Source organism: Bombus flavifrons, chromosome 17 (genome assembly GCF_040668555.2).
Source record: "Bombus flavifrons isolate JBK064 chromosome 17, iyBomFlav1_principal, whole genome shotgun sequence".
Lineage (NCBI taxonomy): Eukaryota > Metazoa > Arthropoda > Insecta > Hymenoptera > Apidae > Bombus > Bombus flavifrons.
The window spans coordinates 3,782,961-3,855,049 of record NC_138458.1 but is presented as its reverse complement, the minus strand read 5'-3'; the positions used below and the strand labels follow the sequence as shown (position 1 = coordinate 3,855,049).

General features: G+C 35.3%; 3 protein-coding genes, 2 long non-coding RNA genes and 2 other non-coding genes across 8 annotated transcripts; 1 reads left to right on the top strand and 6 right to left on the bottom strand.

Moving 5' to 3' along the window:
* Positions 1–16,403: 16,403 nt before the first annotated feature.
* LOC138188758 (uncharacterized) lies at positions 16,404–54,819 on the bottom strand. The gene is made up of 3 exons (XR_011175651.1): positions 54,494–54,819; positions 17,068–17,084; positions 16,404–16,513 (listed from the first exon to the last, which is right to left on the bottom strand). It is a non-coding gene; the product is annotated as an uncharacterized LOC138188758 (long non-coding RNA).
* On the bottom strand, positions 33,524–45,819 carry LOC138188759 (uncharacterized). Its single transcript, XR_011175652.1, has 2 exons — positions 45,097–45,819; positions 33,524–33,729 (listed from the first exon to the last, which is right to left on the bottom strand). It is a non-coding gene; the product is annotated as an uncharacterized LOC138188759 (long non-coding RNA).
* LOC138188913 (5S ribosomal RNA) lies at positions 35,051–35,169 on the bottom strand. Its single transcript, XR_011175752.1, has one exon. It is a non-coding gene; the product is annotated as a 5S ribosomal RNA (ribosomal RNA).
* On the top strand, positions 46,340–46,458 carry LOC138188912 (5S ribosomal RNA). The gene has a single exon (XR_011175751.1). It is a non-coding gene; the product is annotated as a 5S ribosomal RNA (ribosomal RNA).
* On the bottom strand, positions 51,395–54,494 carry Phf5a (PHD finger protein 5a). The gene is made up of 3 exons (XM_069130790.1): positions 54,181–54,494; positions 53,428–53,618; positions 51,395–51,557 (listed from the first exon to the last, which is right to left on the bottom strand). The coding sequence occupies exons 1-3, from the start codon at positions 54,230–54,232 to the stop codon at positions 51,468–51,470; spliced, it is 333 nt and encodes a 110-aa protein (XP_068986891.1). The 5' UTR covers positions 54,233–54,494; the 3' UTR covers positions 51,395–51,467.
* A 535-nt stretch (positions 54,820–55,354) lies between the features above and the next one.
* Positions 55,355–58,677, bottom strand: LOC138188747 (protein claret segregational). Of its 2 annotated transcripts, none has more exons than XM_069130785.1 (5): positions 58,430–58,677; positions 57,114–58,114; positions 56,734–57,031; positions 56,063–56,337; positions 55,355–55,972 (listed from the first exon to the last, which is right to left on the bottom strand). In XM_069130785.1, the coding sequence occupies exons 2-5, from the start codon at positions 58,112–58,114 to the stop codon at positions 55,552–55,554; spliced, it is 1,995 nt and encodes a 664-aa protein (XP_068986886.1). In that variant the 5' UTR covers positions 58,430–58,677; the 3' UTR covers positions 55,355–55,551. The 2 variants fall into 2 exon arrangements, with proteins under 2 accessions (XP_068986886.1, XP_068986885.1); XM_069130784.1 differs by having other exon boundaries at positions 58,510–58,674.
* A 442-nt stretch (positions 58,678–59,119) lies between these two features.
* LOC138188749 (carboxy-terminal kinesin 2-like) lies at positions 59,120–63,851 on the bottom strand. The gene is made up of 4 exons (XM_069130789.1): positions 63,448–63,851; positions 61,181–61,848; positions 60,237–61,098; positions 59,120–59,988 (listed from the first exon to the last, which is right to left on the bottom strand). The coding sequence occupies exons 2-3, from the start codon at positions 61,630–61,632 to the stop codon at positions 60,909–60,911; spliced, it is 642 nt and encodes a 213-aa protein (XP_068986890.1). The 5' UTR covers positions 61,633–61,848; positions 63,448–63,851; the 3' UTR covers positions 59,120–59,988; positions 60,237–60,908.
* Between the last annotated feature and the right edge of the window lie 8,238 nt (positions 63,852–72,089).

Below are 72,089 nucleotides of genomic sequence, written 5' to 3'. Positions count from 1 at the left end.
TTCACTATGTCTGAGAACTTTAGTTCTGGGACGTATTTACGGCTGATTTGGGCAATTCGTTCTGCTTTTGTTTCTTTGTCATTTTTTATTTTTTTTGTTAAGTTTTTACGAAGTTCTACGAGTTTGGGACACCCCTTGTATGACGCTGGGTGTCCGTAATTTTTGCAGGTTACGCAGAATATTTTGTCGTTAGTGACTGCGTCTTCTTTCTTTATTCTACAGTCGCCTGGGCCATGGGGCTCTGTGCATTTTACACAGCGATAGTGTAGGTTGCAGTTTTGTGCAGAGTGCCCTAGTCGTTGGCATTTATGACATTGGATTATGTCATCCTTTCTTTTTATTATTTTTTCCCATTTTATCTTAAAATAGTTAAAATGGTTAATTTTTAATAAGTTGCTTATATTGCTGTGAGGGGATAGTTGGATTATATAAATTGGGAGCAGTATGTTATTCTCCCTTGATCTTTTTGTCGTGAATCGCGAGACTTTCGTAAATTGTACGTCGTTTATTTGTAGAGATTGTAGGTCTGTCAGTATTTCTGTTTCGGTGTAACTGTTGTCTAGTCCTTTTAGCAAGTATGTGTGGTGTTTTTCTGTTTTGGGTGTGTAGGTGTAGTATGTTGTGTTTGCTGCTCTGAGTGTTTCTTTGGCTTTGTGAAAGTCGGCTATGTTTCGTAGGTATAGTGCATGTTTACCTGTGTGAACCCTTTTGATGTGGAAATTTTTAATGTTTGTTACTTCTTCCATGAGGGCTACAGTATCTTTCGGGTTCTGGTTTGTGATGACTATGGGTGGAGGTTTGATTTCCTTTGTAGCGGTAGGGGCGTTCGTATGTTCATCCGCGGTGTGTTTGCTGGGGTGTCCGATTGGTGTCCGGATCCCCTTTGGCGATGCTGTTGGCGCTGGGCCTCCGGGCATGTTCGTTGAGGCCTGTCGCCTCTCCGGTGATGGGAATCTTGACGTCGGGGTGGGTCTGTGTTGACCCATTTTGACTCTTAATAAGTCGTTTTTTTTTCTTATTTGCTCTAAGGTTGAGCACGGTGTTGGGTAATTTGTTGCCTCTTGTTGGGGCTGAGATACTTGTTCGATTTGCAATAGGTCGAATCTATTGCTGGTTGCGATCGCTGGGTGTGGGGTTCCTCTTATGGGCCTCATGGTTGCGAATTCTGTCGCTTTTTCTACTTGCGTGCGGCGAATTTCTTCGTTTATGTTCACGCGACTTTTTGACCTGGCAATCAGGTTTGGTTGTGGGTTGAGTTTCCGCGTCTTTTGCGCGGAAAGTCCAACGCTGTTGCAGATTTCTATAATTGCTTTCTGAGTATCTATTTTTCTTTTTATCGAATGTTTTTTCGTTAGATCTAGGGCGGATTCCATTTTCTTGCTTTTTGCTTCATTTTCGGTGGATCCTATTTTTTTATATACCTTAATTTTGTTGTTTTTTTTTTTTTGTTTTACGGCGAAGATGTCACTGAAATGTTTTTCACTGTTTGACACTTTTTTTTTTTTCCTTTCCACTTTTTGTCACTTTTTTTTTTTTTTTTTTTATTTGGGAGCGTTAGTTCGTTTTGACGCGCACACTGTTAGGGCCCAAGCCTGATGTCCCTTTCCGGGCTGAGAGGTCCGTCCTGCTCGGAGGTTTACGGTCAACGGACGAGAACGAGTACTTTCAACGCGGTATGAGCGTTGGCTGAAGTAATCAGTTTTGTTATTTCATGTTATCGAATAGATAACATATTTAAGAAAACATACATGTATGTATGAGGAAGAATGGTATTTTGAGACGTGCAGTCAGATATATAAAATTTTTCCTGCCTTCGTTTCCCACACAATGGATTGTGAAGTTCCGTCATGTAGGTACGCGTATACTTAACAAGTAGCGAATCAAGTGGACGAAATTTCATAATTGATTTTCTAGAAAACCAAGTCTTTTGTCGAAACTTGTCACTTCATACTCGACTCATTTTTGTATAGAAAATCAGGCCCTTTCGTCTTCCACCATCGTAATACTCTGATTTTCTCGCCTACTTCAATCTTAAAACTATTTAGTTTCACTGGATTACGTATAACCACCAACAACAAAATACTAACATTCACGGACGACACGGCTGTAGTAGTCAGGTGACACTGTAGAACGGCTTCTTTGGTCTCTATTATAGTGACGCGGATAAAGCGCAAATGCCGACAAGCAGAAAGGGTCGGAAAACTTGAATTGGCCTGTAGCGGCACTCGACAACAAAAATTTCCAACGGTATCACCGAAGCGCAAGTGCCGAAAGGCCTAAGAAGTCATCGATATCAGTTCGGTCCTTCGGCCGAATAGTTAGAAGAAGCCGTAGGTGGCAACAATGGTGGACGCGTAACAAACACGTGCGTATGAGGGATATTGACGGATGACAAAAGAAACGAATCGGATCAACAAAACAGTTGAGTTGTAACCGAGGGGAGAGAATCGTCAGTTGGAATCGGGAGTTGTACGTAGAGTCGAAATTGAGAATGGCACGTCAGAGTCGAAAGCGAGAATTGTTAATAAATATACCGTTAAACACCACCGAGTATTTCTTTGGCACCCTACACGTCCTACACCAAAATCACCTCAGAGCTGACGGCCATCAATTTATTTCGGCACCGCAGCCGTTGATCCTCAGTTAGCCACCGAAGAGTCAAGAGTCGTCAATCGAGAGTCGTAATATCACGCCCTATCCAAACATTCTTAACCGTCACTCTGTTGAATTCACATAATAAACTCTGCCACCATTTTCAAAGTATGAATTTTTTTTATCTTGCTCGTGAAACGTTTAAACCTAAGCGAAATCGTTCAAACGACGAAGGAAACGATCAGTGACTTCTTAATTTCACTACTCCCCTTGTCTTCAACGTAACACAAGCACTCTAATCCAAAAACAGCAGTCATACTACTACCAGAACGTATCAGAAAAATAGAAAAGTGACTGCAAGATAAAAGCAAACCTCAGTCGATTTAACCACGTTACATTTACAATAAGAAAACGGAAACCACCTAATATCCAATTAGATGGCATGCACATAACACAAACAAAGCAAGTTAAATACTAAGACTCCACTTAGATTCATAACTTACATGAAAACAACATACTAAATTAATTATAGACAAAATATGGATAAAAAGAAGACAGATGTACTGGCTAACTAGTCGAAGCTCTAAAATAAACTAAAAAGTTACTAAACGATAATAAAACCGATTTGGACGTACGAATACCACTATGGGGAACAGCAGTAATGAGCCAGGTAAATAAACCAGAGTCGCTTCTCGAAGATACTCAGAACAGTAGTCAACGCCCCGTGGTATATCAGAAACCAGGATGCATAGTATTCAAAAAAATACAAGAAAAATTGCAACACATCCAAAGCAGCTAGCTGCTGAAGCAAGCAAAACTCTGATAGAAAGAAGACTAAAAAAAACACCCCACTAACTTCACTACAGTAATAAAATAATCAAACTCGAGGATGGTATCCCGCTATTAATAGCCATCCGCAAATAAAGTTAGAAAAATTTAACAAAATGTTCAGCTGGACAAATTGTAAAGTACAAATTAAATAAAAAAAAACGGATTGCGTGTTTGCCCACAAAGGAGTAATCCAAGTGCTGAAAACTTTAAATAACACTTGTTACTTGCGAATACTCATACTTAACCCTGCTGCGGTCTTCCATTCAATTAAATTATTAGGTAGGAGTTTGAAGAACAAAATTACCTTTGTATAAAAAGATTCGTTTTTGTCTATTTTATCTTCTAACTAAAGGGTCGGATAAATGTAATAGTATGTTACTATATCCTTCATAACAACTTTCATTGCAAAGAACCGATACATTCTATTATCGCAAACAAAATTTTGCCATTAGTGAAATTTTTACGAACTCTTATTTTGTCTTTGAAATGTTCCAAAGTATTTATAACACTCTCTGCTATTTCTTTTGCAGCTTTCCTACGCGGGTCAAATTACCGTCTTATAATATAATTTTGTATCAGTGCGTTCCCTAAATTTTCTATGATCGCACGTCTTTTTCTCAAATATATCGGTTTCAACAGTCGGATAACATTTTGCTCTACACGCTTAAAGAATACAGAAGTTCTTAGAGAAAGAAAAGAGAGCAGTAAGAACAAAGAGACCCGGAGAACGCAGCAGGGTTAAAAAGAACATGAATTTAATTTGTAAATATTTTGGATTCTTGCATCCTGATATTAACCTTCTGCTTAATCCATTTTCAATGTTAAGAAACATTTTAAACACTATTTACAATACAAAGATAAAATACTTTATTTTGTATACCACATTGTGAAAATAAAGATATTTTATTTTTTACTACATATTTAAAATATTTTATTCGTACTGTAGACCACCAACTACTTAAAATAGTATTTAAAACATTTTTCCTATAAATTTGACCCAGCACTGCTCAAGCACAGTTAACATATTCGTAAGAAAATTCAGAAATAGAAGTAACTTTTAATTATATAAATATCTAACTCATCGATTTCATCAGTCTCTGTAAAATACTATTTCAAATCAATTTTACAGACTCTCACACCAGTAGTGACAAGTTTAACCGTAATTAAAAAAGTATCGTAATCAATATTGAAGTAGTCAAGTAACAATAATCTTTTATTGTTTCAAAAATTATATAGAGTAAATAGAAAAGTAATTATTTGCTTATAATATTGACATAATTTAACCGTTTGAGTCCCAGGGGTGTTTGAAAAACCAAGGTCGAAAAAATAGCCTCTTAATCGATTGCGAAGAGAAACAAGCGGCACAATAGCGCTCGTCATATTTCTTATTTTTATGAAATACATCTATATTTTTATATATGTGTACTATTAGTTTATAAATATTTCAAGTTTTGTTCAATAAAAATTATTAAGATAACAATGAAATACAAAATACCATCAGTCGTTCGTACCGTTCAAATGTACTGGGACTTTTCGACACAAAATCTAAACAGCGCGATTACGCTGCTTGGTACTCAAACGTTTAAATAATAACGATACCTTTAACATGCGTGTGTGTCCGATGTCGACGATACCGCGCTCTGTAACTTGTTCTCCGTCGAATTAACCTTGGGTAACAGATTTACGAAGGAGAGTAATGACTCACTGCGCGAAGAACAATTGACGAAGTTAAAACTCGAAAACAAAATATCGAAGAACAAACGATGAGAATGTTTCGACGATTAAGACGAAATTTACGAACGCTTACTGCGGACGATTACGCGATACGAAACAACTGAAGCGAATGCCGCGACGCGATGTACGACTGAACGAATGCGACTGAATTATCGTACGAAGATAAGAATGATTAACGATACACTCTTCCGCGAACGCGTGTCGACGCCGTTCGCATTTGAACAACCCGAACAGGCGGTTTACTAATCGTTCGCTCCCTAAAATGATACCTTCACGTATGCCTGGAGATGCTGTTCACAATTGAAGATTTCGTACAGGACTGTCCACTGATCGTTACGCCTGATGGAACGACCCTGTTTCCACCAACGCTTACAGCCATGTCCACGAATGCTTGAAGATATTGACGAACCGAAAAAGCCAGCTCTGGAAAGTATCAACTGATAATTACGACTGACGAAACGATTTCGCCTGCACAAGAGCTTGAAGAGCGCTGAGAGATTGAAACGGTTCGTTACTTTACGTTTAGCGATTCGAAGGCACGGAAGCTAACTCTCTTATCGACATTCACTATTGAAATACTCGAACGAGACTGCCGATACCGTTATTATACTCGGGCGGGCCTAACTCTAGCGAGCGACCCCAACAAGGCTCAAAACGGAGGACCCCAAATTTGCATGCTGATTGGTTTTCAGGAAAATCGACAAACGGCATATTCGCCCACAAGATGGCGTTTACTGCGTGAATACGCTCCAAGCGCCGGGGATTGTTCGCGGGAAGAGCGTGAACGATACCTGGATGAATGCGAGGCTTCGATGTTATTATGTAAGGGTGGCACTCGACCGCTCGGACCGTTAAAATCCATCAATTATCCTTAGAAGAAACTCATAGCATAGGAAATTAGAAATACCGCTACAAGTACTGAAAAGAATCGTTTTAGCTATTGGAGTTCCAAAATAACGCCTTGACTGCGAAAACGAGCTACAACGAGCTACAACGAGACAAAAGCTACATACTATTCAAAATAAACAATCTAAAGTACAACAATTCTTACGATAAAAGAGAAGATAGACAAACAAAATAAAAATATATGTCTAAAAAGACTCAGCTAGCATGTTACCACAGACAAATCAAATTTTTAGGTCAAAAGAACTCTAACTTTAACTCCATCCCTTCTTTCAAACTGCCTCCAGAGAAAGCTCCCCTCCAGCAAAAAGCAGGTATAGCGAAACAGAAAATCAATAAAGACATGAAGTCTAGTTATTTCATAACATGTAAAACAACGGAAGAACTATACGTTATCGGCACTCACTTTTCCAAAACACACACACAACGAACACATGGATCGAGGATAATTAACAGAATTATTATGTCAGAAACAGATAAACTGAAAAATGAAATACAACAAGACATATCGCTAAATAAGACAGTCTTCACATTCTCTAATGAAAACACCTCGAACAACCACAAACAAGCAGACACAGAAATAAACTACTTTACAAATTATAACCAACTAAAAATCATTTTCTCTAAATTAAACAATAAACGCTTACCCAACAAAATAAAATGATATTACACAGTGCTCTTTAAATATGCAATAAATAACACGTATTTCCCCAGAAAATGGAAAAAAGCTAAATTAACAGCCAACACAGAAGAAAAAAAAAATGAAGACCGCTCCTCACCCTCAAACCTGCGATATATGTCTACTACCCAACATAAGCAAAATATTCGAAAGAGTCATAAATAATCTCCTAGTCTCCTTTTGCACAAGAAGTAAGGTAATCCTAAAAAATCAAATCGGCTTCCTCAATAATCAATTTTTAATAATCTATATTTTAAGCATCAAGAAATTGCAATGTTTTAGTATTACGCGACCATTACCATGCATTATATCATTCTCATTTTGGCACACACTTATGTTTCTTTAAATATTCTATTATTTTGACAATCAAAGACAAATAAGAAAAATACTTATTTCAGGCAACGCTCACACCGAGCTGAGTGCACTCGTTATCGTCCGGAGAGGACGAAAAATCGTTGTGGAGGTTAAGGCAGAGAGGAAGCCATACTGGGTCGCGCGACTATATCACCACCGCACGGGCTATTTTGGGACCAAGCGTCGGCGTTTGTAAAGCAATACGCCGTTGGACTTAGCGTCTGCGTTCGTAAAGCAATACGCCGCTGGACTTGGCGTCTGCGTTCGTAAAGCAATACGCCGCTGAATTTAGAGAAAAAGCAGCTATATTGGACGAGTGTCGATTTTGCCGTCAAGTGATGACGGCACGTGTTATCCTCATTATAAATAAAAAATAATAAATAAAAAAATAGGAGACAACAATAATGAAACCGAAATCAAGGAGGCGGAACCCACCATAAACTCAACAAAAGAAGGTATTTAACGAAAAATAATAATACAAAAGACAACCAAAGACACTAACAGCGTCATAAGATTTTCCGCACAAAAGATACGGAAACCCGCAGCCAAATCTGGTGACTAGGGCTAAAGGGTTAGAGGACAAACAGGAAAGCACAGACGAAGAAAAGCAATACACCTAAGAAGAAAAGGCAGAAAGAAAAGAAACCATGAAGCCTACAATTTGATATACAACAAAGCTAAGAGACTATCAAGTCACAACCCTAACTGGACCAACAAAAGAGGCCACAAAGGTAAAGATACCGAACGTGAGAAAAACCAAGTTTCCCGTTTCTAGACGTGGTAAACAATAAATGTAAAGAACACTTGAAATAAAAGATCGTTGTTTGGTCTGAAGGAGTTAAACTATGAAAATGCCCAGATTTATGGTGGGTCCCTAAGACTATTGAGGGTATTGAGGGTACAAATCAAAGAGAAGCCCCCTGCTTAATAGACCTCGAAAAAGCTTCCGACACGGTCTGGATCCCAGGTCTTATATACAAAATGATTAAGAAAAACCCGATTAAGAAAAAGATTAAGAAAAATGATTCCGAAATACCTAATTAAAATAGTCTGGGACATGATAACAAACAAAATATTCGTAATAATCGATGGTTCACACACATCAAGCAAATAATTCTCCATAGAAAACGGTCTACAACAAGGAACGGTAAATTCTCTGTTACTTTTCAGTAATTAGAATAGTGGCTTACTAATTCTCTTTAATCTCAATACATCCACCTATAAACGCTCCATAGCCTTCGCAGATGACCTAATCCTCTACGTAACAGGCCGCAAAACTAAAACAATAAGAACAGAACTCCTAGAACATTTTGACAAAATTAACGATTACTACTATACATGGAAACTAAAAATCAATGCAAGCAAATGCGAAACCATACTGTTTAGACCCAAATCAAGCAAAATCGGCCCAATAGAAAGAGAACACGGTACAAAATTTCAACTAAGGGAAAAAGCAAACGAAGGGGAGCTCATACCAGACAAAAAGTGTGTAAAATACCTAGGCATAAATATAGACGAAAAATTAAACTATAAGCAGCACATCGAAATACAACTCTCCAAAGCCAGCAAAGCATTCTGGCACACAAAAAGATTATTCTACTCCAAACATATCAACAGGAAAGTAAAAATCCTGTGCTACCAAGCACTAATCAGACCGACCATAACCTACGGCTGCCCAATCTGGTACAACATATCAGCCTTCCAAATGGAAAATATTCGCATATTCGAAAGAAAATGCATCAGAGCTTGCTTGAGTACTTACAGATCCGAACACAGCGGATACAAAAAATATGTCAAAAACAAAACAATCTATGACCTAGCCAACATTCACCGCATAGACTGTCACATCTTAAAATTAATAAGAAACCACTTCGCGCAAGCGGCGAAAATAAAAGAAAATAGCTTGATCTTCAGTTGCTTATTCCCAAATAACGCATATTACAAAAATACTCTGGCAACAGGCTACATCCCCCTAGAAGCTTTCCTATAGCTAGACGAAAAAAACTACCTCCAAGACCAAAATAACATCCCAATAATTTATCACATAAAAAGAAAAATAGGGACCAAAACTGTACTCTACGAAGAAAATTTAAATGGACAAACCGCAGACACTAGGTGGAGATACAACATGGCTCTCCCTCTAAAAGACACTAAAGACGAACACAGAAAAAGCACAAGAAAATATTGGTGGATACCGAATCCATAATAAAATAATAGAGAAAATCATTAAACCGAAAGAACTCAATTCTGCCCCTGTATAACACAGGTGTAATCATTGTAAATATTGTAAATCTTGTAAATAAACCTATTTAACATCCCCCTCCCCCTCCCTCTCATCCCTCCCCTCTCCAAAGTTACACAGCACCCAAAAAGTAGACTACCGAAGCGTCCTGTTTTGCTATCAAGTTTCCAGGACAGAAAAACCAACCAAAAACAAAATTACATAAAAGCTTCGCTCCCCAGCGGCTTAAATCCAAAGATTAGATCTTAACACAAAAAATGTAAAGCGCCGACACATAATATAGTATGGCTATGTCGTACCGTCGCGTATCGGTACTTTTACCAAACACATATTATCAAATTCATAGTTTATTGTGAATACCCAAATGTATTAATATGTAATTTGGTTTAAATAAACATTATTAAAAAAAAAAAAAAAAGGCAGTGGTTAGCGCCTTAGGTTACGAACGTTTGGGACCCGGGTTCGAATCCCAGCGCTCGTAGTCCTATTTTTCTTCCACGCATCTAAATTAGAAGAAAAATAGCAGTACTCCAGCAGCGATATCTACAGCCAGTGGCTATAATTATCACGGACAACACATACACCTCACTAAACTAAATATTATTATATTTACGATACTATAATATGTTTATTATGATTCAATCAAAAGCGAATGTCGTCAATATATTGGGTTTCGGTTTAGACTACTTATTTCAATCTAGTCAGAGCGAGACGACCTGCAACGCTAGCGTAAAGTAATAACAAACTAATTATAAAAATGGTAGGTGAATGAATAATTGTAATGTAATTGTAAGTAAATATAATTGTAATAATGATATATAGATATTTGTTAAATAATAAATGTAATAAAATATGTTGGAATACAACGATATTAATCGCGTACAGATGAGGTGATCGACCGATCGGATTATTCCCTTCGTCGCCCAGCGCTATCCCCACTAGCGTGCGTTCGTTAGATGTACCGCGGCTGCTAGCGCGTGCATGCTCTTCCGAGAATTCGGCGGAAGAAGTATAAGGATATGGACGGAACATTCGGCACGTCGGTGTCGCGCTTTGATGGCATAGCGCTTTGCATCGCGAAGCTGCTGGAAGGTTCCGTGACACGTGCCGCCACAAAGGCATCCACATAGGTCACACTCATTACTGTATAGAGAGTGGGGATTCAAAATCTTTCCAAGGGCCATGGATCACTTAGTCAGTCTGAGAATAACTAGCCAACTGTCAACATTCATAACGTTTACTTGTATTCTACTATAACTTTGTTTAATAAAAATCATATAATATTGTTTCAATACACACATTGTGTCTTCCACAGTTTATTAATCTTAATTTCAAGATTAAATTCTAACAAAATAAATATTAACTTCTGATAGTATTAGAATTCATCGGTATGAATAAAAGCCATACCATATTTATGTCGCTAATCGGACCTACGTTTTAGTGGAATTGCACAAATTCATATGGTTCATTAATAATTTTGGGCACTCTCGTAGTGTTGCCCTAGAGAATTTCATATCTGTGTTATATCAGAACGAGATCTTTCCTTGCTATGTATATTGACTTTTTTCCAGACCTGTTGTCATGTCATTGCGCCCGAAGTATAAAAGCAGCTATATGAGAAGATGTTCACATTATTTGTTTCCTTAAAATATTAACATTAAACTTAATATATTATGCCATATTTTAATTTTATTATTGACGTATAACATAAACTAGGCAAGTTGTAATTATTTAATAGATTTTGTTTATATTATATCTCAGTAGTTGATCTATTTCCACTTATGATATGATTTATATTATATTATACATTATACACGAATGATTTATACACTTGCAAAATGCTTACAATATAATTACATCTGCCCCTCAATTTATGCGGAGTATCCGTTCCACGTGGATTCGTTTTACACGAATGAAAATCACGTAAACAATGCCTGTCAGCATAAAAGAAAAAATATGTAAAAATATGTATGTAATCATAAAATATGATGACTAGCACAACGTAATGTACTTTCATCTTCATCTCATACGGCACTAACGCTACCGGCAGCGTAAGATAAGATCGCGCTAAAAAACTTCCGCTTAAAATGTGTTATAATTTACCGCATAAAACAGGGACTCGCGTAAAAGAAGTGCTCCGTAGATTGAGGGACCACCGTATCTTCATAGAAAAAGAAATATCTTTTCTAATGGCGTGGAACCATGTTTTCCATCATTTGTAATTTTCAGCAGCGGATACAGTTTTTTTTCTGGTGTATTGGTTCAATTTTTCTTACATTTTAAAACAAAACGCCATTTACAATTTCTTCTTTAGATTCGCAATCAGAAAATCACTCTCACTTTGTGTTGACCTGTACAGGAAACTTCAACATCATTTTGCAGGAGAATGGTTGAGTTGTGATTGATAATTCTTGTTACAAAATTGGTCCCTGTAATAAGTAGAATATGATATAAGTAGAAAAATATGACCTTTTGATCTGAAATTTCAAGGTCAAGGTCAAATTTTCGGCAACATTTTTATATTAATTTCCACCACACAGAGGCTGTAGAATAACACTATGGTGGTCCCAGCACTGAACTTTTCTTTATCCTGTACTTCTTAGCATCCACTAGCAAATCTCTTAGATTACATAAGGCTATAGATTGTGCAAGAACTTTTTATTTGTCGTCAAAATGATAAATCGAGACACTAACATGGTTTAACTTTTCAATACACAAAAAAAGTAAATATATTTGTGACAAGTGCCTACTTATGTATTTTGAATAATACATTCCTTTACTGAAGATTCCAAGAAAATGAGCTTGCACAGCCGCACACAGATTTCTAGTGTGAGTATTATTTCTGAATTATTCCAAGTAGTTCGCAACTTTATACGTGGATTGGGGTTAGGTTGTGGTTAGGGGTTAGGTGGATTGTTGTATTATACAGTGTATTTATTATTTGTGAATTTTTTATTTTAACACAATATAAAATCACATATTAAGGCATTAATAGTTATAATGTAATAAATGTAATAAAACTAACAAGTTTGAGTATTAATTACGGTATTTATAGCACGACGGTAATATCAATCAAAAATAAAACGAGCCAGGACTTGAAGAAGCCATAAAATGTCTTAGCTTTCTACATATTTTATACGCGCATATTAATAAACAGTTTCGAAATGGAAATAACGATTTCACATTATAATATACACGGCATTTTGGACGCTGAATTTAGTAACATTACATATTTTACGTTACTATTATTCAAAAATGGTGAGGTCGGAGCTGAAATTTCTTTAAATATGTCAGTCTTTTAACAAGAAAGGTTGTAATTAATCAAAAAGTCACTTTTATTGCGGTTTATTATATTTTAAAACTTCCAACTTTGAAGACGAATATGTCCATCTCGGTAATGGTAGCCTTTGCGAAAATTAAAAAATGGATAGTTTATATATTCAATAACATATCGTCAAAATTTGAAAAAAATTGTAAGGATACCAATCAATGCTACCAATACCTTACACGATAAATTTTGTATAACTTTCCGAATAAAATGTTATTAAAATGTTACAGGAATTTCCCATATGAATGTAGTTATTAGACTCGATTCTTCCATCATGGCAAATTGAACTTATTATTATTACATTGCGCAGACAGTGATACACACAATATAGAAAATAACACACAATATAGAAAAATAACACACAATATAGAAAAAAAACACATAATATAGAAAAATAACACAATATAGAAAAATAACACACAATATAGAAAAATAACACACAATATAGAAAAATAACACACAATCATACAGAGTAATAAATACAACAGTTTGACAAATGAGAGGCTCGGATGGGATCACGAGCCGGATCTGGGGGGAAATGATGGCGGTCATGGTTCCCAAACTTCGGCGCCTCTACACGAGATGTCTGAGAGAAGGAGTCCGACGAGGTTCTGCGCTGTCCGCTTTTAAAGCGCTTCGCAAAATTTTATTTGTGTTTGACTGTCTTGTTTGATTGTAAACAATTTCTTCAAATTTTGGCGAAGTAGCAGGCATTACAGCAACATTATAACGATTGTTCCGTTTACTACCATCTAACATAGATGGAAATAGACGTTTGTCATTTTTATTTTCTAAAGACTTCTCTTGTGTATTAGCATCTAAATTTCTCAACATAAGATCTGCTGAAGTTTCTGGTTCTGCACTGTCACAAGCACTTTTCGCTGTCATCATTTGGTCTTCTTTTATAAGGAAATTTTCATTACTGTAAGCATTATCTTTTGCTTTTTGTATGGATTCTAATGACATATTTTGTTCAACGTTGTCTGTTGATTTTGTATCATTTTCAGCAGTTGATTTACTAACTGCTTCTAATTCCTTCATTTCAATTTTGTTTTCTTTATTTGCATCGTCGTCCAAAATATTTCTCATTGAAATATTATCCTCCTTGTTATGATCTTTTACTGCTTCTCCCAAACTTTTACTTTTTTTATCAAACCATTCTTGTGAATTTTGAGTATCTTGTCACGAGGATTGTGACAAATCATTATACAATGCTGCCAATATCTTCTTTCCTTCGTTTCAAAGACAATTTCTGGTATTCTGTCGAGCTATTGACATCAAACATTAAGTCTGTTTTAGTGAAAATATAATCCTGTGAAGCGGTGTCAATTGATACATTTACATTGCACTGCAATTCTTTTGGAAATTCTTTCAAAACCATCTCTTCATTTTCTACAGTAACGTCTTTCTTCTCCAAGCTTTTATTCAAACTATTAGAAACTAAACTATCCTGACAACTCCCACTAGACGGTTCTTTAATAGTGGCCTCTGATACAGCTCCCATTTGTGTTCTCGCTACAATTCTATCTAGACGTAGTAAAAGCATTTTCACTCGTTGACTGTTTATTTCGCATTGCTTCAGCATTGCATCACACATAGCCTTAACTGTTGGGTCTATTCCGCTATCAGTTCCGGTTTTATTTTCTCGTGGCGTTGCCATTATTATACTAGTTCTACTGTCTGCGCTATATGTACTTGAATTTCTAGAGAAGTTGTCTCTTCTCGTTCTGCATTTGGCAAAAGAATCCAGAGTTTGCTCAGCTTGATCGTTTAGCCCGTAGGAATGGTTCCGTTGCGGTGTTCCTTTGTCAAAACGTCAAAAGTGTCTGCTCTGTTGCAGTGGTCTGCTGATCCTCAATCTTCAAAGTTGATCGTAGCTCGAAATGTTTAAGGGTAGGTTGATGAAATAATGTAACTGAGTCGTAACACAACTACTGTCTTTATTTTCTAGCACAGCTATTTTCTAGCACTGATCGGAGAGATGTTCACTGTTCGATGGTTTTGTCTATTGCTCTTTAGGTGTTCTCGTCTCATTACGGAGGAAAGCTCAGTGTGGGTGTGCCCTTTTTAATTAACAACGCGGATTCGCTGTTCGCACCTTTCGTTAAGAAAAGTGAGGGTAACGATCCTCGATGCCAATTGGTTGTAGGCCACGTTAATAAATGAAGATAGGAGGAGGAAGCCTCCTACCAACGTGGCTAGTAGGTAATATTGTTTCTGGGAAAAACCAGCTTTTCATTAGTCACGTACTGTGTTTTTCCCATTAGGTAACTACCTGCTTTCCCGTAATTAGTAAGGACGTATAATAACCTAAGGACTGTTTCAAGGACCATCCATAAACAGATAACACTTACAAAAATAATATGTGTATATGCAAATATTTTAAAGTATTAATAAATAAAGATAACTTAACTGTATTTTTAAATATTTTTAATATTTATTTCAAGTACATTTATTTAAATAAACTCACTAGTTTTCATCGTTAACAAAATTCAGTTACAATTTGTATAGGGAACACCCAACAGATCTCACAAAGGACATAACCTAACAAACACGAAGATGGTAAGCCACCCACATGTTATATTATTATACCACTGAGCTATAATATTTTACCAAATGTCCTACTGGACAAATTGTAAAATTTAAATAAATAGAGAAATAAAAAAGAAACAATTTGTATAAATTTTATTCCAGAGTAGTAATAATAGATTTTTCACTAAAACTTTACAGATCAGCACCAAGAGAAGGCGCATATATAAACGGATTGTACATGGAAGGTGCACGATGGGACGTTCAAACAGGATGTATCATGGACTCTCGATTTAAAGAATTGTTTCCATTATTACCAATAATGTATATTAGGGCGATTACACAGGGCAAACAAGATTTAAAGAATATGTATGAATGTCCTGTGTATAAAACTCGATCGCGAGGTCCTACTTATGTTGAGACGTTCAAATTAAGCACTAAGGAGAGAACTAGTAAGTGGATTCTTGGTAGAGTGGCAATTCTATTACAAATCTAATTTTATAAATTAAATTATGGACTAAATATGCGATTAAAATAAAGATTTTTGAAATTGTCAAAGGGTGTTGGTATTCATTTTTCAAAACACGGTATTATTTTATGCAAGATAATATTTATATAAAAGAAGAAGTACAACGCTTTTCTACGCACGATTACAATTTATTTCCCCACTTCAAATTTCTTTACAACTTACAAAAACGTTAATTCATACACACATTTTGTAACAAAAAGATTGTATGATCGCGAATTTGAAATTAAGTTTTTAACTTAAAAAATAGATATTATTACAATTTTATAAAAAAAGTTGTTTATTTGCAACATTAGAAACATTTTGTACACATCAAAAATTGTTGGTACCAGTTCTTATCTTCTTTTGAACCCATATTTTATCCTTTCATAAAATAGATCAGTCTTTGAACTCCCAAGATTTACAATCTTTGGACAACCATCACGCTGCAACAAATCAAATTTCAAATCTTAATCTATTACTACACATTATAAGTCATATATACTGTAGTATCATAAAAAAAAGTTTACGTTAGGTCGAAGGGTAGAGTCGTGAAACCTAATCGAGTCGTCAAAAAGTAGAGTCGTTAGTGTTGTAGAGAGAGGGAGGGAGGGGAAGAGAGAGAGAGAGTATTATATTCGTTGTGACGAGTATTGCATTCAGTTTCGATTAAACAAACGTCGTTTTCTGTCCTATTAATATTTGTATAAGATCCATAATTGCATTCATCAGAAGTCCGAACCACAGTACAAGGTCTTACATAAGAATCACAAATTACACATGTATCGTCACATTCCTCACATAACCTCCCTATGGCTAAAAATAAAAAATTCGATTTTCATCATAAAAAGTTCAATAATGGACATACATCATGTTATTATTATCATATAACAATTATACGATATTGGTTACGTTTTTATGTATAAATCTATTTATCCCATAATTGTAATTTTACTTCTTCATTTTATAAATTTCTACGTAAATGGAGTACAATGTAAATAGAAGGTTAATTTTATAGAAGTTAAGGTAAAAGGTAAAAAATTGTATACAGATACATATATCTATACAAGAATTTTGACACATATATTTTGAAAAATTACTGTTATATAATCCATTAATAATGAAGGCACAAACAGATCTAATTATTTATTAAGGAAGTTTGTTGTTTGTTTATGTAACAATATCACTACATATATATTTCTTATGAAAATATATTATAGTTAAAATCTGTAATAATTAAATATTTATTTAAATATAACAGTAATAAAATAATTTCTTTTGTCTTTAAGTACGAATTTCATAAAAAAATATATAAAGCAAACTTAACCTAACATTCAAAATTGCAATTTAAGTACATGTATAAATCTTACCAACTCCCGGTTGTTTTCTACACAAAATTAAATCTGGTTGATGTTTTGCCATATCACAGAATTTGCAAAATTCTTTTAACGTATACAAAATAGGAATTATTGTATGAATCTTTGTTGAGAAATGTTAAGTTGGTATGATCACTGGTTGCTACAAGCTAAGTTGGTACGACTTCTAACGACGCTCTTTTGTCTTAGAAGTCGACCACGTTGTTCTATTGACTTGGAGATTCCTGTGTGGTAAGACGTGTTATAAGACTGAATTATCAGACTGAAATATATTGGAGAAAACGAATCTAAGTGAATCGTTATTTTATAAACCCAAAACCTTATTAAATAACAATCTTTTCATAGTATACTTCACAAGTCAATACATTTGAACATTTTCAACTTCGTTTACATTTTATAGTGTCTTTTAAACCGGCAACAAGTTAACAAGTAATAGCGGCGATAGAACATTAGGTTCGATAACGAATCCACGGTAAACGGGATAACGAATGCGATGTGACACACGATTCTGGTGTGAAACAACGTACAAGTAGAATTTATCAGAATGAACTGAATCGCAGTACATACAAATGGAACTGCCCTTATATACTCCTCTCCGTACCTCTCGGGCCAATCTTTGTTTTTAAGGAGTTATATAATTATTCCATACCTCTGTTAGGTACACGTCTCTCCCGGAACCGTATCTACGTTCAGTGACTAGTTGTCACTTCGAGCCCAAGCCTACCAACCTCGGGCCTCCATAACATTACAACTATTTCGCAGTTTTATTATTGAAGCGTAGCTATAATAAGAATCTGGACTAAAATATTGGGGACCTTCCCAAACATTCCAAAAGAAAGGCCCCGATGCCCTTTCATCTCCGATATATATTATATATTGTTACGTTTTTATTTGATTTATTTTGGTTGTGTTGCCGTTAATTTTTGAATTTATATTAAATGGTAGCGTTGTCTGATGTTTAATGCGATTGGCAATTAAACTCCACGTTTCGGCTAACCTGCTACGCGCAGGAGTACTGGCACGGGAGAGGATTAAGGTTGGTGAAAATAAATGTTCGCTTAATCCTATTATATTATTAGACAAATATCTTCCACAACAAATGTTTATTCTAATTCTAATTCGGTATTGACAGAATTGTCGTTGAGATTTCGAATGCTCGAAGTTACAATCGTTCGCGATACGTTTTCGCTTTTATTAATTACAAGATTTTAATTTAATTGATTTTCAATAATTTACAAATTGACAAATATCAACACGTCGATTAACAAACTGACAAGAACTGGGAACTAATGAAACAAAGAACTAAAAGCTAAAAACTAAAGGACTAAAGACCTTAAGAACTAAGAGCAAAAACTAAGAGCTAAAGGAACTAAGAGTTGAAAAACTAAGGAAGTAAAGAATTGAAAGGCAAAGGAACTGAGAAATAAAGAGCTAAAGGAATTGAGAACTAATCGCTATGAACAAAGAAATTATTTGCCAAGAATTGGGGAACTGATCGCCAAGAACCAAGGAATTAATCACCAAGAACTGAGGAACTAATCACACAGAACCGAGGAATTAACTACTCTGAACTAAGGAATTATCTCTCCGTCTATCTGCGTGACTTCTATGTCGCTACGCTTATTTATAATTAGGTCTACCGTGGAGGGGTCGTCATGTGGCGGGTTATTCCGTGGGGGTTGTGAGGCTCGAATTTGGTTTCTATACAAATTGTTAAATTTTATTTGAATCTCATATTGAAACGCTCACTCACGCTATTGGTAGTTTAGTCTACGCTACGGCGCGTGCGCAGCGCGGGACGTGACAATATGATACATATTCAAATATATGTCGGAGATGAAAGGACATCGGAGCCTTCCCTCTGGAACTTCGGGAAAATCCATTAACACCGTAATTTAGGTTCTACCTCAGGTGTAATTAAACAATTGTCGTCATTCGATCCGATTGTATTTCTTCGAGATTTGTGATAATGAGCTTGGGCTCGAGGTGACAACCAGTCGCCTAACGTAACCGCGGTCAGGGGACGAACGTTTTTACCTACCAGAGGTATGGAGTAATTCTATAGCTCTCCTTAAAAGAAATATTTGTAGCGGCACGCGACAGTAAACATCCTAACGGTTTCTGTGATTTGTGTTGTTTTTGAATAATTAGCTGTGTGAGATGGCAGCTTCGCGTACATTAATCATCTTCAATCATTATTATGCCATCTTTGTCAATAAAAGGACTTAACGATAATAATTTATTATTTCGACTCTCGCTAGAGTTTTTCATCAATGTATTGAGTGTTCATTATGAAGTGTTGTTAGTTGTAGTAACTTAATGATCGTAAAGAACGATGTACAGTATTTTCTCCGTAATTGGTCGAAAATCGAGACTCCACGGCGATCAATTATCGCGTACAAAACTCGATCGTATATAATTACATGCAAAATACGTTGAGTCTGTGTCACCTGCTAGCGTGATTTTTCCATTTGTAAGGAGGTCCTAAGGCACCGACAAGATTATCCATTTCAGACACTTTCTAAAGTGTCGGGTCTGCAAGGTAGATATCGACTGAATGATGGTTTAGTGTGGACTATCGGTTGCTAAACCGTTTCAGACATCATTGATGATTAAAAATGTTAAATTGTGTAACAATTATGACATGAGATTATTTTGGTCGTTGCCAGGTGGTTTGGTTCGAATGTCAGTTCCTTGGTAATGATAACAAGTATAGATAGCTTTTTTGCTTTTAAACCTAATTTTCTGTGCAGTCGTTAAATATGTTTGAGAACTACGGTCTACTAACAACATGCATTCTTACGCTTGACCTTGATTTTCTAGGATGTTAACCCTAACCTTACCAGGCCCGGTCAAATGACCGGTTTCAAAATTTGATTAAAAATTGCACATTCATCGTTATTTTTTTTGTTCATCTAACTTTATGGAAATTCATATATCATCTGATTAATCAGTTTGTCAATTTTTGTTAATGCAAGAATGATAAAACAATAGGAAAATTAGAAAATTCTAATACAGAAACGAAAAAATTCTCTCTTGTGAAACGTCCTGTGTTTTACAATATTATCCCACTACGCGCCACGGCAATTTGCTGCTGAAGTCACGTCGAAGACGGTTAGACGAGGTTAGGCTCCTTTAGTTTTTCTATTGCTAATTTATGGCTCTGTGACATTCCTCCCTTCTTAGCTCTGCTTTGCTCCGTTAAAGCGTGTGACTCTGGTGGTTTGTCTATTTTGAATGGTCCATTTATCTTCGTTGTCGTTTGTGTTTTGGAGAGTGACTGTCTACTAGATTGCCACAGATGTATTCAAGGGTCGAAATTGTTAATATTATGGCCTTATTTCTGGATAGTAAAGTTGTAATCTGTTAACATGGATTATTTGCGTTTGATATTCAATAAAATAGGTGGGTCGATTGGATAAAAGAATTTCTGCTGGTCCCAGCCATTGGTGGTCTCGTCAGTAAACTATGTTATGTTTCAATAACTTTTCGTGTCTAATCGCTCTGATATCGCCTTTTGTTCCATTAGGTTATTTGTCTTGCTTTCGCTATATATGCTTTATATCAATTTTTCCAGAGGTTAAACAATTGTTCTTTAATTAGGCTGGCTGTTGTTGATATTGAGAATGGCATGTTAGCTTGTCGCCCAAATGTTCGTTCAAATGGGGTATGTCCCGTCGTTTCGTGTACTGAAGTATTATATCCCATACATATCAGACTTAGGTTTTCGTTCCAGTCGTTTTGTCGCTCGGTCGTGCAAGTTCGAATAAGGTCTGAGGTGTATGTGATGTCCGTCGTTTCGTGTACTGAAGTATTATATCCCATACATATCAGACTTAGGTTTTCGTTCCAGTCGTTTTGTCGTTCGGTCGTGCAAGTTCGAATAAGGTCTGAGGTGTATGTGATGTCCGTGATGATTGGAGATGCTGGCTGTAGATGTCGCTGCTGGGGTACTGCTATTTTTCTTCTAATTTAGATGCGTGGAAGAAAAATAGTATTACGGGCGCCGAGATTCGATCCCGGGTCCCGAACCTTCGTAACCTAAGGCGCCAACCACTGCTTTTATTTTTATTAAAGTTTATTTAAACCAAGATACAATTTTTAATACATATTGGGTATTCACAATAAACTATGAATTTCGATAAGATGTGATACTTTCAGGTGCGGAAAATATGTACGTGTAGTGATCCAAAATTCCGTTAATGATCGACTTGGCTATTTGGCCTTTTAAAGGGAGCGAATGAGGTATTTGGTCAATTGGTCTTGGATAGACAAGATAGATTGGTTACCTTGTTTGGTTTTTGTGAGAGATCCGAATATGTCCATTGCGATTTTGTTATTTGGGTTGACGGGTGTGTCAGTTATTACAGGTTGCTCTTTTGCTCTTATACGGTCCAGGTGCTCTCGTTGACAATTTCGTGTGATTCCGCAACGATCTCTGGCGCGGATACTAAAGTTCAGTGTTCTACTGATTTCCCTACCGCTTCCATCTAATATATAGTGTCGGCTATAGTGTTATCTAGCCCCTTTATATACCAGATGTTGGTCGTGAATTGTCCAATACAGTCAAGCTGATGGAATTGCCGCAGCAAACGCTTGTCGAGATTTTGATTGAATGCGTATGTAAAGCGTGTCCAAAGCGTTTAACCGCGGTGTACATCGCGAGTAGATCATACGCGCTACACTTTCGCTGCGCCGGGGTCAAGGATTTCGTAAGGAATCCTAACGGCTGCCATGTATCGTTGACGCGTTGTTGCAGGACTGCTTCCATCGCGTAATCGGATGCGCTAGAACACGTTTCGGTTCGCTAAAACTGTCTCGAATTTGCTCCGACCATTTGATGGGCGCGTCGCCCTCTTTCGCACCTTTTAACAGGTCGTTGAATGGTTGTAGATTTGCTGCGTGCTCCTGTATGAAACGTCGGTAGATGTTGATCATTTTGAGGTATCTTGGCAGATAATGGCGTCAACATGATTCGGCTATCTCGTTATGATTCGGTGTTATCTCGTCGATGGTTACACCGTATTCTAAAAATGTTATTTCGCTCGCGCCACATTCAGATTTCGCGGGATTTATTACTACGCCGTGCTCGTCTAAGCATTTAAATGAAATTCGCAAGTGTTCGCGGTGTTGTCCTTCGTCTTCCGAAGCTATCTAAAAGTCGTCAACGTACGCGTGAACGAAATCTAAACCGCGTATGATTTCATCGACGATCGTCGATATGTTTGTGCCGCATTTCGAAATCCGAACATGGTATGAATTGCAGCGAACAATCTGAAGGTGATCGCGATCGCTGTTTTTCGACGTCCTCGGGCGCTACCGGAATTTCATGATACACGCGGACAATATCGATTTTCGAGAGGATGTGCATGTCATGTGCTGTGCGAAATTTTCCATGTGCGGTGGCGAATATCTATCGGATATGTTATGGGCGTTCAGCGCTCGGTAGTCGCCACAGATTATAGGCCTCCGTCTTCTTTGGAAACGATGTGCGACGATGATGCAAATGGGCACTTCGACGGTCTAATCACTCTTTGCCATATCATCATCTCGAATTCCATCTTTATCTGTTCAACTGGTCGCGGGGAGACGTCATTGAGGGTTGCAGTTGACGGGAGATCCTGACGTCGTCTTCACGTGTTGTTCCAGACCGCGCCGTGGTGTACTTCCTCCGAAAATGGACGGCCGGGTTAGATCCAAGAATTTCGATTGAACTTGATAGTAGGTTTTTTCGCCGATTATCGTCTTTATCGATGATACGGGGACTTAACCGCGTACCCCATTGATGACAATTGGGTTGTCGTGTAAAGCAGTCGTTTGTTTCGCGAGTCCACGAGCAACCCATAGTAGCTCAAAAAGTCGATGTCAATGATGGGCGTTTGATTGTCAGCTAGAACAAAACGCCATTTGAAAGCTCGCCTGAGCGATAGGTTCAGGTTATCCACAATGGTCCCGAATGTCGCGATTTGTTTCCCGTTGGTTGCGAACAGTTCCTACTCGTTTCTGATCGGGGGTCTGCGTAATCATTTTTGTAAGTACACACATATATCGGCGCCTGTGTCCATAAGGAAGGGAATCCTCAAAATTTTGTCTGTGACAAATATACAGCGGGATACAGAACCGTCTTCGTGCGTCGCGTTCACGGACGGCTGTTTCCGTGACTCCAGGTGCATGGACAGCGACACTTCTTTGCGTGGTCTCGGAACGTCGCGTGGTGATAGCAGTGGTCGGGCTGCCGCAGTCTTTCTCTCGAATACGATCTACGACGACTCCTGCTTCTTCGCTGTGTAGGGCGGTCATTGCCGAAACTCAGCGTGCTTCTTTGCACCCGCAGTTGAATAATTTGTTCGTTCAACGCATTGTTGCGCCCAACCTATCGTTCGCTTAAACTATCGTTTTGTATTCGTCCGTGCATCTTGCTTACCACTGCGATTCGGGATGTACTCGTTCGAGTCTAATGGACTCTGTCCGCCAGGGCTTTCTGCTTGGAATCCGTCGCGGCGGCTAGGTCTAACTGTACGTCTACCGGCAGGTGGATCTTCCAAAGCATCAGAACGAACTCGTTTGTGACCATAAGGGCTAGTTTCTTCAGGTCACGGTAATACTGGGACGACATTCAGTCTCTGATTTCCTCGGTATCGAGCAATTTTTTCATTTCTATAGTCGTATCGGCTAGTCGTTTAACCAGTTCGCTTTTAATTCGTTCGTAACGTCCCGTCTCCGGCTGATCGACCACTATATCCTTCACTTGAGCCAGGATTGTTTCATCCAGGTTCGCGACAATGGTAAGGCTTTCACGGAAGTTTCCTTTGATGTATTGGGTTGAAGTGGGAGTTTGACCAGGTCCTATCTGATGTTTTGAAATGATAATGTAATCTCGTGTAGAGTTAGTTTGGGGTTAGTGACGTTGTATTGATACTTTGTAAGGAATGAAATTCGGAGTATTCCATCTTTGATTAGGCGAAAGTGGTTAGAGACTACGTTGAATTGATAGTTTTCTTTTAGCATGGTCAGATTGCAAATTTTCTTGCTATCGAGTTTGTCACTGTCCATTAAGAAACTCTTTGGGGAAGAGATTCTATCGTTTGGTGGGGCTTTTTCTTTTATGGGGTTTATTCCTGTTCCGATATCGATGAGGAAGAATTCTCCTCTCCATCCCCTCGTTGCAATACAATTGGCAGTAATCTTTCTGTGGTGGTGCGATTGACCCTAAATATGTTGCTTCTGAATTCTATTATTTGGGTCACTCGAAGTGGGATCTTTCCATGATGGGTGAATCGAAAATTTTGAGAATAACAGCACTCGAATGAATGTTCGATCCAAAACACTTGGAACACATTAGTTTCATTTGCCCATTTGGACGTATTCAAATTTTCTTTCGGCTTCATTCAGAGTGTGTGATGCCAGTGTTATGGCTGGTCTCCGTGCTCTTTGTTCTTTCTGATATATAGCTCCATTTCCGATGCGAGATTATAGGCTTTCACCAGTATATCTGGTTGACTTGGGATAACTTATTGTCCGATATCTCCTGTGAGATTCATGACGTGTGTTTTAATTGCGTCGTTTCTCTCTCCTTCTATACCGAATCTTCAACTTACAGGTTTTGAAGGTTTGTTTAAAATGACAGATTAGTTCGTTTAATTGTTACCTGAAATGCGTATTCTTTGACTTTACGCTTTCCGTATTCATTGTTTAGTCGTTCTAAGTTCGTACTGGCAACTGGCTACTGTGTTTTGTATTGAAAGGTTGTGCCTGTATGCAACGCATATATCTCCACAGTTTTCTATCATAGCGAAGGAGATACTTCTTTTCGCATTTTTATTTTCATGTAAGATAGCAATTTTGGAAATAATGGTTTTCGTAGCATTGGCTTCTGATGTATCTGACACTGTTTATGAAATCTATTAGACCAACGTCGTCTTCTCGTTAACAAGGTTTCGATTTGTTCGTTGACAACTTTTGCAGGTAGCTCGTCAATTTCTTGTTGGTATTGCTGCTAATGGGAAGCATTTTGTTGGGTTCATGATTTCGTGTCTTTCGCGATTTGCGTCTCCTATTGTGTTCTTTTCTTTGCTTTTACCTTCTACTTTCTTTCCTTTTGTTCCTGTTCATTAGGTTTGGCGGAGGCTTGAGTTTCCGCGTCTTTTGGAAAGCCAGGCTTGTGAAACTAAGAAGGTCCATGGTCGATTTTAGTAGTAGGATCTTTCTTTTGGTTGGTTTCTTCATTTTCGCTTATGCAGGGTTCCGATTTATTGCTTTCGTCACCATTTCCGTTGTCTTCTATTTCCTTTTCTTCTTTTATTTTCTTGATTGTTTTCATAGAGAGGATGACACGTGCACTATTTATCACTTTTGTTACTAAATGTCACTGTATAATTTGGCATACTCACTGGCAAGTCCTACGCCTGGTATTTTTATGGGTACTGCGGTCCGAATTGCTCAGGTTTCGCAGCTAACTGACGACAACCAGTGCACTTAGCGCGGTATGAAGGTTGGCTGATATAACTAGTTTTCATATTTGTTTTTGATCTTCAAAGAAATAGAATACTTGAAGAAATATGAATTGGTGTAAAAATAAATTGTATTTGCATACGTACATTCAGATATATAAAATTAAGCATAGCTTCACCTTCAAAAAAGTGGCTATGAGGTTCCGTCATGTACGTGTGCACTTGGATAACGAGGATGAAGTGAACGAAACTTGGCAACCGAAGGACTACGGTCATCCCAGTTGAAGACACGAGCATTCTACGAGCCCAGGTAATGTACCAAACTGGCTTTCATAAGCCATAGAAATCGAAGACCTACGGTTCTACGAGTTCTATGGAAAACCCTGGCGAAATACCATTAAAAGCTGTCAGCGTATAAGTCGAAACCTTGTGACGCAAGCACACCGTTCGTGTAGAAGACTTTATAAAGAATGTCAGATACGCCAAGAGCCAAAGCTACCAAAAACCATTGCTTCTAAAATAGAAAACCATGACGATTTATACGAAGCACAGAGGCAAAACGTTTCAATCCCAGATATAGTGACCAGTTGCCGCTACAAAGTTAGATCGACTAAACAATGATAAATGGAAAGCATATAATGATAAAATATGCTTATCAGCTAACAATTAAACGAACTAATTTGTGCTATTCCAAACAAACATTCGAAACCTATAAGCAGCAAAATCGCTACAAAGAAGGGAAAACCGAAGCAATAAAAGCATACATTATGAATCTGAAAGAAGACATCGGACAATAAATTATCCCAAATCAACCAGATACGCTGGCCAGAGCCCAGAATCTCGCATCGGAAATGGAGCTATATATCAGAGAGGAAGAAAGTGCACGGTGCCCAGCGATAACACTGATATCACACAAACCGAACGAAGCTCAATGAAGATTAGAACACGTAAATAACGAAAGGACGAACGAAACTAATATGTTCCAAGTGTTAAGGAACGGACACTCGAACGAGAGTTATTATTCTCAAAATTTTCCATCCTCCCAGCATGGAAAGATCGCACGTAAGTGAACCAAATAGTGGAGGAACCCAGAAGCAACGTACCTAGAGTTAATTGCACCACCACAGAAAGATTACTGGCAATTTTATTGCAACGAGAAAATGAAAAGGAACTACATTCCTCATCGATAGCGGAGTAGTAATAAACCTCATAAAGGGAAAAGTTCCACTAAACGACAAAACTTCTGACCTAGAAAGTTTCCTAATGGGCAATGACAAACACACCAGCGATAAAATTTGCAACCTGGTCATGCCCAAGAAAAATTATCAATTCGACGTAGTCTCTAACAACTTTCCTCCAATCGAAGATGGAATACTCCGAATCTCATTCCTTACAAAGTATCAGTACAACGTCGCTAACAACGCACAAGCTCTATAAGAGAAATATAACCATTTCAGAACATCAGACAGAACAAGATTAAACTCCGACTTCAAGCTAATATATTGAAGGACAGCCCACACTAATATGTTTAGTCAACGCCGGTAAGCAAATCTGTCAGGTTACAAACGAAATAGAATACCTGACAAACTAAATCAAATCAATAAATTGCACAAATCGTACTCTCGAGAAAATCCTTATCAACCACCTAGACGTTTGGCCGCATACGTTTGAAACGTACCTTAAGTTTGCGCGTAACGCGAGTCACAAATTGAAGTGCCTTACTATTGTCGCGAACCTAGATGAAACAATCCTAACTCAGGTAGAGGATATAGTGGTCGGTCCGCCGGAGACGGGACGCTATGAACGCATTAAAACCGAGTTGATTAACGGACTGGCCAATTCCGACGGTATAAAAATGAGAAAATTGCTCGAGAGCGAGGAAATCGGAGACCGAATGCCGTTCCAGTTCTACCGCGACTTAAAGGAAATAGACATTCCCATGCTCTCAGACCAGTTTGTCCTGACGTTTTGGAAGAGCCGCCTGCAAGCAAAGGCATAGCTGATACTAGTCGCCGCGACGCAATCCAACCCCAAAGCCCTGACGGCGTTGACGAACTGTATCCATGAGACTCAACGAGGCACATCCCGAATGGCAGCGGTAAGCTAGACACGTGAATGAATACGAAACGATAGAGAAAGCGTACCATGGGCCAGGAGCAACAATGCGTTGAACGAACAAATTATCCAACTGTGGGCCCATATAAGCGCGCTGAGTTTCGACAATGGCCGCCCCTCACTACGACGAAGCAGGAGTCGTCGTAGATCGTAGTCAAGGAAAAGATTGCGTCTGTCCGGCCTCTGTTACAACCACGCAACGTTGCAAAACCGCGCAAAAAGGTGTCGTTGCCCGAGTACCTGGAATCACGGAAATAGCCGTCCGTGAACGCGATGCGCGAAGACGGTTCTGTATCCCGCCGATATTCGTCACGAACAAGACCTTGAGGATTCCCTTCCTTATGGACACAGGCGCCGATATATGTGCGCACTAGCAGAGCAGATGACGCGCACCCTCGATCAGAAGCGAGTATGAACTCGTGGCCAACAGAATGCAAACCGCGAAATACAGTTACATCGTGGTTAACCTAAACCTGTCCCTCGGACGAGCTTTCAAATGGCGTTTTGTTCTAGCTGACAATCAAACTCCCATCATCGACATGGACTTTTTGAACTGCTATGGGTTGCACGCGAACCCGCGAGACAAACGACTCCTCTAAACGACAACAAAATTGTCATCAATGGGATATACGCGGCCAAGGCCCGCGTAGCGTCAATGAAGATAATAATCCGCGAGTAAACCTACTATCAACACTACCAATATTCTTGGACCTAACACGGTAGTCCATTTTCGGAAGAAGTACAGAACGGCACGGTGTGGAACACCACATCAAGACGACGCCATGATCACCATGAATAGCAAACTTCAACGAAGTCTCGCCCCGACCAGTTCAAATAGATAAAAATGGAATTTAAGATGATGATAAAGCAAGGACTGATTAGACCGTCCAAGAGTGCAATAGCATCACCATTGCTCATCGAGCCCAAAAAAGACGGAGGCGTATCATTTGTGGCGACTACCGAGCGCTGAACGCTCACAACATACCCGATAGGCATTTGCCACCGCACATCGAAAATATCGCACAACAACCACATAATAAGCGCATCTTCTCGAGGATCGATCTCGTACGCGCGTATCATCAAATTTATGTAGCTCCCGAGTTCGTCGAAGAAACAACGATCACGACGCCGTTCGGATTGTTCGAAGAAACTAATACCATGTTCAGATTTCGAAATGCGGTACAAACGTATCGAAAGTTTAGATTTCGTTTACGCGTATATCGACGACTTTCTGATCACTTCATAAGACGAAGAAAAACATAGCTAACACTTGCGAACTTTGTTCAAACGCTTAGACGAGTACGCCGTGGTAATAAATCCTGCGAAATGTGAACGTGGCACGGGCGAAATCACATTTTTAGAATACATCGTAACCACCGACGGGATAAAACCGCTAGCCGAACCTTGTTGACGCTACTTTCGAAGTACCGTACCCTGACAAACATCTGCGAAGATACCTCGAAATGATTAACTTCTACCGACGTTTCATACAGGAAGCACGCAGCAAATCATTCAACGACCTGTTAAAAGGTGCGAAAGAGGGCAACGCGCCAAACGAATCAGATCACAAACCCCTTACATGCGCGTTCAATCAAAATGTCGACAAGTGTTTGCCGCGCCAATTCCTTCACCTTGGCTATATTGGACAATTCACGACCGACATCGTGTATATAAAGGGGCTAGATAACAATGTAGTCGACACTTTATCTCGGATCGAAGCGATAGGGAAATCGGTACATCACCGAACTTTAGTAGCCGCGCCAGAGGACATTGCCGAATTACTTGAAATTGTCAACGAGGAAACTTGGACCGTATAAGAGTAAGAGAGCAACCTGTAATAACTGACACACCCGTCAACCCAGATGACAAAATTGAACAAAAACCAAACAAGGTAACCAATTTATCCTGTCTAACCAAGACCAATTGACCAAAACCTCATTTTCTCCTTTAAAAGGCCAAACAAACAAGTTCATCATTAACGAAATTTTGGATCATTATGCTTACATATTTTCCGTACCTAAAAGTAACCTGTCGGATATGGGATGGAATTTCGTATGTAAACCGATGGATACAAACGTTCTAGATCTGAAACATAAAAGCTACTTCTTTCCACCCGCGATCTAACGGATCCCTCGAACGAACACATGCTGTGATAAAAGACCTTATTCGAACTTGCACGACCGACCAGCAAAACAACTGGGGCGAAAACCTAAAACTAATATGTATGGACATTAACATTATAACATTAACAATTCTAATCCTTGAGTACATCAATGGCAATCTAGTAGACAGTCACTCTCCAAAACACCACCGAAAATGAAGATAAATGTATCATTCGACCTAGACGATCTACTGGAGCCACCTAAGCCATAAAACCCTAAGGAACGTCCTGCATGCCATCGGAACAACAACGTTGTTCGACCGTTCCCGGAGAGACGTGATCGCGAGGAAGCACGCCAACGGGAGTCGTAGATTCCCGTTAGGATTGGCCAATCGACGCCGTGAAATAATCGATCTCCTATTTTCTTTAGGATAATAAAGGGGTGGTTGAATTGATGATAACACTGAGATAATAGATTACAATACACACTTCATTCCAACAACTTTATAGACACGATAGTTAAGCTCGGTACATATAGGTATAAGTTAACTAGGTGATTGAACTAAGACATAAACAATGAGTTAAGATTGAGAATGAGCAGAGTACGCAATATAAGTTAACTAGATGATTGAACTAAGGGTAGAAACCCGATCAAGAGATTGACTGAACTAGGGAAGGAAAATCAGTCTAGAGATGTTAACTGATCTAAAAATGTAAGACCAGTGAAGTTCGGTCACGATGCTGTGGTGAAGGAAAACTAATGATGGGTGTAGTGAAAGGTATCTTCACGTAGTAGACAATAAATTTACGGAACGACCAGTGATTTCTTAATTTCACTACTCCCCGTGCCTTCGACGTAACACACTCGTTAAATCCGATTACGAAAGTTAAGCAACGCCGAGCACGCATTGTACTACTTAGATGGGTGAACGTTTGAAAACTTCGTGCGGTGTTGGTTTTATTTTATTTTTCCAATTTTGTTTTTGTTTGTTGTTTTGAAAAAATTGTTTCCATAACAATAAGCTTTTAATAATCTATAACTTAAACATCGAGCAAAAGAGATGTTTGGTATTACACGACTATTACCTCACATTATATCATTCTCATCTTTTTATTATTCTTGGGGGTATTCTGGTCTAGAAATTTGAAAAAATCGAAAATTTTATTTTTCATATTTCAATTATTCAAAATTCCAATTATTTTATGAGTTACAGTCATTTTTGTGACGCAGCATCTGCTCCGGTCCGACCGGGACCAATGTGCAATAAACGGTAGACGCTGCCCGAGTACCTACGTATCAAAACTTTAAACGCGTTTTTCTCGAAACTACTTTTTTCGAGTTGGCGTGCACGATATCTCAAGTTCTAATGAACCGATTTATTTTAAATTTGGTCTGAATATTCCTTATATACTCCTCTATCGTCCGGACCACGCTCAGCTCAAAATCTTTAATATTACTATTTTTTAAACGTTCGGAATTGTCAAAAAAAACGTGCGAAATAAGAAATTTTTTTTCAAACGGTCATTTTGTAAAAAAATGTTCTATTGACTTTTCCAAGGTTCAGACGATAGCGGCATCCATACTAATTAAAAATCTTCTATTTTTTTTAACATCAAAGACAAATAAGAGAACCAAACTATTTTAGCCAACGCTCATACCGCGCTGAATAGTCTCATTCTCGTCTGAAGGCATTTTGAGAGATAGAATAGAGTTTGGTTCTTTTCATGTAAAAATTTGATTTCTCTGTGGTTATGCTAGCAGAGTCCTTTTTTGAGATATTTTTTATTTTGTTTGCCCAGTGTTGATTTATAGAGTTTGCGAATTCTTGCTTTAGACACAACTTTATTTTGTGCAAAAGGTACTTTAATTATTCTAAATCTTCTCTTTTATCGTAGGAATAGTTTTATTTTAGATTGTTTATTTTGTATGGTATGGAGCTTTTGTCTCGTAATTTTTTTTCATTATAGATATAGAGCTCGAAAGCCGACTTTTATTTTATTTTTAGTACGGATTCTTGAAGGGCGGTTTGTACATGTTTTTCTATTTCGTCTACAAACGAGTCGATTTGCCTCTTTGTTAGGTTGACATTGTTGTGGATATTTAGATCGCAGTTCTTTTCGAGCTGATTTTGTAATATTTCCTACTTTGTTGTCTTTGTACTTGTACTTGGGTCCGTCACTCTGTGTTTCTAGCGTTAGGAAGTCAGATGTATTTTTGTTTATCTGGAATACGAGAGCGTTATGGTCGCAATCGTAGTCTATGGTTTTGAGAGTGTTATGTGCCCGTAAATTAAGGAATTGTAATTGTATGTCTCCAGGGCATATGACTAGGTATAAGCCTCTGTTACGCCACGAGGCTTACCACAGGCTGTATTTTCTACCCGTCGCTCGCGGTCCTACAGTGTCGCAGGCAGATCGTCTTATCTGCCCGGCGGATCATATACAATGTATCGACAAGCGCATAGTTGTCGCCAAGCAGCGAGCTCTAGAAACGTCGAATTTTGTCCGTTACGTTTTCCACACAACGATTATTTCGCGGCGTCGATTAACAGAATCGTAGCGAGAATTTACGCCTCTCGCTGACGCGTTTTCCTAGCGACCGCGTCTCTCCGCGAATGGTCGTAACAGCCTCCTTTTGGACAAAACTCAATTCTTTCTTTGTACATTTTTAATAATTGTTTTAGTTCGTTTAATTGTGTTTGTTGTTCATTTAGGGCTTTGAATATGCTTTTTTTGAAGTCTTCGATGAGTTTATTACGTTCAGTTGTGGTATGGTTTTAATTGGGTTTGGATTTTGAATTACGCGCGGTAATAAATTTGTTTGATGTGGTTGGTTTTCAGGGACTTGGTTTGAGCTTATTCCTTGTCTTAGGATGTCTGAGAACTTTAATTACGAGATGAATTTGCGGCTTATTTGAGCAATGCGTTTGTTTTTGATTCTTTGCATTTGTTGATATTTGCGCAAAGTTCTATACGAAGTTTTACGAGTTTTGGGCATCCTTTATACAACGCAGCATATCCGTAGATTTTACCGTTTACGCAGTATACTTTGTCTTTGTTTACCGCGTCTTCTTTTTTGATTTTACACTCGCTTGCTCCGTGTGACTCCGTGCAGTTTACATTTGTGACATTGCGTTATGTCATTTTTCTGATTTCTTCCCATTTTACCCTAAAGTAATTTAGACGGTTCATTTTTAGTAGGTTACTCACATTGCTTTGTGGGAATACTTGGATTATGTAAATTAGGAGCAATACATTGTTCTCTATCGATCTTTTTGTTGAGAAGCGTTAAACTTTTGTTAATTGGACGTCGCACATCTATGGTTGCAACTCTGCGAGTATCTCTGTCTTGGAGAAGCTATTGTTTAGACCCTTTAGTAAGACCGTGTGGCACTTCTCTGATTTGGGTGTATATGCGTAAACGCTGTCTTAACCGCAATTAGAATTTTTTCGATTTGTTAAAGTATGGTATACTTCTTAGGAATAGCACGTGTTTACCTGCGTGTATTCGTTTAATGTGGAATGACTTTGTGTTTAGAGTCTCTTCAATAAGTTCAATGAGTTTTTAAGTGATGTATATTGGAGGCGGTTTGTCTGGGACGTTGAGGGTTTCGTGGATGATGGTATACCTCTTCATCCATTCTTTATTCTCTTTCAGCTTGTGATTTCCCGTCCTGAGAGGCCGTATGCCTACTTGCTTTCTTCCGTAGTTTTTCGTTCTTTTTCCTTATTATTGTGGATTCTTTTATTGTTACTATTTAAAGCTGTTGCTATGTTTGAGATAGGCTGGACCCTTGAGATTGCAATACGCTGAACCTATTTTTCGTTCGTATTGCAGATAATGGGAAACTATCTCCTGAATTTATGATTTCGTTCTTTTCGCGGTCCGCGTCTCCTGTTCTGCTTTCCTCTTTGATTACACTTTCCTGGCTACTTTCTGCCCTTTTATTCCTGTTCACCAGGTTTGGCGGACGGTTCAGTGTCCGCTTCCTTTGGGAGCCAAAGCATATGTTGCTAAGAAAGTTCTTGATCCATTTGTGCTGTAGTATTTTTATTTTGGTTGCTCTATTCATTCTTTTTATTTTCTTTCCTTCTCTTTTCTTGTTTTTTTTTTTTTATAGCGAGTATTATTTATCACTTTTCGTTATTGAATATCACAGTATAAATTGGCAAACTCACTAACGAGTCTAACGCCTGGTATTTTTGGCCAGTGAAGTCCGACCTGCTGGGGGTTCACAGTATTCTCACGAAAAACAATGCATTCAGCTCGGTATGAGCGTTATCTGAAGTAATCAATTTTCTTATTTAATATTATTGAATAAAAAATATTTACGACGTACAATTATGTAGGAGAATAAAAAAGATATGTAAAATCTTGCCCGACTTCGTTTTCAAGAAAATGGACTGTGAAGTTAAGTACAAAGCGAAAAATGTCATTTTACATGTTCGACTTCATTTTCACCGCGCGCAGGGAATCATCACCCTTCGGTTTGTATCACAATCTTCGGCACATGTATTTTTGCATTCTTTCAAACGACATATTCCGAATTCCGAATATTGAATAAATGTAACATTATCGGAAAATATAAACAAAGGAATATATAAGTAAACGTGTATGCGAGAATGATACAACGTATGGTGATAATCGTTTAATACTAAAAAAATATTTTCTTGATATATACGACCATAGCTTATTAACACTTAGCCAACCGCGCGCGCCAGAGCGAGCTATACGCTTCTCCGTCCACCGCGCCAACACAGGCCAACCTATACGCTGTCCAGCATGCATTTTTCTAAGTAAGGACTAATATTCACAAATACTTGAGAAACAAAGAAGTTTAAAAATTATTTAAGTAGTCCATTATATTTTGCGGTAATGATTTCGTTTAACGATTTCACATATCGTTTATACAAAACATCAAATTAAAAGTATATATTAAAAGTATAAAAAGATATAGGTAAAATTAAAAACATTAAAGATGACTAAAGATAAATGACACGACTCGAACGTAAAGTTAAAAACTCATAATGCATTTTAATATTTTTTTACAGTGTGATATCGTTCGACTATAACTTTATTTAGTCATAACTGATAGTATAACTTTTTAATTAATTTTAAAACCACTAAATTGGTGTATTTTATTACACATTGTACTTTATAAAAGCAGAAATAGAGTCGCAATTAATTGGGGTCAATTCCAGGTAAACAATAACTCATGATAACAACAACAACAAAAAAGAGAACGAATTGGTAATGTAAAAAAAGAAGACCTGCCAGTTCGGTTGGCTAAGAGTTAAGAAAAGTAAAAAAAGCCAACACCACACGGAGTTCCCAAGCGGTCACCCATCTAAGTACTAACCGTGCCCAGCGCTGCTTGACTTTCGTGATCGGACGAGAACGAGTACTTTCAACGCGGTATGAGCGTTGGCTGAAGTAATCAGTTTTGTTATTTCATGTTATCGAATAGACTAAATATTTAAGAAAACATACATGCATGTATGAAGAAGAATGGTATTTTGAGACGTGCATTCAGACATACAAAATTTTTCCTGGCTTCGTTTCCCACACAATGGATTGTGAAGTTCCGTCATGTAGGTACGCGTATACTTAACAAGTAGCGAATCAAGTGGACGAAACTTCATAATTGATTTTCTAGAAAACCAAGTCTTTTGTCGAAACTTGTCACTTCATACTCGACTCATTTTTGTATAGGAAATCAGGCCCTTTCGTCTTGCACCTTCACAATACTCTAACTTTCTCGAGTACTTCAATTTTGAAACTATTTAGTTTCACTGGATTGCGTATAACTACCAACAGCAAAATAATAACATTCACGGACGACGCCGGCTGTACTAGTCAGGTGACACTGTAGAACGGCTTCTTTGGTCTCTATTATAGTAACGCGGATAAAGCGCAAATGCCGACAAGCAGAAAGGGTCGGAAAACTTGAATAGGGCTGTAGAGGCACTCGACAACAAAAATTTCCACCGGTGTCACCGAAGCACAAGTGCCGACAGGCCTAATAAGCCATCGATATCAGTACGGTCCTTCCGCCGAATATTTGGAAGAAGCCGTAGGTGGCAACGGTGGCAGACGCGTAACGAAAGCGTGCGTAGCAGAGATATTGACGGATGACAAAAGAAACGAATCGGATCAACAAAACAGTTGAGTTGTAACCGAGGGGAGAGAATAGTCAGTTGGAATCGGAAGTTGTACGTAGAATCGAAATCGAGAATGGTACGTCAGAGTCGGAAGCAAGAATTGTTAATAAATATATTATTAAACACTACCGAGTATTTCTTTGGCACCCTACACGTCCTACACCAAAATCACCTCAAGGCTGACAGCCATCAATATATTTCGGCACTGCAGCCGTTGATCCTCAGTTAGCCACCGAGAGTCAAGAGTCGTTAATCGAGAGTCGTTATATCGCACCTTGTCCTAACATTCTCAACCGGCATTCTATTAAATTTGCATAATAAACTCTGTCACCATGTTCAAAGTCTGAATTTTTCTTACCTTGCTCGTGAAACGTTTAAACCTAAGCGAAATCATTCGAACGACGAAAGAAACGATCAGTGATTTCTTAATTTCACTACTCCCTGTGCCTACAACGTAACACAAGCACTCTAATCCAAAAACAGCAGTCATATTACTACCAGAACGTATCAGAAAAATAGAAAAGTGACTGCAAGATAAAAGCAAATCTCAGTCGATTTAACCACGTTACATTTACAATACGAAAACGGAAACCACCTAATATCCAATTAGATGGCATGCACATAACACAAACAAAACAAGTTAAATACTAAGACTCCACTTAGATTCATAACTTATATGAAAACAACATACTAAATTAATTATAGACAAAATATGGATAAAAAGAAGACAGATGTACTGGCTAACTAGTCGAAACTCTAAAACAAACTAAAAAATTACTAAACGATAATAAAACCGACTTGGACGTACGAATACCACTATGGGGAACAGCAGTAATGAGCCAGGTAAATAAACCAGAGTCGCTTCTAGAAGATTCAGAACAATAGCTAACGCCTCAAGGTATGTCAGAAACGAGGATATACACAAAGCTTAAAAATACCACAAGGTCGATGAAGAAATTAGCAGATACGCAGAAAAATACGAAGAAAAACAGCAACACATCCAAATCAGCTAGCTGCTGAAGCGAACAAAACTCTCATAGGAAGAAGACCAAAACGAAAACATCCCACTGACCTTGCTAAAGAAATAAAATAAACAAACTGAAAGATGATATCCTGCTGGGGATAGCCATCCCCAAATAAAATTAGAAAAATTTAACAAATGTCCAGCTGGACAAATTGTAAAGTACAAATTAAATAAAAAAAAAACGGATTGCGTGGTTGCCCACAAAGGAGTAATCCAAGTGCTGAAAACTTTAAATAACACTTGTTACTTGCGAATACCCATACTTAACCCTGCTGCGGTCTTCCATTCAACTAAATTATTAGGTAGGAGTTTGAAGAACAAAATTACCTTTGTATAAAAAGATTCGTTTTTGTCTATTTTATCTTCTAACTAAAGGGTCGGATAAATGTAATAGTATGTTACTATATCCTTCATAACAACTTTCATTGCAAAAAACCGGTACATTCTACTATTGCAAACAAAATTTTGCCATTAGTGAAATTTTTACGAACTCTTATTTTCTCTTTGAAATGTTCCAAAGTATTTATAACACTCTCTGCTATTTCTTTTGCAGCTTTCCCACGCGGGTCATATTACCGTCTTATAATATAATTTTGTATCAGTGCGTTCCCTAAATTTTCTATGATCGCACGTCTTTTTCTCAAATATATCGGTTTCAACAGTCGGATAACATTTTGCTCTACTCGCTTAAAGAATACAGAAGTTCTTCGAGAAAGAAAGGAGAGCAGTAAGAACGAAGAGATCCGGAGACCGCAGCAGGGTTAAAAAGAACATGAATTTAATTTGTAAATATTTTGGATTCTTGCATCCTAATATTAACCTTCCGATTAATCCATTTTCAATGTTAAGAAACATTTTAAACACTATTTACAATACAAAGATAAAATACTTTATTTTGTATACCACATTGTGAAAATAAAGATATTTTATTTTTTACTACATATTTAAAATATTTTATTCGTACTGTAGACCACCAACTACTTAAAATAGTATTTAAAACATTTTTCCTATAAATTTGACCCAGCACTACTCAAGCACAGTTAACATATTCGCAAGAAAATTCAGAAATAGAAATAACTTTTAATTATATAAATATCTAACTCATCGATTTCATCAGTCTCTGTAAAATACTATTTCGAATCAATTTTACAGTCTCTCACACCAGTAGTGACAAGTTTAACCGTAATTAAAAAAGTATCGTAATCAATATTGAAGTAGTCGAGTAACAATAATCTTTTAATGTTTAAAAAATTATATAGAGTAAATAGAAAAGTAATTATTTGCTTATAATATTGACATAATTTAACCGTTTGAGTCCCAGGGGTGTTTGAAAAACCAGGCTTGGAAAGTCCCGAACGGCACGATAGCCTCTTAATCGATTGCGAAGAGAAGCGGCACAATAGCGCTCGTCATATTTCTTATTTTTATGAAATACATCTATATTTTTATATATGTGTAGTATTAGTTTATAAATATTTCAAGTTTTGTTCAATAAAAATTATTAAGATAACAATGAAATACAAAATACCATCAGTCGTTCGTACCGTTCAAATGTACTGGGACTTTTCGACACAAAATCTAAATAGCGCGATCACGTTGCTTGGTACTCAAACGGTTAAAGAAATAACGATACGTCTAACATGCGCGTTATGTGATATCGACGATACCGCACTCCGTAACTTGTTCCCCGTCGAATTAATCTTGGATAACAAATTTACGAGGGAGAGTAATGACTCAATGCGCGAAGAACAATTGACGAAGTTAAAACTCGAAGAAGAATATCGAAGAACAAACGATAAGAAAGTTTCAAGTTGTCTTCGACGATTAAGACGAAATTTACGAATGCTTACTGCGGACGATTATGCGATACGATGCAACTGAAGCGAATGCCGCGATTCGATGTACGACTGAACGAATGCAACTGAATTATCGTACGACGATACGAATAATTAACGATACACTCGTTCGCGAACGCGTGTCGATGCCGCTCACATTTGAACGACCCGCACGAGACGGTTTACTAATAGTTCGCTAACTAAAATGATACTTACCTTCGAGTATGCTTGGAGATACTGTTCACAACTGAAGATTTCGCACAGAACTGTCCACTGATCGTTACGCCTGATGGAACGACTCTGTTTCCACCAACGCTTACAGCCATGTCCACGAATGCTTGAAGATATTGACGCACCGAAGAAGCCAGCTCTGAAAAGTATCAACTGATAATTACGACTGACGAAACGATTTCGCCTGCACGAGCGCTTCAAGAGCGCTGAGAGATTGAAACGGTTCGTTACTCCACGTTTAGCGATTCGAAGGCACAAAAGCTGACTCTCTGATCGACATTCACCATTGAAATACTCGATCGAGACTTCCGATACCGTTATTATACTCGGGCGGGCCCCACTCCAGCGAGGGACTCCAACAAGGCTCAAAACGGAGGACTCCAAATACACACGCTAATTGGTTTTCGAGAAAATCGTCAAACGGCATATCTTTCGCGGGAAAAGCGTAAATGGTACCTGGATAAATGGGATGCCTCCATGTTATTGGGTAAGGGTGGCTCTCGATCGCTCGGACCGCTAAAATCTGTAAATTATCCTTACAAGAAACTCATAGTATAGGAAATAAAAAATACTACTACGAATGTTGAAGGGAATCGTTTTAGCTATTGGAGTACCCTTCCAAAATAACGCCTTGACTGCGAAAGCGAGCTACAACGAGCTACAACGAGACAAAAGCTACATACTATCCAAAATAAACAATCTAAAGTACAACAATTATTATGATAAAAGAGAAGATGGACAAACAAAATAAAAACATATGTCTAAAAAGACTCAGGTAGCATGTTACCACAGACAAATCAAATTTTTAGGTCAAAAGAACTCTAACTCTAACTCTATCGCTCCTATCAAACTGCCTCCAGAGAAAGCTCCCCTTCTCCAAGAAGCAGGTATAGCGATACAGAACATCAATAAAGACATGAAGTCTTTCTTTTTACATTTTTACGTGGAGGGAATCAGCACGGACGCCAGGCCGCTTCTGGAGAAAGCGGCGTGGTAGTGTCGGACTCCAACCGACCAAAATCTCCACCTTAACAATCAATTTTAATAGTCTATATTCTAAGCATCAAGAAATTGCAATGTTTTAGTATTACGCGACCATTACCATACATTATATCATTTTCATTTTGGCACACATTTGTTTTCTCAAATATTCTTTTCTTTTGAACATCAAAGACAAAGAAGAAAACTGCTTATGTTAGCCAACGTTCATACCGGGCTAAGTGCACTCGTTCTCGTCTTCAACACAGTCTGGATATCATATACAAAGGTCTCATATACAAAATGATTAAGAAAAACCTTCCGCAATACTTAATCAAAATAGTCTGGGATATGATAACAAACAAAACATTCGTAATGATCGACGGTTCACACACATCAAGCAAAGAATTCTCTATAGAAAACGGTCTACAACAAGGAACAGTAAATTCTCCGTTACTTTTCAGTATCTACAATAGCGACTTACCAAATCTCTCTAATCTCAATACATCCACCCATAAACGCTTCATAGCCTTCGCAGATGACTTAATCATCTACGTAACAGGCCGCAAAACCAAAACAATACGAACAGAACTTCAAGAACTTTTTGAAAAAATTAACGATTACTACAATACATAGAATCTAAAAATTAATACAAGCAAATGCGAAACCATACCTGTTTAGACTCAAGTCAGGTGAACTCGGCGCAATAGAAAGAGAACATTGTAAAAAATTTTAACTAAGTGTAGTATCGTGGACAAAAGGCCTAAAGGATATGGGGTAAACCATAAACAATGTCACGAGAGCCGAGGCGTCATCGGGTCCATCAATGTGTAGTCGATCCTTCAATTGAATAATATCGTGGAAAAGGCCTACGTGACCCTGGCCACGAGTGTTTGCGGAACACACGCGTGGTGGGCCTAAGAAAAGACAAAGGGATGCTAGAACAGTCAGTGTCAATCGAGAAGTCAGAGAGTGTCAATCGAGAAGTCAGAGAGTGCGAGTTGCGTTGTCGAGATAGTGTTGCTAGTGTAACGCCAATACACATCAGAGACCAGGCCACACACCGCGGACAGAATGGCACCCAGACGTCTGCACGTCCTTGGCGCGTACCCTCAATAGTCTTAAGTACCCACCAGGGGCCTTGGAATTTTCATAGTTAAGGTCCTTCGGACCAAGCGAGTATTTCTTGTCTTTGATTCCCTTTTACATTTATTGCCTACCACGTGTTAGCATAGAAAGTTGGTTTTCTTCACATCTGGTATGTTCCGTTAGCAACTTTCTCGCGAGGGAGGCTAAAACCTTTCCTGGTCCACCAACCGTCTTATTATCCAATCGGAGACGGTGACTACTGCCCTTACTTCCTTAACCAAAATTATCATCATCAAATCCGATAGTCCCGTGTCCTCAGACACACCCACCCCTAGCCTTCCTCAGACACAGTATCGTCAGTAAGACTCACTTATTCTGTATCCTTAGAATAGTCAACATATCTAACAGTCGCGTACTAAGTGTTACATAACGTGGTTGGAGTGAATTGTGATTCATGTTAATTCAGTGTGTATTACATTGTGCTTGCTGAATTCATAATAAAGTTTAATTAAAACAAAGTTAATAGTTGTGTTACGACTCAGCTATTTTATTTCATCAACCAACCCTTAAAATTTACGTGATATTTTGGCGATCCATGCCATGAACGATCACCTTTAAGAAAACGAAATTACGCATTTCGGGCTACGGTCAACTTTGAAGATTGAGGATCAACGAACCACTGCAACGGAGCAGACACTTTTGACGTTTCGATAAAGGAACACCGCAACGGAACCTTTCCTACGGGTTAAACGATCAAGGTGAGCAAACTCTGGATTCTTTTGAAAATACGACACGAGAAGAGACAGTAGAACCAGTATAATAATGGCAACGCCACGAGAAGATAAAACAGAAACAGTTAGCGCCGCTTCAAATGTTCACAAGTGAGGAGCTATCATTTTGAACATGTGCTTAAGACTAAAATAGTTCTGAACATCGCAAATAAAAAGCATTCCAATACTATTGCAGTTGGAAAGATACACAGCAGAATCTCAGTTATCCGAACTAATTAGGAGGCAACGATGCTAGGATAATGGAATTTTTGGATAATAGAACAGTTACTTACTTCCTGTTAATCCTTAAAAAGATTTATCTTTGTAAATTCATCTTTGTTCTATGTATTATTAAAAAAGAACACAAATTACGATAATAAGAATACAAATAATGAAATTAAATAAGAAGACATTAATCTCTGAAAACTCATCTTTGTTCTATGTATTTAAAAAAGATCATAAATATTAATAATAGTAATACAAATAATGAAATTAGATATGATACGATCAGAGATATATGGATCCCAGATCTATTTAGCTGTTACATCACACAACTGTTTTAGCAAATTTAATTCGGTAAAGTTACATTCCTTTTGTATCCCTGTCACAAGATTATAAAACAATAATAGAATAACTACGATTGACAAACATCCTACAGACTACAGCCATCGAGACGATAATTAGCTAGTGTCCCAGGCCGAGAAGACAGTAACAGGATAACCACGTCTGACTGGCGCTCGGCGACAATCCCCTCAGGGGGTTGTAACCCAAGTAAAGAAAACGGAAACCACCTAATATCCAATTGAATGGCATGCACAAAACACAAACAAAGCAAGTTAAATACTAAGACTCCACTTAGATTCATAACTTTCATGAAAGCAACATACTAAATCAAATATAGATAAAATACGGATAAAAAGAAGACAAATGTACTGGCTAACTAGTCGAAACTCTAAAGTCAGCATGGAAAATAAACCAAAAATTTGCAAAACGATAATAAAACCAATTTGAAATACCACTATGGGGGACAGGAGCAATGAGTCATGTAAATAAACCAGAGTCGCTTCTAGAAGATTCAGAACAATAGCTAACGCCTCAAGGTATGTCAGAAACGAGGATATACACAAAGCTTAAAAATACCACAAGGTCGATGAAGAAATTAGCAGATACGCAGAAAAATACGAAGAAAAACAGCAACACATCCAAATCAGCTAGCTGCTGAAGCGAACAAAACTCTCATAGGAAGAAGACCAAAACGAAAACACCCCACTGACCTTGCAAAAGAAATAAAATAAACAAACTGAAAGATGATATCCTGCTGGGGATAGCCATCCCCAAATAAAATTAGAAAAATTTAACAAATGTCCAGCTGGACAAATTGTAAAGTACAAATTAAATAAAAAAAAACGGATTGCGTGTTTGCCCACAAAGGAGTAATCCAAGTGCTGAAAACTTTAAATAACACTTGTTACTTGCGAATACCCATACTTAACCCTGCTGCGGTCTTCCATTCAACTAAATTATTAGGTAGGAGTTTGAAGAACAAAATTACCTTTGCATAAAAAGATTCGTTTTTGTCTATTTTATCTTCTAACTAAAGGGTCGGATAAATGTAATAGTATGTTACTATATCCTTCATAACAACTTTCATTGCAAAAAACCGGTACATTCTACTATCGCAAACAAAATTTTGCCATTAGTGAAATTTTTACGAACTCTTATTTTCTCTTTGAAATGTTCCAAAGTATTTATAACACTCTCTGCTATTTCTTTTGCAGCCTTCCTACGCGGCTCATATTACCGTCTTATAATATAATTTTGTATCAGTGCGTTCCCTAAATTTTCTATGATCGCACGTCTTTTTCTCAAATATATCGGTTTCAACAGTCGGATAACTTTTTGCTCTACACGCTTAAAGAATACAGAAGTTCTTCGAGAAAGAAAGGAGAACAGTAAGAACGAAGAGACCCGGAGAACGCAGCAGGGTTAAAAAGAACATGAATTTAATTTGTAAATATTTTGGATTCTTGCATCCTAATATTAACCTTCCGATTAATCCATTTTCAATGTTAAGAAACATTTTAAACACTATTTACAATACAAAGATAAAATACTTTATTTTGTATACCACATTGTGAAAATAAAGATATTTTATTTTTTACTACATATTTAAAATATTTTATTCGTACTGTAGACCAACAACTACTTAAAATAGTATTTCAAACATTTTTCCTATAAATTTGACCCAGCACTGCTCAAGCACAGTTAACATATTCGCAAGAAAATTCAGAAATAGAAATAACTTTTAATTATATAAATATCTAACTCATCGATTTCGTCAGTCTCTGTAAAATACTATTTCGAATCAATTTTACAGACTCTCACACCAGTAGTGACAAGTTTAACCGTAATTAAAAAAGTATCGTAATCAATATTGAAGTAGTCGAATAATAATAATCTTTTAATGTTTCGAAAATTATATAGAGTAAATAGAAAAATAATTATTTGCTTATAATATTGACATAATTTAACCGTTTGAGTCCCAGGGGTGTTTGAAAAACCAGGCTTGGAAAGTCCCGAACGGCACGATAGCCTCTTAATCGATTGCGAAGAGAAGCGGCACAATAGCGCTCGTCATATTTCTTATTTTTATGAAATACATCTATATTTTTATATATGTGTAGTATTAGTTTATAAATATTTCAAGTTTTGTTCAATAAAAATTATTAAGATAACAATGAAATACAAAATACCATCAGTCGTTCGTACCGTTCAAATGTACTGGGACTTTTCGACACAAAATCTAAATAGCGCGATCACGTTGCTTGGTACTCAAACGGTTAAAGAAATAACGATACGTCTAACATGCGCGTGTGTCTGATATCGACGATACCGCGCTCTGTAACTTGTTCTCCGTCGAATTAACCTTGGGTAACAGATTTACGAAGGAGAGTAATGACTCACTGCGCAAAGAACAATTGACGAATTTAAAACTCGAAAACAAAATATCAAAGAACAAACGATGAGAAATTTTTCGACGATTAGGACGAAATTTACGAATGCTTACTGCGGACGATTATGCGATACGAAGCAACTAAAGCGAATCCCCCGACGCGATGTATGATTGGACAAATGCGACTGAATTATCGTACGACGATACGAATGATTAACGATACACTCGTTCGCGAACACGCGTCGATGCCGCTCACATTTGAACGACCCGCACGAGACGGTTTACTAATAGTTCGCTAACTAAAATGATACTTACCTTCGAGTATGCTTGGAGATACTGTTCACAACTGAAGATTTCGCACAGGACTGTCCACTGATCGTTACGCCTGATGGAACGATTTCGCCTGCACGAGCGCGGATAGATTGAAACGGTTCTTTAGTGAACGTTTAGCGATTCGAAGGCAGGGAAGCTGACTCTCTCGTCAACGTTCACCTCTAAAATACTCGAACGAGACTGCCGATGCCGTTATTATACTCGGGCGGGCCCAACTCCAGCGAGCGACTCCAACAAGACTCAAGATGGAGGACTCGAAATACGCATGCTGATTGGTTTTCGAGAAAATCGTCAAACGGCATATTCGTCCAGAAGATGGCGTTTACTGCGTGAATACGCTCCAAGTGCGGGGGATCCTTCGCGGAAAGAGCGCGAACGATACCTGGATGAATGCGAGGCTTATTGGGTAAGGGTGGCACTCGACCTCTCGGGCTATTAAAATCCTTCAATTATCCTTACAAGAAACTTATAGCATAGGAAATCAAAAATACTGCTACGAATGTTGAAGGGAATCGTTTTAGCTATTGGAGTACCATTCTAAAATAGCGCCTTATCTGCGAAAGCGAACTACAACGAGCTACAACGAGACAAAAGCTACATACTATCCAAAATAAACAATCTAAAGTACAACAATTCTTACGATAAAAGAGAAGATGGACAAACAAAATTAAAAAATATGTCTAAAAAGACTCTTCTAGCATGTTACTACAGAACAACCACAAGCAACCAGACACAGAAATAAACTAATTTACAAATTATAACCAACTAAAAATCATTTTCTCTAAATTAAACAATAAACTCTTACCCAACAAAATAAAATGATATTACACAGTGCTCTTTAAATATGCAATAAATAACACGTATTTTCCCAGAAAATGGAAAAAAGCTAAATTAACAGCCATCACAAAAGAAAAAAATAGACCGCTTCTCACCTTCAAACCTGCGATATATGTCTCCTACCCAACATAAACAAAATATTCAAAATAGTCATAAATAACATCCTAGTCTCCTTTTGCACAAAAAATAAGGTAATCCTAAAAAATAAATTCGGCTTCTTTAACAATCAATTTTTAATAATCTATAATCTAAGCATGAAGAAATAGCAATATTTTAGTATTACGCGAGTATTACCATACATTATATCATTCTCATTTTTGCACGCACTTGTCTATGCACTATTCTGTTTTTTGCAACTCAAAGACAAATAAAAAAACTACTTATTTCAGCCAACGCTCAGACCGCGCTGAGTGCACTCGTTCTCGTCCGATCACGAAAGTTAAGCAGCGCCGGGCACGGATAGTACTTGGATGGGTGACCGCCTGGGAACTCCGTGTGGTGTTGGCTTTTTTTTTATTTTTCCAATATTTTTTACTTTTCTTGACAATCTATTTTTAATAATCTACAACCTAAGCATCGAGAAAAAGAAATGTTTTGGTACTACACGACTATTACCTCGCAATTATATATTATATCAAAAAATAATATTATCACTAGGTTTACGGGCGTTTCGTATATACCTATCTCTACGAGCATCCGTCAAATTGACGGGTAAACGAAAATAAGCATTTTTCTTTAAAAGATCGATTTATTCAAATTAAGTCTGAAAGGAACAATATTAGGCTTCACGTTTAAATAAATTATTAGTAAATAAAGTCTTTTTTTTTAATTATCACTAAAAAAATAACAATAACATCAACACAGGGTTTACGGGACCCGCCAATTTGACAGATTTTGAACTTCGAAATGAAATATCTCAAAAACCATAGCATTAATTTTAACCATTTTGCATTTTCCGAAATATGGAACAGGTTTATAAGTAATAGACAGGCTTGTTATAAGCCATATGAAAATATTTCAATAGATGAGCAATTATTTCCAACGAAAGCCCGGTGCAGATTTACACAATATATGCCAAATAAGCCCCATAAATTTGGCATTAAATTTTGGTTAGCAGTTGACGTCCAAACAAAGTATATTTTGAATGGTTTCCCTTATATGGGGAAAGATGAAAATTAAAGTTCGGCTAAAATTAGCCGAACCATATTTACAACGAGGCAGACATGTAAGGACAGACGATTTCTTTACAAGCATCCCGCTAGCAAAAAATTGCTAGCACAAAAAACAACTTTGGTTGGGACAATCCGGTCGAATAAAAGAGAACTGGCAAAACCAGCGAAGAAAAAAAAGGACAAGATGACTTTGTTTTCCTCAGATTTACATAAATCAGAAAACTGCACACTTACTATGTATAAAAGTAAACCTAAAGTAAAAGTCTCCTTCTAAGCACCAAACATACAGGTGTACGAATAGATAATTATGCGGGAAATGCACAAACAACATTCAGTATATTTTCAAAAAATATGCTCAATAAATATGATTACCCTGTACCGTTAATGTTATTGTTATTTTTTTAGTGATAATTTAAAAAAAAAGACTTTTTATTTATTAATAATTTATTTAAACGTGAAGCCTAATATTGCTCCTTTCAGATTTAATTTGAATAAATTGATTTTTTAAAGAAAAATGTGTATTTTCGTTTACCCGTCAATTTGACGGGTCCCGTAGAAATAGGTATACCACATACAGATTTCAAAAATTAGAAAGCCTAGGAAAAAATAATTTTGTGTATAAATTCTTTAGATGAAATGATTAATTTACGATGTAAAATGGTTAAATTTGTTGCTATGGTTTTTGAGATATTTCATTTCGAAGTTCGAAATCCGTCAAATTGACGGGTCCGGTAAACTTAGTGTTATACGTTGGTAACTGGTGGTACAAGCGGAAAGGAGGTGATTCTACGCGAAAAAAGAAGTCGGAAATATAGAATAAAAATTAAAAAAAATTTTTTTTTTAATTTTTCTATCGAGACAACGATCTATAGTGAGATCCGTTATAACGAGACGTGATAAAGTGCACGCGTACCGAGCGAAAATTCAAAGTCGATTTTCTCGAAAACAAAGCCTCAAACGAAAAATTTTTATTCTATATTTTCGACTTCTTTTTTCGCGTAGAATCTCCCCCTTTCCGCTTGTACCACCAATTACCAACCACCCTGTATATTATATCAATCTCATTTTTGCACACACTTATTTTTCTTTAAATATTCTATTTTTTGATCATAGAAAATAAACTAAAATTTACAAAACGATAATAAAACCAATTTGGAATACCACTATGGGGGACAAGAGCAATGAGTCATGTAAATAAACCAAAGTCGCTTCTAGAAGATTCAGAACAATAGCTAACGCCCCATGGTATGTCACAAACGAGGATATACACAAAGCTTAAAAATACCAAAGGTCAAAGAAAAAATTAGCAGGTACGCAGAAAAATACAAGGAAAGAACGGCAACACATCCAAACCAGCTAGCTACCGAAGCGAGCAAAACACTCATAGAGAGAAAACGAAAAAGAGAACACCCCACTGACCTCACTACAGAAATAAAATAGTCAAACTCGAAGATGGTATCCCGAAGATGGTATACTTAGCAATTAAATTAGAAAAATGTACTGAATGCCCATCTGAACAAATTGTAAAGTACAAATTAAATAATAAAAAAAAAATTTGTCGCACACGACGCTCAAACTTATTCCGAATACAGCCGAAGAATGACGATTGATCTGTGATTCTTTGATAGGGAGAATTAACTATTAATGCTGAGATGGAAGATCTACAAAATTATATAATGATGGATGCTGTTCCACTGTCTTGGACAAAAAGAGCTTACCCTTCAGAATTAGGATTAAACAGTTGGTTCCCGGATATGATATATCGAATAAATGAATTATCTAATTGGACTGCTGATTTTAACGTAAACATTTACTTATTTCTTACTATTATTGTAACTTTTATTATTGTATAAAACAATGCCCTATTAATATCGAAATGTTTCAGTTTGTGAAATTGATAATTGAATCCGTGGCAAATTTTGATGCCTGGAATTCAACTCAAACTGGTAAAATAAACATAGGAAAATTGAGTGAACGATGGAATAAAGCTTCGTTCAACGCACGCGATTGTTGCTACCCATAAAAAGTGAAATTTTAATAACTCGTATCCCTTTCTGGTAGAAAAAAGGTGTAAAAGAGTGCTTAAGTTTATGCAACTAAAATAAGTTTAGATGCGAACTGATATGAATCAAAGTGTTTTCATCTTCAGATAATTAATCTGCAGATAATTTGTAGTAAATAGAATATGAATCTGCCTGAACTGAATCCAGAATAGCTGGATTGAGTTTGTGTAAATTCATATTAATTGAGAATATCACTCCAATTTATTACAATAACTTTCATTAAGAAAAAATAGAAAGTATAAAATTTAACATTTTCAAGCAGCTTTATTTCTTCGCATACTCGCCTTTAATATCCTGTATTTTATGCCCTTTAGCTGAACTTGGGAAACAATCTTTCGCTTGAACTATATTCGAGAAGATGACAAACCAGATATTAACGAATCTTCTTTCAGACGATATTAACGGGTCATTCATATTGTTTACGTGTACCAAACGCAAAATTTTCCTTTTTTGCCAATTAACATTAAAATCTAAAAACTCTTACAACATTATTATTCAACTTTATTGCAATCTTATTCTACTCAGCAATTAATCTATTCTAATGACATAACGAATCATTATGTAGTTACCATCGTCGGTATGGCTAGGTGGGTTTTTCAATCCTCAATCATTTCTAACTGCAATTATGCAACAAACCGCTCGCAAAAATGAATGGCCATTGGACAAAATGTGTTTATATTGCGAAGTACTGCGAAAAACCAAAGAAGAAATCACGTAATTATTAAAAACATTATTCCGTCAGCCCTTCAAACTTGTCCTTTATTTTTATTTTTCCTTACTGTATGATGTTAATATCGAGTATGGTATACTTATCGCACATATACAATGGTGAAAAAAAGTATTTGTACATACACATCCTTATTTTTCAATGAACCTTTTTATGGCGGAATCCACGATTTATTTTCGTAGCATCAATTTTTTGTAGTAGTATGAAAGTACTATTATATATATTATTATATTCTATTATATAGTATATAATACTATTAAATGACACAAAGATCACTGCGGATGAGAGAATGAAGAGGCACGCGCGCGTACACACGCACACAGGCTTAGAGCGTTGGCTCATTTATAGTATTGTATATCACTTTTTGTTATTTATTAATTTCATTTTATTATTAAGTTGGTATGATTTTTTGAGAACGCGATGTAAACTTGCGAGGACTTGTAAGGTTAAATGAAAGCGAGAGTGGAATTCATAGCAGCGAAAACGAGCAACGAAGTATTGTCTGAACTAGAAGTCATGTAACCCCATAAGGGAAACGATAAATAATGGCATTAGATTTAATATATATGAATCTAATTAATTAGCAGCTATATAAATACTGTAATAAGTACAATGATGTACAAATATTGTTTATAGCTACTGAATATGCGATTATCTTCTTATATATATATGCGTGAGTGTATACATGTGTATATACAAATATTTTAAAGTATTAATAAACAAAGATATTAACAGTATTTTTAAATATTTTTAATATTTTATTTCAAGTACATTTATTTAAATACACTCACTAGCTTTCATCGTTAACAAAATTCAGTTACAATTTGTATAAATTTTATTCCAGAGTAGTAATAATAGATTTTTCACTAAAACTTTACAGATCAGCACCAAGAGAAGGCGCATATATAAACGGATTGTACATGGAAGGTGCACGATGGAACGTTCAAACAGGATGTATCATGGACTCTCGATTTAAAGAATTGTTTCCATTATTACCAATAATGTATATTAGTAATAATAATGTAATGCGATTACACAGGACAAACAAGATTTAAAGAATATGTATGAATGTTCTGTGTATAAAACACGATTGCGAGATCCTACTTACGTGTGGACGTTCAATTTAAGCACTAAGGAGAGAACTAGTAAGTGGATTCTTGGTGGAGTGGCAATTCTATTACAAATCTAATTTTATAAATTAAATTATGGACTAAATATGCAATTAAAATAAAGATTTTTGAAATTGTCAAAGGGTGTTGGTATTCATTTTTCAAAACACGGTATTATTTTATGCAAGATAATATTTATATAAAAGAAGAAGTACAACGCTTTTCTACGCACGATTACAATTTATTTCCCCACTTCAAATTTCTTTACAACTTACAAAAACGTTAATTCATACACACATTTTGTAACAAAAAGATTGTATGATCGCGAATTTGAAATTAAGTTTTTAACTTAAAAAATAGATATTATTACAATTTTATAAAAAAAATTGTTTATTTGCAACATTAGAAACATTTTGTACACATCAAAAATTGTTGGTACCAGTCCTTATCTTCTTTTGAACCCATATTTTTTCCTTTCATAAAATAGATCAGTCTTTGAACTCCCAAGATTTACAATCTTTGGACAACCATCACGCTGCAACAAACCAAATTTCAAATCTTAATCTATTACTACACATTATAAGTCATATATACATATATATATAAATGTCAGCACATTCTGTCTTCCTTGATATGCTGTAACTGTCTATAACATTTGATTTTATTGAGATATTTTTTCATATCTTTTTTATGAAAATAATTATCTAAATGAATTAAACTGTAGCACTCTATGTTGTAATTTTATTAGTGGAGTACATAATACATAGTATAGTAGTGCTGCACAATCTCTATTCGATTGACATTGTCATAGAAAAAGAATTGATAACGTGCTTTAAACAAGATTTAGATGTAAATCCAGCATACTATTTAAAATGGAAGTTGTGAATTGAAATATTTATTAAATACATGAACAAGAAAATTATGTAAATATTTCTCCCTTTCTCTCTCTATCTCTTCCTTTCTCACTATCTCCCTCTGCTTGCTAAAGAATATGAATATTAAATTATAATATATATCATAAATGTCTGTATATTAATGTATAATTTATAGCTAATTAAAAAAAAAAAATAAAAATTCTGGCTACAAAGATATTGGATTTATGCTGGGGTATAAAACATATATATTTAATCTCAAATATATAGAAACATTATACATATAACACTAACAAATTGCTTTTATTAAAAATTTTATAAATTACAAAATATAAGAAATGAACTATACATTTATTATAATTATATCAATCAGGTTGATCAATGTGCATTTCGAATTTAAATATTATTCAATATAGATAGATTTATTGTAATTGCAGCCCGCATGGGGCCAGAGAAATAAACTATAGTTTTAAAAGATTCGAGCATTAAATTTATAAATTTTTCTTTAAAAAAGTTGTTTAGATATTTCCCACTCATCTGAAAAATCGTGAACAATATTATTGAATTCCTTTTGTTGCCTTTCTTATTTTAAATAAAAGAAAAATTTCACAAGATATATATATATATATATATTTAAGTTCAGAAGATTTTGAAATATATAAAATTATTTCTGTTCAAATTCACTGACTTCAATATGCTTTCAAGTTAATTAAAATGCTTGTAAATATGATCATAAATTTATAGTAAAATTAATGATTCTATTAAACAGTTTATTAAAAATTACAAAAACGGAATTTACTCTTCCTACAAAGTCTTTATGTGTGCTTGAATTTATCTCCATTTATCTCACATAGGACATGAAACAAGATTTAATTTAAGTCCTTTTGAATGTAAACCTACGTGAAACTAACTACTTTTGTAATATGGGTGACAAAATAAGGTACTTCTGTTTAAAGAATCTTACAAACTCATGATATTTATAAATAAATTTATAGATATAATAATTGATATACATATATTGTATTCAAATGAAATTGCAGTTCTAAATAAGGAAGTTTATATGCAAAGAAATTTTATTTTTATCAATGTATTTCTTTAAAATAATTTCCATTAGAATATAAGATGTTTCCCAGACTATAATTAAACTAATATAATCATTTTTAAAGTTTCTTCATTCCTTACTTTTACTTTATTTTCATTATAACAAAGTAAATGAAGTATTACATACAAAGTCTATAAAATAGATACATTAAAAACATTCATTTAATCAATCTATTCAATCATAATCAATTTTCAAATTTTGTCTTTCTTTAAATTTTTTACTATTCGGCTTTTCTTACAGGAATATATAAAAAATTAAGTAATATCGTAAACCAGCTTTGAGGTATGACATGAAATGAAAAATAATAAAGATATAAATCACAATAGTTAACAATTGACCATTTAATAAATCAAATTTCATAATTTTATACTCAAAAATAACGAATGTAATATATTAAGAACACATATTAAATTACTGTTTTAAAAACTTACATCTTTCTCTTGGATTGTACATTCTTTGCAATAATAGGCATCAGACACACCAGGTCCACCACAGATAACACATCTGCCTTGATAAGATCCATAATTGCATTCATCACAAATTCGAACCAGAGTACAAGGTCTTACATAAGAATCACAAATTACACATTTACCGTCACATTTCTCACATAACCTCCCTATTGCTGAAAATAAAAACTATTTTAATTATATATGTATACATGATGTTATTATTATCATATAACAATTATACGATATTGGTTACGTTTTTATGTATAAATCTATTTATCCCATAATTGTAATTTTACTTCCTCATTTCATAAATTTCTAAGTAAATGGAGTACAATGTAAATAAAAGGTTAATTTTATAGAAGTTAAAGTAAAAAATTGTATACAGATACATATATCTATACAAGAATCTCGACACATATACTATTGATACATATATATATATATATATATATATATATATATAATGAAAAATTACATAATCAATTAACAATGAAGGTACAAACAGATCTAATTATTTATTAAGGAAGTTTGTTGTTTATGTAAGAATATCACTATATATATATTTCTGATGAAAATATATTATAGTTAAAATCTGTAATAATTAAATATTTATTTAAATATAACAGTAATAAAATAATTTCTTTCGTCTTTAAGTAAGAATTTCATAAAAAAATATATAATGCAAACTTAACCTAAAATTCAAAATTGCAATTTAAGTACAAGTATAAATCTTACCAACTCCTGGTTGTTTTCTACAAAAAATTAAATCTGGATGATGTTTTGCCATATCACAGAATTAGCAAAATTCTTTTAACGTATACGAAATACGAATTATTGTATGAATCTTTTTGTATCAAACGTCACAAGCCAATACATTTGAAAATTCTCAACTTTGTTTACGTTTTATAGTGCCTTTTAAATCGACGACAGTTTAGACAATTTAGCATACATGCGAATAACTGTTTGAGAATAGTATTTAAAATATTCAATATTTAACCAAATAATATGGAAATTTTCAATTTTATATTCTTGTCTTATTTAAGTATACCTAATATGATATAAGATTGTACTAAGGTATTATAATATAATTCTCTTATTACGTATTTTAGCGATTACTTGGGTTTGTTTACGCGATTTCGTGCCTGTGTATAATTACCGCACTAGTCACCAGAGATTAGAGAATATTAAAAATAGAGGGAATTTTTCTTTCTGTTAGAGATAAAGGAACTAGGGAGATCGTCAGTCAACGTTCATGTGCGAAATTCTGCTAAAAAATGGACACTAAGAATAAGGACCTTTCATGGTAAACGATTACACTATCAGTACGACTCGTTTCCGATGCTCTTGGTAGAAGAAATATTTATAAGCACAGCGGGGAGGGGAGATGAGCGATCGTGCAACTCTGAAATGTATTAGTACGCAGAAACATGAAGAAATGTGCGCTCGGCGTGGTGCACTGCTAGAGGAAACATATATTGCCAGCCATAAGTACATACTAGAGTATTTATTGATATATTATTGATATAAATTATTTACGTGCATTTATTATACACCTATTATTCTATTTGTATTATACATTGTAGCATAAAACGCTAAATAAAATAAAATTTATTAAAATATGTAATAAATATAACAAATAAATATATTAACACCAGCTAATACCTATGTCTGGCAGTGTAGAAAATTTTTTTCCTATTACTTTAAATAATACAATTGTTGCCAGAAAACGCAATTAATAAAAAATGTACACGGTTTCGTTTTATTAAACCGGAAGGGATTGGTTCGAATCAAGTCATAGACTTTATTTTTATGACGAATATAATAATAGTTCAAAAAAGTTATTTCTTTTAATTATATAAAATATCTTTGAAAATATTGAAATTGCAGTTAAACTGAGCAAATATGTAAATTATGTCAGTGTTATGGTAATATATTTTATATTGAACTATTTACAGTTTTTGTTGAGATTTATAAAAGAACAAAATAAAATTACACAAAAGAGGATGTGCGTTTACTATATAAAATAGTCTAAATAATGCTTTTAAAAAATAATGCTTAAAAACACTAAAATCTTGAAGTGTAATAAAAATACTATTTGGTGAAACTTCATGTGGAGTTTTGTAGCACTAGTCGTGTTCTTTTTGCATTACCGGGTTTGCAACTGTTTACACTGCTAGCAAATCTCAATGAATTCAATGTTTCGTTATAACATTCGTCTAAAGGAGATACGTTCAGTAACATCAAAGTCTTTGAATTGCCACCTAAAGACGGCATTAATAAATGAGTAAGTTTTGAGTTTCTGTATGGAATATGTTCTTGTTTTTTCAAAAGGGCCAAGATAACGTTGCCCAAGTTTGCTAACGATTTATTAATGTTTTTCGTTTCTGCCAGTCGTACAGATTCTTCCCCTTTTAATCTTTCAGATCCCGCTAGGTCAACTAAATTTAAGTTTCCTATTGAAATCTCCTCTTTTAACTGATGTGTTCCTACAAGCTTTATTCTTGTTACTGAATGCGACCTAGACGACCTAGAAAATTAAATTATGCATTTATTTTTAAGTCTATCATATTTGTACATCCAAGACAGAAAATGCGAATGTATGTTTTTATGTGTGTACCGTTCGTTCGATTGAGTAGCCGCAACTGCTCTATTACATTGCGCCGTCAAAAGGCACTCGTGCAATTCTTCAGGGCTATTAATTTCCTGTATTTTCAAATTACTGACATACAAATTGTGTCCCTTACTATCAGCCATTTTGATTTCATGTGTCTTAGCTTGAGAATCAAGCAAGTCAACAATATGCTCATTGTAAATCTCAAGGAAACTAGCTTCTATCCGATATTCCCAACCAAGTAATTGAAATTCTTTCATTTTTTGGAATATATGTCGTACCTGAATCATTAAGAAAGAACATACTATTTTACATTGCAAGTAGTAATAATATATATGTATATATATATACAGGGTGGTTGGTAACTGGTGGTACAAGCGGAAAGGAGGTGATTCCACGCGAAAAAAGAAGTCGAAAATATACAATAAAAATTTTTTTTTAATTTTTTTTTTAAATTTTTCCATCGAGACAACGATCTACAGTGAGATCTGTTATAACGTACCGCACGCGTACCGAGCGAAAATTCAAAATCGATTTTCTCGAAAACAAAGCCTCAAATGAAAAATTTTTATTCTATATTTTCGACTTCTTTTTTCGCGTAGAATCACCCCCTTTCCGCTTGTACCACCAGTTACCAACCACCCTGAACATATATATATATACTGTTCAATGTATACCGTTCTAGGTATCATGCCTTCCATTTCAATACCCGGTAAACCTTCCATAGTATATGTTTTACCAGAACCCGTCTGGCCATATGCAAATACACAGACATTATACCCCTCTAAAGCGGACTCAACTAACAGGGCTAATTCTTCAAAAATATTTTCTTGGCTAGCAGTTGGTGGGAAGACTTTATCGAAAGAGAACTCTTGCCTGGTTCCTCTCGGTCTTCCGCTACAACTAACTGAATCAGAGCCATCAAATTTTCCTACTTCGATAGTGCATTCATCTACGAAGTTGATATTACACATCCTGGATAAATAAAATAAACATCATTAGGAAACTGTGTTGTATTTGTGAAAATCAAATATTTATATATATATAAAATACATACGCTTTTCCAAGTTCACTTGGAGTTCTAGGTCGGACTCTGCAAAATACCCTGATATTTCCTTTCATTTCTTGTATTGCATTATGGAGGACTCTACGATCTTTGTCCATGGTATGAACCAATGTTTGTAACTCATTTTTAGTTGTATTTAATTCTTTATTCATTTCTCTTTCAACTTCTAAACTAGCTTTTAGATCCTTTATTGTAAATTCATGTTGTGACAGTAATGACTCTTGAGATGAGCATTTTTCTTTAAATTCTACTAAAGTATTTGAAATGCTTTTACATGACTCCTCTGATTCTTTCAAACATTTTGTCAAATTCTCTTTTTCTTCTTGCAATTTACTCATTTCTACTTTTAATTCTCTGCATTCATTTACTAATGTCTTATTCAAATTTTCATATTCTTCTGCTTTTAGTTTATGTACATTTTCATTTGCCTTTAGTGTGTTCATTTGTTCTTGAAGTTCATTATATTTTGCTGAAGTTTCTGTATATTTCTGTCGTATATTAGATAACTCATTATTTGTGTGGGCCAATCGACCCTTTAAGTCCCACTTGGAAGGCTTAGCTGCATTACTGCTGCATTGTACCTTCTGGGCTACGATATTATGACTAGACTTATTGGTGGTATTATTTCTTAATGTACTACCAACTTGCTGTGTGCTTATTTTAGTAGGAGGCTTAGCAAATTGTCTCTTGGTCTCGCCATGTGTAATGGTTGCAGTAGCTGGTCTTTTCACAGCTCTGGTAGTAATGGAAGACATAGTCTTCGATCTACTAAAAGTTTGTTTAATTGGAGGTTTATTTTCATTTGAACATTTTGCTATATTTACTGTACTTTTGGCTTTTGTCAGTCTCTCAGAAACAGCACTAGAACTTGCATGGGGCAGATCATTTTGGCTTTTTACCATTTTTTGATTATCTTTTTCTGTAGCAATGTTTACTGTGCTGTTAATTACTTTTGGTAAATTAATTTTTGGTTTTGGCAAACGTGATTCCATCTAAACATGAAGATCAATTATTTGGATTAATACAATAATAAAAAAAAGAAACTACATGCTTTAAAACATTTAACTCATACCCATACATGCAAAACCAATATTTCCGGTGTACTGTTTAATTATTACCAAACTACAACATCCATTAGCAGACAAGCCCCCCTTTACTGTTTACGCTGCCCCAAGCCACATTTTATTCAAAACAATAAAACAAATGTAGTTAGTTAAATAGTGGATTACGTGAAATTGAAAATATATTACACATGACAAAAAATTGATGTGTACGATTAATATAAACAACTATTTGACAAAACAAACCTCGTTCAACAAAAGAACACAATTAAGTCACTCGTAGTTACACATTTATCAATTACTTGTTTACTTTTAAATTATATTACCTAATTTGTTATGTTCGCATACACAAAATCACACTAATAGCGTTACTTATACAGAAAGAAAGAAACGACAGTTTACTTCACTTCACAGCATTCAAGAGTCGGTTAAGCTGTTAAACAACTGCATTTATTTAAACTTGAATTTGCTTGAATGTAGCCAATCAGAGGAGTATAGTATGAGAGCTGAGAACCAATCATTTGAAGACATAGAAAAGATTTGCCCAATAGTAATCACTGATATATGTATTTATACTCGATTATATTTTAAAGTCGATACACGTATCGATACCTGAATGTGTCGATTTTATTTAATTTTCATTAGCAGTTTGAAACTTAAACAACAATAAATAAAGATTATCAGTTGGTCCGAATTATAATTTTCCGATTATAAAATTATCAATAGTTTATTATTTTTATAGCCATAATTGATATTTAATTAAATATTTTAATCAATAAAAATCACTTTTTCCAGATGAGTTAGTAAAATATACATTCAATAACTTTTTGAATATACTTAATTTAAGAAAATAATTTATGATAAGTATATAAAATATGTATTTCAAAATTAAACGATCAGGCTGTAGCAATGTATTTTATGAATAATTTTAAAAGAAATGAGCATAGGTTTGTAACTATTTTATTAAAAATTTTTTAAAAGGATATTCATCAAGTAGTAAATTTCGATATCTAACACTATATATAAAAAAATAAACGTTGTTTCCTTAATTTTCTTAATTTAGTTGTTGCTTATTTGAAAACATTAAAAGTTATTGTTAATATATTTTACTTTTTTTATATCAGATGGAAAGATCAGTATTATATTCTAAAAACTTTCGTTTTTTCGAGAAAATACTCGTGAAATTATAAATGACTAGAGTTTAATTTTAGTTAAATCAATCTTAACTGTCGCTATGAATCTTCCGGATAACCTAGTACATTTATACACAGCTAGTTTTTTTAATTTCGGAATACTTCCTATTTTTTTTGAAAAAATGTAAATTATAATAATATAGAGTAATTAAGTAAAAAAATATTTCAGTGTGATTTACAAAATTGATATATGCATACGAATATATATATTTATATTTTACTAAACAGTAATCTTAGTTTCTTATAAAGATTTAATGATCTCATAATAAAAATATTATATTTAAATTTTTATACCTAATTAGTGTATATCCGTGTGAAATTAAACTATATATAAATATATATATAATTAAACTATATGTATATATATAAATATATGTATTTAATCATCACAAGTCTTATATTTATTTTATACAAGTATTATAAATAGATTAGGAATATATTTAGTCTTTGACTATAGATTGAAAATATTTAACTGATCTTTAAATTACTTTTTAATTCATTTAACAACATCGATCCTATTATCATCTTTTCGCAGGTAACATAGATTTCTAAACATTAGCTATCACTTTTATTATCACCAAGGACTTTGATGCTTAAGTATGCGACATAAATCTGCAAGAAGACGAATTTTTTTTAAGCAAAATTTCATTTTTATCATGTAATATAAAAGAATCTTGTAATATTTTAAATTTTTATATTACAAATTTGTAAATTTATGACATTTAACAAATTATATCATAAATCTTATCATAAATTAACAAATTTGTAATAAAATTTATAACATTAATTCGTAATATTTTATTTGAAAACATTCTGAAAAATTTTCTAAGTAATTAAGTCTTAATTCAAAATTCTCTTACTTGATTCCTTCATCACTGCAGGATGTCATTACAACATTCACAGTCTCAAGCACTTTCTGGCATATATAGCTTTCTTACTCCCATAATATTACACATTCACATATTCATCCATATCCGTCAATTTTGCTTTTTCCTTGTGGACATACTTTCTTACCAGAAAATAGCTCTTATTATTTCTCTAATTGGAATTGCGATAGTAAATGGACAGGAAAGCGTGTTTTTTCAATTGCAAAGTCAATAAAATTTTCTAATTGTGTGAAATCATTAAAATTAATTTTCAACGTAGTGGACAAATTTGAATTTATTTCTAATAGTGATATTTGCATAAAATCATGTATAACCGTTCCTTTTGGTAAATCCTATTAATAAAACAAGTTGCCTTCACTCTTATTTGTATTTCTTTAACAAAATACGATATCTGTCTATACTATTACTATTTGTTGGAACTTTGTATAGTGTTTTGTAGTCATGCTCATAGGATAATAACATTAGTCACGTTCTTTTTCCATTCTGGGATTAGCAATTGTGTACATTGCTAGCAAATCTCAATAAATTCAATGTTTCGTTATAATATTTGCCTAAAGGAGATACATTCAGTAATATCAATGTCTTTGAAATGCCAGCTAAAGACACTATTAATAAATGAGTCAGCTACATAGACATTATACTCCTCTAAGTGGACTGATCTAACAGAGCTAACTCTACAAAAATATTTTTGAGGCCAACAGTTGCTGGGAACATTTCATCAAATGAAAATTCTTGTCTGGTTCCCTTTGATTTTCCACTGCAACTAACTGAATCATACCCATTAAATTTTCCTACTTCGATAGTGCATTCATCTAAGAAGTTGATATTACACATCCTGGATAAATAAAATAAACATCATTAGGAAACTGTGTTATATTTGTGAGAATCAAATATTTATATATATATGAAATACATACGCTTTTCCAAGTTTATTTGGAGTTCTAGGTCGGACTCTGCAAAATACTCTGATATTTCCTTTTATTTCTTGTATTGCATTATGGAGGACTCTACGATCTTTGTTCATGGTATGAACCAATATTTGTAACTCATTTTTAGTTGCATTTAATTCTTTATTCATCTCTTTTTCAACTTCTGAACTAGCTTTTAGATCCTTTATTGTAAATTCATGTTGTGACAGTAATGATTCTTGAGACGAGCATTTTTCTTTAATTTCTACTAAAGTATTTGAAATGCTTTTACATGACTCCTCTGATTCTTTCAAACATTTTGTCAAATTCTCTTTTTCTTCTTGCAATTTATTTATTTCTGCATTTAATTCCCTGCATTCATTTACTAATGTCTTATTCAGATTTTCATATCCTTCTGCTTTTAGTTTATGTATATTTTCATTTGCCTTTAATGTGTTCATTTGTTCTTGAAGTTTACTATATTTTGCCAAAGTTTTTATATATGTGTTTTATCAGTTGTATTTTGGCCTTCATCAGTTTTTGAGGAACAGTATTAGAACGTGCAAGGGACATATTATTTCATATCATTTTTTGATTATTCTTTTCATAGCAATATTTACTGTGCTACTAGTTACTTTTGATAAATTAATTTTTAGTTTTGGCAAGCATGATTCAATCTAAACATGAAGATCAATTATTTGGATTAATGCAGTAGCAAAAAGAAACTACATACTTCAGAACATTTAACCAATATCCATATATGCAAGATCAATATTTCCAGTATTCAAACTACAATATCTATTATTAGACAAGCCCCCTTTTACTGTTCATGGTGCCCCAAATCACATTTTATTTAAAACAATAAAACAAACGTAGTTACTTCAGTAGTGCGTTACATAAAATTGAAAATATAACGAGCGATATAAACAAGTATCCGGAAAATAAATCTCGTTGTGCAAAAGAACACAATTAAGTCACTCGCAGTTACGCATTTATCAATTATTTGTTTACTTTAAATTATATTACCTAATTTATTATATTTGTATACACAAAATCAGAACAATCGCGATACTAATACAGAAAGAAAGGAACAACGCTTTACTTCATTCCATAACATTCAACAATCGGTTAAACAACTGCATTTATTTAAACTGATAAAGATATAAAGATATGGTACTCGAGTATGTACTATACGAATGTGCCTGCGTTATTAGACAAGGACATAGGAAGTCTTCATGCAGCATTTTCTTTTTATTTCTAAACTGCTTTCTCCGTTTTTTCACGCACTTCATCTTTATATCTCTATATTTAAATTTGAATTTGTTTGAATGCAGCCAATCAGAGGTCTAGTGAGTCAATCAATGTATGAGAGCTGAGGCATACAAAAAATTTGTCCAATAGCAATATAAGTTAATGCATCGTTGATATAGTATGTAATAGAAAGGAAATGAGATTACTCCCGCACGTAGTTCTAGTTGTTTTACAGTATAAGTGCTGCAGCATGTGGCCAAATGCTGAGTTTAATTGAAATTAACATATACAAGAACCTATAAAATTAAAAATCTTCCCTCTTTGAATATACACTACATAGCCAAGAACCTATTAAGTGCCACGCTAGAAAAATCTATTTAATTATCGGTTCTACGAAAAAGTTCATATCTACTTTTCTGTACGAAATAGACAGATAGGAGAAGGACAAAATTGTAAGTTGTCTGAGAAAGAAAAATAAATTGTTTACTATAATTTTGAATAATAATACATATAAAGCCCAGCGGAAGTTAGAAATAGTACAAAATGTCAGAATATAATAATTTATTAACAAAAAAAAAACAAAGAAAATAAATAAATTTCTGCCATCGAGTTAATTTCAACTGCTCTCCGCCCCTTCTCTTAATTCTTAAGACATGAGCTCTTCCTTCTTGATGTTTTCTCGGGCGTGAATCTTCCTCAGCTTTAACGGAAAGCTCTCCTTCGGATGCGCCTAAAATCATTGAAGGAATTGATTCTTCAGAAAGTGTGAAATTCGGATTGGAATTGTAATACATTGTATTTTTTCCAGAAATATTCACTAATATTTACTTTTGGAATAGCAGAACATGATTATACCATATGTATTCGAAGCTGGTGTGAAATTATTAAAATTTATGTTTTACAAAATGTCATTTTTAATGCTAAAAAAATTTGTTATCTTTACACCAATAAACTACATTCGCTTGCTGTTGATAGTAATCTTCGTCTTTTTCGTCTTGCCTTTCTTCTTTTCTCATCAATTTTACGAGCTGTCTTTCTTGTATATTTTCTTTTTCTTCTTTATTTTTTAATAAATATTTTGCTGGTTCTGGTACGGCATTCCCCTTCAACTTTTTCCTTCTATTCGTATTTTTTGCAGGACCTGGTTTGAACATTCCGGGTAAAAAATGGTCAGCACAGACATCCATGTTTCTTAAAGTGGAGCTGGCATAATATTTTAGGTTGGGAGTGCCTGTTAAAAGAATAGTGCATATAGATAGTAATAAAAAGTAATATAGATAAAAAGAGTAACAAGAGTATAAAAGACAAGGATAGAATGACAATCGAGGCTCGAAACTGAGATAAATTTAGAAGTCAGCGTAACATACAGAGCTATCCACTTGATTCGAAATCTACGCTCGCGAAGAACATTGAAAATGGCAACAATGTACATGTACATTTACTAATGCAATCAAATATTGCGAGCCATCTATGAGCTGTCCACTACTGATGTTAAATCTGTTATTTAAAAATACCCGTTATATAAAAATATAATAATTAAATATTTAAAAATAAATAGTTTGGCTTCTTATCGTTCCAACATAAATAAATTCCGTTGTTTGTCGACTAGTTCGACAGACTCAGGCACTGCAATACGAGAATTAAATTAATTTCTCTTTAAACTAGTCTAAATTCTGTGAAGTGTCTTGTTATATCTCAACTGTTTAGCTTGTTCCTTATTCTTACTAATGTTCAATACGTTAGAAATGAAAATTACTAAACGAAATAGAAAAAGAATCTCGATATTTGTAAAACTGTAAACAATTATTTTCATGCTTAAATATATCTGTCAGAGATAAAAGGACACCGGAGCTTTCCCTTTGGAACTTCGGGAAAATCCGTAAAATTGTAATTAAAGTTTATAGCCGTAATTAAACAATTGCCGTCATTCTACCCAATTGTATTTATTTGAGATTTGTGACAATGAGGTTAGGCTCAAGGCGACAATTAGTCACCGAACGTAGCCGCGGTCACAGGACGAACGCTTTGTCTAACAAAGGTATAGAGTAATAATATAACCCTCATTAACACTAGGTTTACGGGACCCGTCAATTAGATCGATTTCGAACTTCGAAATGAAATATCTCAAAAACCATAGCACCAATTTTAGCCATTTTTAATCATTTCATCTAAAGAATTTATACACAAAATTATTTTTTCCTAGGCTTTTTAATTTTTGAAATCTGTATGTAGTATACCTATCTCTACGGCACCCGTCAAATTGTCGGGTAAACGAAAATACGCATTTTTCTTTAAAAAATCGATTTATTCAAATTAAATCTGAAAGGAACAATATTAGGCTTCACGTTTAAATAAATTATTAATAAATAAAAAGTCTTTTTTTTAAATTATCTCTAAAAAAATAACAATAACATTAACGGTACAGGGTAATCATATCTATTGAGCATATTTTTTGAAAATATACTGAATGTCGTTTGTGCATTTTCCGCATACGATCTTTTTGTAATATATACAATAATTTTTACCTCTATTTTTTTTTAAATAACCTACTTGGTAACTTTTTCGCACTTCTGACGTTGAAGGTGACAGAAATGAAGCGTCTGATCTTTGGCAAATGTTCTTCTTGTTTTCTCCAGCTAATTCCTCGGCTAAACAAAATATGAATTCCTTTCTGAATAATTTCGATCTGGTGCACTCTTTATATAATATCCACCCGTTTATCGCTGCCATATCCAAAATATTGAAAAAGACTTGAAGGGGTCATCGGAAACTCCCTGCTCTCACACTCGATCAATTTTCGACTTTACAATAAAACTTTGTTTTATTGTAAAAAGCAATGGTTTCTGGAACACGTTTATAATTATCTTGTATTCGTACACCTGTATGTTTGGTGCTTAGAAGGAGGACTTTTACTTTAGGTTTACTTTTATACATAGTTAGTGTGCAGTTTTCTGATTTATATAAATCTGAGGAAAACAAAGTCATCTTGTCCTTTTTTTCCTTCGCTGGTTTTGCCAGTTCTCTTTTATTCGATCAGATGGTCCGAACCAAAGTTGTTTTTTGTGCTAGCAATTTTTTAGTTAGCGAGATGCTTGTAAAGAAATTGTCTGTCGTTACATGTCTGCCTCGTTGTAAATATGGTTCGTTTAATTTTAGTGTTACAAACTCGCTCAACGGTATTGAGCATCGAGTTTCATCTTTCCCCATATAAGAGAAACCATTCAAAATATACTTTGTTTGGACGTCAACTGCTAACCAAAACTTAATGTCAAATTTATGGGGTTTATTCGGCATATATTGTGTAAATCTGCATCGGGCTTCCGTTGGAAATAATTGCTCATCTATTGAAATATTTTCATATGGCTTATAACAAACCTGGCTATTATTTATAAACCTGTTCCATATTTCGGAAAATGCAAAATGGTTAAAATTAATGCTATGATTCTTAAGATATTTCATTTCGAATTTCAAAATCCGTCAAATTAGCGAGTCTCGCAAACCTAGTGTTAATGTTATTGTTATTTTTTAGTGATAATTTAAAAAAGAGACTTTTTATTTATTAATAATTTATTTAAACGTGAAGCCTAATATTGTTCCTTTCAGATTTAATTAGAATAAATCGATTTTTTAAAGAAAAATGTGTATTTTCGTTTATCCGTAAATTCGACAGATGCTCGTAGAAATAGGTATATACGAAACGCCCGTAAACCTAGTATTAAAAGAAATATTTGTAAAGGTACTCGAAAGTAAACATTCCAACGGTACCTTCGGGCAAAGTGATTACCAGATGTCGATGCACCTACACAGTACAGGTTCAGGTAGCCTGACGACCCGCTATAAATCTTAGGATTTCGTTAATTACGGTTCTTCAAACAGACAAGCAGTCTTTGTCCCAACTATGGGAAGATCGGGGAAATCTATTGTTCTTACGAACAATGCTTCCGCTAGCAATTTTCCCTCAAGGGCGGCTAGCATCCTTTTCTAGCCACCACCATGGAAATTGACCAATTAACAGCAACGTCTATTTCCCTCACTTTCCGAACGAAGGCGTTCCTCGACGAATCCGATGATCTGGTGTGCTTGGACACACCCCATCATAGTTTTCCTCTGGAGCATCATCGCAACGGAAAGTCATTCTCTCTCGTGAGATCGTATTAGCAAGTGACTTGTCCTCTTTACGCTCGGTGGATACTCCACGTTTTAACAAATAGTTAGTTTAGTAATACTTTCACCGTAGCCAAGCAAGTCGAGTACGACTTGGGCTTTGAAAGAAAGTGCATCTGTTACCCCGTTGACCGCGGATTCGTTGTTGCACCTAGAATCATTGTCATTAGCTTCTCGAGTGTCTGATTACCGCGGTTACTTGTCAAATTCTGTAATAGTCGTATTTGCACTAGTCAACGTCTTCTCTATTGCATAACAACAATGTGTAATTCAAACGAAGATTCGTTTCACGCCCCTAACTCCAACCATAATGTGACATCAGAAGTGGGACCAGTGCCGTATATAACAGTGCGAGAGCTTACGACCATCGTGCGCGAGTTAATCCTGTCGCTAGTGCAAAAATCGAGTGTGGAACCTAACAATTTTTCGCCACCGCGTTTTAACCCTGAAAACGCGGGCTCCGACTCCGCTGCATGGTGCGCAGCTGTCAATCTGATTATGGAGGAAAATCCTTTACAAAGCAGTGCCCTGAATATAATTTCAATAACGAGCGTCGAATCGATTTCTACGTAGTGGAAGCATCAACTGGGAGATCAAGTTATCCGGGTAAGTCGTTTCCATTTTACTTCGATTTTAGAGCCGAGTGTTCACTAATTAAAGAATCCGTAGTCTTGAGATTTTCTGGCAAACGAACGATTGATGTAGTAGTAATGTATGGAATAAGAAATATTTGTACTAAACGTACATCTCAAATCTTGCAGGTATTAGTGGTTTTACATTAGAGATAAATTTTTCATGTCCTTGCTGATAGTTATTTAAAATATGATATCGTGAATGATCGTTAAATTTTAAGTCAAGGTTTTGACGTAGTATTACGCAAAATAGCCTCGCTATGTGTAAAACAAAAATAATTAATGCCTGTAATAAAACCGCTGAAAACGAGATCGATTTAATGAAGTTGACACTGATGTACGTGGTAGTGATAAAAGTCGATTAATCTTTCTTTTCGAAAATTCAAAGATTCATTCGTTACGGGTTTCCTACGTACTCTCGTAAATACAGGCCAGTTAGAAATACAATTAATTGATCCTAACGTCACCGTGCAAAGAAGCCCTTACAGACTTAGCGAGGAAGAGCGCAGAATAATACGTGAGAGAATAGGCGAATTAATTAGAGCAAAAATTGTAAAGCCTAGCAATTCGCCGTTCGCGAGCCCTATGTTACTCGTGAAAAAGAAGGACTGCTCAGATAGATCGTCGCGGATCGGTATCCCTTACTCCTTATTGCTGATCAAATCGCGAGATTACAAAACGCGAGATACTTTTTATTAGCCTGGACATGGCCAGCGGGTTTCACCAGATTCCCATTCATCCTAATTCGACGGAGTATACCGCGTTCGTTGCCCCCGATATTCAGTGTGAAAACGTGACAATGCCGTTTGGATTGAGGAGTGCGCTATCCGTTTTTCAAAGGGCCATTCTCAAGGCCTTAGGCGACCTCGCTTATTCGTATGTCGTTGTTTATTTGGACGATGTTCTAATTATTGCCGACTCCATAGACCAAGCTCTGGAAAGGTTGTACATTGTATTAAACACCGTCGTAAATGCCGGATTTTCTTTCAATTTCGCTAAATGTTCCTTCCTGAAGACGTCGGTACTCTATTTGGGATATGTAATTCATAACGGAGAAGTCCGTCCAAACCTGTTCTTTACTTGCATCGACGACCGTCACACAGCTTAGGCAGTTCATAGGTTTGGCCTCTTACTTCCGAAAATTCATTCCTAAATTTTCACAAGTAATGAAACCCCTGTATGCACTTACTTCTAGTAGCAAGAATATAACTTGGACGGATAGACACAAAGAAATAAGACAAAAGGTAATTTCCGTCCTGACCGACGCGCCGATGCTAATGATATTTGACCCCAATTATCCGTTAGAAATACATACTGATGCTAGTTCGGAAGGATATGGGGCTATCTTAATGCATAAGGTCGAAGGTAAAAATAGAGTAGTAGAGTATTACAGTAAAAGAACTAGCCCTGCGGAATCTAGGTATCATTCCTACGAACTAGAAACGTTAGCATTTCCGTCACTATCTACACGGACGAGAATTTCTTGTTGTCACTGATTGCAATTCCTTGAAGACATCCAGTAATAAGGTACATTTAAATGACAGGGTTGCAGGTGGTGGGCTTACTTACAAACTTTTAATTTTGACGTCATGTATCGAGAAGGTAAACGAATGGCACACGTAGATATCTTTTCGCTGAATCCTATATACACAACAGGCAAATTAAGTGGTAAAAGTGATTTGAAAGAATGTTATTGTTTTGGTCGATGCTTTCACTAAATTCATATACCTGCATCATACTGGTAAAATAGATTCCCCTAATACCATCAAAGCGTTTAAGTCCGCCATATGCTTATTCAGCAGTCCCTGCCGGATAATAGCGGACCAAGGAAGGTGTTTTACGGGCAAAGAATTTCAAGATTTTTGTCAAGATAGACACATTAAACTCCACTTAATAGCAACCGGTGCTAGTAGGGCCTAGGATCATTGTCATTAGCTTCTCGAGTGTCTGATTACCGCGGTTACCTGTCAAATTCTGTAGTAGTCTTATTTGCACTAGTCAATGTCTTCTCCATTGCATAGCAACAATGTGCCCAAATGAGGATTCGTTTCACGCCCCTAACCCTAATCATAATGAGAACTCGACATATCTTTTAGTGATAAGTTATCATCACTAAGATATAATCTATCCGATGATATTCTCAATGATACATTAATACTTAGATCCTACAAATTTAGTATGATATGTAAAATAAAACTATAAAAATCCTGTTACGTATACGCTACCGTTCGTGTAGGCAGGATAATTTGCTACAAGAAAGAGAAGTACTACAATGTTCGACAACAGCGCCTATGCGTTTGAATACGCTGTGGTACGCAGCGATTGCTGATCCAAAAAAGTAGTTTTTTAAAATTCTCGCGAGTTATACTGCAGGAAGATTTTGTCAAATTACCAGGCTAAACAAGCTGTCAGCATTTTTATAAAAGTACAAGTCCTGCAAGTCTGGAATCGCGAAACGTAAAACGACATCGAGCTTGACGAGAATCGAACTCGCGCCAACCAATGTTGAAAAGTCGTCACGCTACGAACGCTGTCAATCCACGACTTTCCCTATGCACTACTTAAGCCTTTAAGACGGACAAGCAGAATTTCTTTCCCCATTTTTAATAAAATCAGGATTTTAAATTTCTTGTATCTTGATCGGAAACAACACCTCTATCAAGTTATCAACCCTATACTATATAAAATATCTAAAATAGCATAATAGAATAATAGTTTTAATTGCATAAAAATCCTAAATTCTCAAAACCTTCAATAATTTGTTCTCTCTTTTTTTTTTTATTTCATTGTCGTTTTGTCAAATAAGAGAATATCGGTTCATGATCAAATCAAAATCATTTAAATTCCTTATTTTAATCCGTTAACGTTTCAAGCAAATTTTGACGTATTCTTGGCCAAATATGAATTATGTGATGGTCATATATATCAATGATTGTGCTAGGACTGGGAAGATTAAATTTGAGATATCACTCATGTTATTATACATAGAGGGCGAAGTGTAATGCAACGTTAAACACAATCGCTGTTTATCCTTATATGAAACGAATAGTCACTTACGCCACGCGATATGGGTTTCTTATCATGTCTTCCCGTGGCCGTTTTGTTTCATGGCGTAGACCAATCGCAGTCTCATGTGAATTGCAACAGAAAGATTTGTCGGATAACATTCTCTTTTAATAAAATCAATTTGATATTTAATATTTATTAAATGTAGAGAAATACACACAAAATGAAATTGGAGGAATTATTTATTCATGTATTTATTTTACTAAATAATCTACCATTTCAATAAATTATTTATAAAGGTAAAATATAGAGTATAAATACACAATCACAATACGTACAAATTAATATTAAATGGTCACTATGCCTATTTTCTGCTTCATCCGATATAAAAATATCGACAGAGCTACAGGTAAATAGATACAGGCTCTTTTTCTTGTACATATTATTATTGAATACATCTGTTGGTACAAGAAATTAATTTATAGCGTTACATCATATTCTTTCTATCAGCGTGACATTGAATATTTGCAATTTTGTCATACAACAGAAATAGAAATAAAAATTGAAGTAGAAATAAAATGACCAAGTTTATCTTCAGAGAATCGTGTCATTCGAAACTGGAAATAAGAATTGAAGCGAAGATGAGACATTACTCTCAGAGTGCTATTAAAAATATGCTTTTTATTATGATTATTATTATCGAGGAAACTTTTGAATGATTATAAGAAACAGGAAGAAGAAGACAAGGATACATCGAAAAATTAAATTTCTCTGAATCATCAATAGCGCTCATTACTAGTATATATAGAAATTTAACAAAATTCTTTAATTTAATTAATATTTTTTTAAAATATACTGAATGTTGTTTGTGCATTTTCCGCATACGATCTTTTTGTAATATATACAATAATTATTACTTCTATTTTTTTTGCAATAACCCACTTGGTAACTTTTTCGCACTTCTAATGTTGAAGGTGACAGAAATGAAGCGTCTGATCTTTGGCAAATGTTCTCCTTATTTTCTCCAGCTAATTCCTTGGCTAAACAAAATATGAATTCCTTTCTGAATAATTTCGATCTGGTGCACTCTTTATATAATATTCACCCGTTTATCGCTGCCATATCCAAAATATTGAAAAAGACTTGAAGGGGTCATCGGAAACTCCCTGCTCTCACACTAGATCAATTTTCGACTTTACAATAAAACTTTGTTTTATTGTAAAAAGCAATGGTTTCTGGAACACGTTTATAATTATCTTCTATTCGTACATCTGTATGTATGGTGCTTAGAAGGAGGACTTTTACTTTAGGTTTACTTTTATACATAGTTAGTGCGCAGTTTTCTGATTTATATAAATCTGAGGAAAACAAAGTCATCTTGTCCTTTTCTCCCTTGAGCATCGAGTTTCATCTTTCTCCATATAAGGGAAACCATTCAAATTATTTTGTTTGGACGTCAACTCCAAACTAAAACTTAATGCCAAATTTATGAGGCATCGGGCTATTGAGATATTTTCATATGGCTTGTAACAACAAGCCTGGCTATTACTTATAAATCTGTTCCATATTTCGGATATCAGCGCAAATTTATTTGTTTGTAATTTTTTGGAAGCTTTCAATGATCTCGCTTCATATGTGCCCCGGGCATATAGAATTTCTAGAAAACTACGTAACTTAGCAACTATGATTGTCCGTCTTTTTTCAAAACTCGATACGCCTCGGTTTCAGTGCAATCTTTTATGTGTTCCATTACGTGTCTGCCAATTATCAATTCGAAAGCACTAGTTATATTAGGTCATCCCATAAGTTCGTGCCGACTTTTATGTATACATTTCATGTGTCGATTTATAAACATACGGCGATAA

Excerpts from the sequence above, each read along its gene's own strand:
- Phf5a (XM_069130790.1), bottom strand. The coding sequence starts at position 54,232 with ATGGCAAAACATCATCCAGATTTAATTTTTTGTAGAAAACAACCAGGA. Across the intron at positions 53,619-54,180 it reads TAGAAAACAACCAGGAGTTG|CAATAGGGAGGTTATGTGAG; the intron begins GTAAGATTTATA and ends TTTTATTTTCAG. Across the intron at positions 51,558-53,427 it reads GTACAATCCAAGAGAAAGAT|CGTGATGGTTGTCCAAAGAT; the intron begins GTAAGTTTTTAA and ends GGTTTGTTGCAG.
- LOC138188747 (XM_069130785.1), bottom strand. The coding sequence starts at position 58,114 with ATGGAATCACGTTTGCCAAAACCAAAAATTAATTTACCAAAAGTAATT. Across the intron at positions 57,032-57,113 it reads CCAAGTGAACTTGGAAAAGC|GATGTGTAATATCAACTTCG; the intron begins GTATGTATTTTA and ends TTATTTATCCAG. Across the intron at positions 56,338-56,733 it reads AAGGCATGATACCTAGAACG|GTACGACATATATTCCAAAA; the intron begins GTATACATTGAA and ends TTAATGATTCAG.
- LOC138188749 (XM_069130789.1), bottom strand. The coding sequence starts at position 61,632 with ATGAACACATTAAAGGCAAATGAAAATATACATAAACTAAAAGCAGAA. Across the intron at positions 61,099-61,180 it reads CCAAATAAACTTGGAAAAGC|GATGTGTAATATCAACTTCT; the intron begins GTATGTATTTCA and ends TTATTTATCCAG.